Genomic DNA, 52,010 nt, shown 5'->3' with positions numbered 1-52,010 from the left:
TTTTTTTCATTACCAGCGAGTTTTTTTAAGGAAGGGCGGGGAGGAAAAAAGTGATTTCCTTCCTTCCTTCGTTCTCAGCTGGGCAGCTTCCGTCCTTCCCCACGCCCAAGCCCCGTGGCCCCAGCCTCTGCCTGCACGGCCAGAGCTCCTGCTCGGCCCCCGCCCAAAGGCAGGAGCCCCCCTCCGCACGCCCTGCACCCCGTCTCGGTGCTGGGGACTGGCCGTTGTGTTGTTTTCAAACTTGTCCCTAAGGCAGGAAGAGGATTTGTTTTCAGTCTCCGGCACCGCCTGTTGTGAGGGAACCGAGCTGATCCCCCCGAGAGCTGCTCCCTGGAGGGATTTTGGGGGCTGCCTGCACTGGGTACTGTCTGGCTGTCCTGCTCTCCCACTGTCCTGCTGCCCTGCCTGGCTTCCCAGCGCTGTTTGGAGAGTCGCCGAGTGCCTTGCTCTCGTCCCCTCTGTGTTGCTCTTGCACCCAGCGTCACCAGGCACTGGCTGCAGCTCCTGTTTGTGAGGCGCTGTTTGCAAGCGGACACATCCTCAGCCTGTATTTCTCTGTAAATCTTTCCATCTGCTTGAATCTAAGCGAAATAAAAAGCTCCTACCCTGGGGGCCCCGTAGCTGAAGCTGAGCTAGTGATGCCCGTCCTGGGCGCAGCCGGGTGGGAGGTGGGGAGCTGCTGAAGCCACAGGAAAGTATTAATAGTGTCAGGGAATAGTGAGGGGGGGGAAGAAGAGGAAGGTGGGTGTGTCGTGTGGGGAGAGGATGGTGAGATGATGTTGCAGGGAGGGCGGCTGAAGAGGAAGAAGTGGGGAAATTGGAGAAGCGACAAAACCAAGGAGTGGGTGGATGAGGTTTTGGGGGACCCACCTGCTTGGCTGGGAGGTGGCTGGGGTGAAGGGGGAGCAGGAGGGGTGCTGTGGAGGTGATGAGTCCAGGGAGGAGAGCTGTGGGGGCTTGTAGGGGTTACCGAGAGAAGCGGCTTGGGGGCCCTGCTTTGGGCTGGCGTACAGCACGGCCACGCTGAGCCCGCTTGACTTTGTCCGTTTGACCCTTGTACCTGACTCCTTGTTGTTGTTCCACAGCTTGGGGTGGCGAAGATGGCCGATGGCAACGAGGACCCCGCAGTGTTCTCCTCTGCTTCTCTGCCCTCGGACGCGCGGCTGCTGGCCACGGTGACCAACGCTTACCTGGGCACCCGCGTGTACCGGGACATCCTCCACGTCAACGGCGTGTACAACGGGGCAGCGGGAGACACGCACCGTGCCGACATCCCCAGCGCCGTCAACGTGAGGATGACGGTGCCTGGTGCAGACAGTCTGGCTGAGACCTTCACCTTGAACACCCGGACGGGTAAACAGCAAAGCGGGGGCAGGAATCTCCCTGTCCCGCTGCATCCTGCCTGGTCTTAATCTTGGGCACCCTTTGCTCTTTCCCTCCAACCGCCAGTAGCCTTCTAGAAGCTGAAAGTCTCTTTGCCTGTGTTGCCTCTTTACAAGGTCACGTCTTCCTTCTTTCATTCTCCATCCACCCGCGGGGTCTTGTTCTTCTGAAGTGGTGTTGGGCAAATGCAAAACTCCCTTTTCTTGTGGGAAGAAGAGCGGTTTTCAGACTGTAGCTCAGCCCGTGCTGGAGCCAGGCTCAGCAAACACAGCAACATCATTAAGCCTGATAAAATGTTTTATAGCACAAATCATTGCTCAGTGGCTTGGCTGGGTTTACTGCATCAGTCCAGTCAGAAGTTGTGCAGGGCACTCAGGAAGGTGGTTCCTTTGCTGGTCGGAACCAATAGATGGGGCAGAGATGGGAGCCTGGGGCCAAGATGGGACCTGGGGGCTGAGCCCCAGGACCAGAGGGCTCAAAGGGTTGATGGTTCTCACTGTGCTTGCAGGAACCTTCAGCCATGTGCTCCGATCAACTGACTACACAGTCACCCAACAGATCTACGCTCACCATTCCCTTGTCCACTTGATGGCCTTCAGCATCACCATCCAGCGATCAGCTCACACCACCCAACCCATCATGGTCCATCTGCACACTCCTTTTGTGCCAAAGAGCCAGGACTTGGACCTGAACCGAGGGCCAGACTTCCAGGGAGCACAGTGAGTGTGGACTGCAGCGTGGCTGTGCCCTTGATACGTCCTGCGTGGGCTGCCCTGCTCACTGTTAGGGAGGAGATTGCAAAAGTAGGGCTAGAGCTAGACTGAAGTGGTAAGTGGTGACGAGCCTTGTGCAAACCTGCCTTTTCCTGGCACATATATTAAAATAGAACCCACCAAATTAGGTACAGAAACATTTTTATCAGTTGTGACTCCAGAATTGCTATTTACATGGACACAGAAAACAGTAATGAGGACTGCAGGGAGTAGATGTGATGGCAAAGAAATGAGTCTGGGGGAGCCAATGAGTTGTGGAGGACATGACCACTAAAAACGAGGTTGGGGACTAGTCGTAGTGAATTTCAGCCTCCTGTGCTCTCGGGGTGGGAGGAGAGCTGAGCTGAGCGTGGGGACAAGGAAGCTTCTGTCCTGGGTAGGAACAGGAGCCTGGCAGGGGCTGGGGAGGTCCCCTCGGTGCGGGTGGGCGTGCGTGGAGTCCTGCTCCGCTTTCCCTCTCCGGGTGCTTGCTGTCTCCCACAGCTACATCCATGGGAAGACGCTGGTCCCAGAGGTGGAGGGTGGACCCTGCCCCACGGTTCACATGCTCTGGACGCCTGTGCCGCAAGCCTTGACGTTGCGCGGGGAGGAGCGGGAGCGATGCTGGGAGTTCCTGACCGCCGTGGCTGAGAGTGAGGAGGAGGCGAAGAGGAGCTACAGCCATGGGCTGGCCCTCGTGGCTGCTGGCTCCCTGCACTCCTCCCATGCTCACGCGTGGGCCGCGCTCTGGCAGGACAGCTGCGTAGACCTGGATGGGCCCCTGCCTTTGAGACAGGCCGTCTACGGGTGTCTGTACTACCTGCTGAGTGCCATCCCACCCCAGGGGAACCCAGGTTTCCTCTTCCACGGCATCAGCCCTGGCGGCTTGTCCAACGGCACTCGGGGCGAGGACTACTGGGGGCATGTCTTCTGGGACCAGGTGGGTGAGGAAGGTGTGCTGGCTGGTAACCTGGGGGCTTTGTGCAATGTGAAGAGGGCTCGGCAGGAGGCTGCTGAGGTCTCTCTTCCTCACCTCTGGGTTAGGGGGACCTTGGCACCAGCCTCTTGGTGGAGAGCATACTCCTCCTCCACCAGCGACAGCTGCCCAGACACAGCTTGGTTCCTCCGTTTCTCCTCTGGGTCATCCTCTACCTCAAAAGCACATTGCTGAAATTGGGGCTAGGTGCTGAGTGGGCTAGGGGAGACCCCACCGTGGGGCACGGTGCTCACTCAGAGGAGCTTTGGCAGCTGCCTTAGGGCATGGCCACCAACTTGTAGCTGTTTAAAGAGAAGCAGGTTGGGACCTACCCTTCTCCTCCCAGCTCCGGTGGCATCAGCGAGCCTTGTTGCACCCAAACAGCTGAAGAACCAGAAATGATTTCTGGGATGGGCACATTCAGCTTTCAAACTTGGGCTTGGTGTGTGATTGAGAAGCCAGTGGGGCCCAGTGGCTTCACCTCAGCCAGGGCCTTAGATCTGCTCTCGATGCTGAATGGGTGCAGGAGGTGTGCTGGATGATGCAGATCCTCCTGCACTACCCCGTCTGGCCTTTCAGCAGACAAGGGCTTTTTGGTCCTGTGGCCCTTGTGTGCTTTATTCCTGGCGATGCATGTGGGTTTGAGCCTCTCCTGAGCCCCTGGCTTGGGAGGGGCTCCTGCCTCCCTTCTCTTGTGTGATGGGAGGTCCTGCTGAGATCATCCTAGTGAGACAGCAGGGAGCAGCAGACATGGTCAGTCACATGTGGGCTTGCCTCTCCCAATGAGCCCACAGGACAGCACCTTTAAGTAGTAGCAAAACCATGGGCAGAGCATTTTGGGCAGGGGTGGACTCGAAGGGTGAAGCTGGTGGGAGCATTTGGGTGCCCCACCAGCCAGTCCCACCATTTGGCCTTGCTTGGATGTTCTCAGGACACCTGGATGTTCCCAAACATTCTGCTGTTTTATCCTGAAGCTGCCCGAGCCATCCTGGAGTACCGGATTCGCACACTGGAAGGAGCCTTAGGCAACGCACGGGAGCAAGGCTACAAGGTGGGATGGAGATGTGGGGCTGAGGGCAATGCCACCCAGCCACTGTCACCTGGGAGGACAGCCGGGCTTTGCGCTCCCTCTCCGTCTCTGGCTTTAGCCAGGAGTTGTGAGCAGGGCATTGTCCATGGGTGCTGGACGGGGAGAAGCACCTCAAGATGCTGTGCTCTGCTGCCTCATGGGTGTCTTCTCCTGGCAGGGCGCTAAGTTCCCGTGGGAGAGTGCAGCCACTGGCCGGGAAGTCTGTCCTGAGGAGATCTACGGAGCCCAAGAGATCCACGTCACTGGGGATGTTTTGATGGCCTTTGAGCAGTATTATTGCACCACACAGGTAAAGGGAGCGTGTGCCACCTGCATGGCCCAGTGGTCAGACCCACAGAGCATCTGATGACTGTCACTGTCCCTTCTCAGGAGAGAAACTCTGCTGAAGCACCCCAGGGTCCCTTCTTCAGCCTTCCCTTCTCTGTCCTTGCTCCTCATGGCCAGCTCAGCATCCTCTTGGCTCAATCCAGGCCAGTTTTCTGACCTTCTCTCTTGCCATGTCCATCTCCTTAGACCTTCTGTTGTCCTATTGTGGTTGGGTCTTGTTGAGTCTCTCTCATGTCCCTGCTTTTCGCTGGCTCCCTCCAGGACCAGAAGCTGTTCAGGGAGGATGGAGGCTGGAGGCTGGTGGATGCTGTGGCTCAGTACTGGTGCAGCAGGATGGTGTGGAGCGAGGAAGAGCAGTGCTACCACATCAAAGGTACTTCTGCCACTGTGAACCCATCTGTAGGGAAGGGGGGTGTGAGAAGAGGCTCAAAGCACTTCCAGACAGACCTGTGCAGGACCATGTGGTCTCTTCAGACTCCTGCCCCTGGATTATTTTAAGACAGTGTTTGTGTCCATGTGAAGGTGGAACGAGGCATTCAGCTCACATCAGGTGCCACAGGACCAAGTGTTTTTTCTCTCAGGTCTTTGCCATACATAAGACACCTCTAAGTGTCACCTTCCATGGGGGCATAAGCTGAGGAGTGAGCATGGGTGCCTCCAGGTCTGCATTGTGGCTGGTGGCATGTAAAGAAAACAGAGCACAAGGGCTTTTGAGAGGAAGGACTTTTCTACAGAGTCTGAGTTTAAGCACCCCAGGAGCCTTTAGGAGTCCACACCCTTGGAGGACATCTGGTGCTGTTGGTGCTGAACAAGTATGGCAGCCGAAATGTCTGGCAGGGCAAAGGGTCTTTCCTCAGGCAGCAATCCTGTGGAAGCTCGTGATGTTGACAAGTGCAAGTAACCACTGATGGATTGCTTCAAAAGGGGATGCTGGAGCAGAACAGGAGAAGAGAAGGAGGATATTTGTGGGAGGAGGGTCTGGAGGAGGGGGCAGGGGCAAAGGGGTTGTGACAAAACTGGGGTGGTCAGAGCTGAAAGGGCCCCCAGGGATGCTGCAGGCTGGCTCTTGATGTGAAGATCCTTGGAGGCAACCCCAGTGTTCCCAAAGGGGACTAGTTTACACTTCTCTTGGCCAGTGGCCATCTCTTCTCTTGAGGGCAATCTGCAACAAAAGCGGCAAAGGAGAGAGCTGAGCTTGTAGCTAGGGAAAGATTTAATGACTTGATCAACTTGATTGAGTGGCTTGAAAGAATTAATGACTTGAAGGTCACCTTGCCTGTGAAGCAAGCGAGATGCCCTCAGGTTGAGGCATCTGCTGCCCGTTGGCCCCAGCCATAATCCAGGTTGCTTGTCCTTCACAACAAGCATCCCTTACGTTCTCTGCCGTTGAGCATTGCACCTGTGGGATCTGGCCAGAAGCAGAGACACAACACCTCACTGCGTGGGCAGTATTCCCTGAGGAGGGGCGTGAAGCCGTGCCCAACCCAGGTGTGCTGCGGTGTGAAGTGTCCCCTTCCTCTTCCTCCAGGTGTCATGCCCCCTGATGAGTACCACTACCGGGTTGATAACTCTGCTTACACCAACGTCGTGGCCCAGCGGAGGTAACCACATGCCATGTTGAAGCACTGCCCTGTTTTCTCTCTCCTTTCTTCCTTCCCTGCCCTCCCTTCCCTCCCTGTCAGCAGTAGAGAGTCCCGTGGCGGTTCATCTGACCCGTCTCAGGTGTCTGTGGGAGGCTGAGGGGTTTCCCAGTGCAGGAAGGCCTCTCTCCCAGCACTGCCATGATACGCCCATACAACCAGCCAGCTGGGGACTTCTGAAGCTAGAGGAGCAGACTCCCAGCTCCAGTGGTGAAAGCTGTTACCTCAAGCTTGAACTGTGACCCGGAGCAGCTCTTTCAGAGTAGCTGTTTCTTTGCTCAATTATGACTCAATTCTTTCTGTTCCCTTTCTTCTCTCCCGCGCTCTGGGGAGGCTCCCAGGCTCCCGTGCCTGACAAAGCAGAGCACTGTTTCTTGCTTCTTTTCAGCTTAAAATTTGCAGCTGACGTTGCTCAGGACTTGTTCATTCCCGTGCCAGAGGAGTGGGTAGACTGTGCCAAGAAGGTTAAAGTGCCCTTTGATACGGAGAAGAAATATCACCCCGAGTATGATGGCTACAGCCCAGGTGAGCAGGGAGGCAGAAGCCGACCTTTGAGTTGGCCACTTCTCGCTCTTTGAAAGTCCTCAAGTAGAGGGCTTAGGAAATTCAGGGACATGGAGAGTAGGAAGAGGCACTTAGCTGCAGATGACATGTCTCCTGTGAACCCGTTGCTGACAGTTAGGTTCATCTTTCCAAGGTCAAGTGCTGGACATTGACCTTCCAGCCACCCCGGCCCTCCAGACACAATGGGGCTGGTTCTGGTGGAAATGCATATCTGGTGTAGTGCTCCCTTCACCAGCATTAGTGGCAGGGCATGCAGCATGGTGGGAGCTATTGCTTCACACCCAAAGTTTAGGTGACAGTGGTCTGGGCACCGTCATGCCAAGGCTGAGCCAGCATCATGGCTGAGCACCAAGGACAAACTACAGGTTTTGTAGCACGGTTCCATCACCTTCCCTGTGTTGATGTGGTGTTTGTTGTTCTGCATTTAGCATCCTGGTGAATTGGGTTTGGTCCCCACACAAATAAACAGATGGCCAGCCTGGGGGTTGTTCCTGGCTGGCATACATGGTTTGAGCAACTCCTTTCCCAGGTGAGCCTGTCAAACAAGCTGATGTCGTCTTGCTTGGGTTCCCGCTGATGCACCCCATGAGCTCTGAAGTCCGGAGAAATGACCTGGAGATGTATGAGCCCGTCACTGAGCTGTCTGGGCCGGCTATGACCTGGGTAAGGAGCAGGGCAAAGCTCAAGGTTGGACTCGTGAGCGAGGTGGGTGTTTCTGTCTGAGTTCACCACCACCAGCCCTGTCCATGGGCGTGATTTGTCAGACTGGCTTTAAATCCTGCAGGAGCCTGGACAGTGCAGAGCTGGAGATGCACACCATGGGTTGTTGTGGTGTCACTCCTGAGCTTTTGCTGGCTTCTCTCCCCTGGGGAGATGGCAGCTGGTAAAAGGCCGTTCTTCTCCCCCACAGAGCATGTTTGCAGTGGGCTGGCTGGAACTGAAGGAGGTGCAGAGAGCCCAGAGCCAACTCAGAAAGTGTTTCAGTAACATCACAGAGCCCTTCAAGGTTAGCTGCATGGTGTGGCATGGCCACTCCCTGTGACAGATGCTTCTTGTCTCTATCTTGCTCGTCCCCATGTACTTGACATCACACCCAGAGCCGTGTCTTGGGCTGGAGCTGATGCTGCCTGTACCATGGTCACTAGGTTGTTGTTGGGTGGAGACAGGTGGTTGCACACACAGCCTCCTATCTGCATGCTTCTCCAGAGCTGTAAGGAAGCATCTGCTTCCTCCTTGGCCATACGAAGCCGCGAGTTGGTACCACGCTCACCGCAGGCCTCCTTCTGCCTGCCAGGGATGGGAAAAAGGAGTGGAGGTGGTGGGGCTGAGGCACATTGGAGCCTACCCACTGCCTTGTGCCAGGACTGGCAGCATGGTCATTGCAACACCCCAGATATGTGACAGCAGTGATGATAAGCATGTTCAAACACACGGAGCCGTGTGAAGAGTCCCGGTGAGACTGTGAGTAATTTATTTCTCTTCCTGGAGCAGATCTGGGTGGAGAACTCAGATGGGTCAGGAGCTGTCAACTTCTTGACAGGGATGGGTGGATTCCTGCAAGCTGTCCTTTTTGGCTACACGGGGTTCAGGTGAGACCAACATGATGTCGTGTTTAATTCCTAAGCACAGCGTGCCACTGGAAACTTGCCTCTTCGGCTGGAGCACTGTGGCTTTACTCGTGAAGAGGAAAGGAAGTGGGGAGCTTGTGGCAACCTACTGCTCCCAGCAGGTAACAAACAAACAGGAACATTAACAGTCATGGGTGAATGGTGGATACTGGGGACAGTTAGTCACTGTTGGAGAACAGGGAGGAGTGACCAGAAATGGTAAGCTGTAGCTTTGTTTTTTTACCACCAAGCATGGGTGAAGCTTCAAGGCTGCAATCTACCAACTACATTGGCCTTTTCATTAATGAAGTGAAGAGGAGATCCAACCTTGCAGGCAAATACAAGACTGTTTCTCATCAGCTCTTATACACCATGGCCTTTCTAAGGGGACCTTTGTAAAAGGGGACTCTCTACCACCACGCTGAGCTGCCGTAGGGCTTTTACCACTTTAGAGACTGGAAACAGTCTCAGAAGTGCAAAGAGACTCTCTCCAGGTCACCTGATGAGCTAGTTGCACACTTGGGAAGCTGAAAGCCATTCCTTAGGCCTGCTCTCTAGCTTAGCTGTAGCATCATCCCATCTCCTTTGGTTGTGGAGCAGAAAGACCTTCCGCAGCAGTCGGCCATCTGCACACACAGAGCTCAGCTGGCAGCACCACAGCATTAAAACCTCCCTGGAAAGCCATTAAGCTGTTCCTGTAATTTCAGCACTGTGTCTCGTATCCAGAGCAGCCTGGTGGTTTCAGCCCCGAAGGAACAGTCTCTTGAGCTTATTCTTAGTTTAATTGAGAGTAGATCAAACTGACGGGCCTTTTGATTTCCAGCACAACCTTCTAGCACTAACTATATGTTTCTGCCCTCTGTGTGTGGCCAGGAGCTGCTGAGAAACCCAGCAGTTTCTTGGTGGACATGGGTGTGAGCTACCCTATTCCCAGCTGAAAACCTTAATCTCAGCTTTGGCGAAGCTCGGAGGTCTTCAGATGCTCTGTGTGTGAGGTTGGGCCCCTCTCGGCACAGGCTCAAGCCACAGGCTTTGGGGATTCAGCCAAATCTCCACAGACATTGAGATGACATTTATGCAGCCCTCAAGGCCGTGCTTTTGCCTTGCCTGTTGTAAGCCATGGGTCCCGGCTGGCACATAGGCCTGCTCCTGAAGCTCTCCAGTCTCTTGAGCCTCTCTCGAGCCCTCTCCAGTCCATTAAGCCCTCTCAACAGGCTGGAGATGATGGTCAAGAGCTCTCAAGTATCAAGATTTGAGATAACAATGACCATTCTTTTCTCCTTCAAAGCCAAAACACACAAGTGGGCCGTGTTTAACTTTGGGCAGGGGCTTGGATAAAGGATTCAAGTTGATTTTCAGTCTTTTGGTGAAGTAGCACATAGAGCTGGTGCTAAGTTTAAAACCCTGTTGGGGTTGGGAGTGGGACCTCCAAAGGTTTTCCGAAGGTCAACTTGCCGCTCCACCTTGGTCATAGCCCAAGGGGGAAGTGAAACACCAAGCTGTGTGGATGCATCTTTGTGGAGAAGGCAAGTTACAGAGGAGCGGGGCAGTGCTGGTGGTCAGGTGTGTTCTCATGGTTTGATCAAGCCACACTTGCTGGAGCACCTCCTCCAGGTGAGGTCCCACCATCTCCCACTTATGTCCTCTTGCCGTGCCAGGTGAGAGCAGGCACGTGCTGCTAGGGACTCTGGCTGAAGCTGAACTTGTATCCTAGGCATCCCAGCCGCAGCTGCCTCCTGAGCTCTTATGGGCTGGAGGTTAGTTCTCGCACATGACCCAGAGCCCATGCAACCAGATTTCACTGGTGATGCCTGTTTGGGGTCCACAGATCCCACTGCTTGTTCCCATGCCCCATCCCCTGCCCTGTCAGAACAGGCCATTCCTGAAGGTTTGCCAGCATTGCTGCTGAAGGCAACTTCTGAACTGGAGTGGGGAATTGAGCTGCCTTGGGAGAAAAAATAATTTGGTTTGTGCTCTCTCTTATTTTAAAAAAGAAAAAAAAGTGTTATAATGGAAACCACAGATCCCAATGGAGAAGGGGACAGAAACGCCTTGGGGTGCTGAGCTGGAAAACTGAGGCCTGAGCAACTCTTCCCTGGATGTTTCACTGTCGTATTCGGCAGTACTCAGAGATCCTTGTTTGCACCGAGGACAAACTCCTCCTGCCCACTGACATGCAGAGTTACAGGGAGGGTCACGAGGGAGTATGAGGCTGTGCTGTCTGGGGAGGTGGCTGGCCCCACAAAGCCATTTTCCTCTGCAGCTGCTCTTTGTTTCCCCTCGCTGACCTGCTCCTGCATCCCCAGGATCATGAGGTCCAGCCTCTGCTTCGACCCTGCCTTTCCCGATGACGTCAACAAGCTGAGCATCACTGGCGTCTTCTATGTTGGCAACAAGCTGAAGTTCACCATCACCAAAGAAGAGATGAGGATTGAGGTGACCGAGTGTCCCCGGAACCCTCCAGCATCTCCCCTGGAAGTTGTGCTGGAGGAGTCGGGGCAGCGGTTTCCCCTCTGTGAAGGTATGGTGTCGTTGCCCAGGGCCGCTTCCGAAAACAGTGACTATATGGGGAGGAAGCGTTCCCCACCTCATGCGGGTTGTTCTCTGGGTAGGGCAGAGCATCTCCTTCCCCACAGCCGCCGGCTGGATTCGGAGGTTACCCACCGAGACACCGTGACCCCTGGCTGATCTGGGCTTTACCCACCCAAAGCTCGTGGAAGAGGAGATGTCAGCGGTGGGGGACGGTAAAGGGGGGGTGGAAGGTTGGTGTCCTAGGCTGTGCTATAAACCCTGTGCCCCCTGGGACTCTGTGCGCTGTCTCTCTTTATGGCCCTGGGAAAGGGGCGGGGGGCTTGGTGCTCTCACCATGGCTGGGGTGGCGGCAGCTCCCGGAGTGATGCCAAGCGCCCGTGTCTCTGCTGGGGGGCACCAAGCCCCCTGCCTCCCCTTCACCTGCCTGGGGTGAAGAGGAGATGAAATCAAACCTGAAAGTGACTGTTTTAAGTGCCTTTTCCAAGCGCCCCTTGACTTGTTTACACTCTCGCCATCTGCACTCAGAAGGATGGACACGTCCATCTTCAGTCCAGCCCCTAAGTGCGCTGGCTCCCAGCTCCTCTGTCCTGTCCTGGCTCCATCCTCGCCTCCTCCCAGCTGTCTGTCCTGCTCAGAGGGCTCGAAGGGCTGTGAAGCCTCCACCGCATCCCTCCCCGCTGCCAGTGAGGACAAGAGGAGGATCCTTCAGCTGTGGCAGGGTTTTGGTATGTGGAGCAGCTGTGACTCCCCCATCCTGCTGACCCCCCGCCTTGAGAGAAGCTCTGAGGAGGCAGTGTGGATGGAAGCGGGGCCAGAGCTGAACGATATTTTTTGGCACTGATGTTATTTCATGACTAACGCAGCCGAAAGCATTTTGGCCCCTTTTTGGCCAGCACCCAGCTCCTTCATGTTTGCATTGTTCAGCCTGGAACATCCCTGATGTGTTTTTTAAGCCCTTATCTCTTTTCCAGCAGTTTTGGACCTGAAGCCCTTCTACCTTCAAGGCAGCATCAGTTATCTTTAATATAACACTAATATAAACACAGCATTTTTTCATCCCCCAGCTCACCATGAGCAAAGAGTGGATGGGTCCTATGTAAGGTGTTTCTGGTGTCCCAGAAAGCCCCAAAGGAGAGAAGGGATCGATCCCCAGCACCCCCCACCCTGCCCTGGCTCCATCCTCTCTGCCTGAGCCCCAGGAATGCTGCTGAACCCTGCGGAGTTATAGAAATCCCCACGGCTGGTCCTGGCTGCAGGCAGCATGTGGGAACGCTTAGGGAAGGAGGCGAAGCCGCTCCCTCACCATATAATTATGCTGGCACTCCCTCAGGCCTCATCAAAAGTCACCCAACCTCCAATTAGCAGTAGACCTTGGCAGTCAGGCAGGAGAAGTGGATCCCTGTCCCCTCCATCCATTCAACCCTGGAGTTGGATTTGAAGGAGGCTGGGGATTGAGCCCAGCTCTGAGCCAGGTCTCAGGGGTCCTCCCCCAGACCTCTTCCAAAAAAAGGAAATCCTTGGCTAACACAAGCCAGCTCTGCCTGGGGAGGAAATTCAAAGGGGGAGCACCGAGCAGTGGGGCTGCGCCCTGTGCTCATCACCTCCATCCTGCAATGAATTTGAAATCTCAGCTCCCACTGGATGGGGGGGTGCATCTCAGCTGCAGCATTGTCCCCACAGGGCCAGGAAACCTCCTGCTGCCAGAACCTCCAGCTCCCTGGGTCTGGCAGGCTTCTGGCAGCGAACGTCATGACCAGAGCACACAACACAGATTCCGGCTGTCCCTCCAGCCCCATTCCACACCCCCTTTCCGCCTCCTCCACCCCCAGGCACCACACACACAGGAGACTTGCAACATGTAAAACGATTTAATGTGTTCACTGGGGCTGGAGGGGTGCTGTGCTCCATGCAGGATGAAAGGGGGCAACCCCTTCCCCACCCCCCCAAAATGACAGGGTAAACAGAAGTACCAGAGCTGCCCTGGGAAGCGTGACCAGCAGCGGGGACTGAGGGTGCTGGGCCAGGCTGGGAGAGGGGAGGTGCAGCACTGGGGGGAAGCTTGAGGGTCTCCCCCCCCGCGCCCCCCCGCCATCGCCCCAGGCCACACGATGGGCGTGAAGGGTTGCAGATGTGGCCCCTGGTGGCAGCTGGGTTAAACTGGTCTTTGATGGGTGTGTTGGGGGCCAGCAGTGATGCAGAGGATTTCCTACGAGCCCTTCGCTCCCGGGTCACTTGTCCTCCTCATCGCTCCCACCGAACTGGTAAGTGAAGAAGCCAACAGATTCCTGGGCCAGCTTGGAGAGGTGGATCACGCCGGTGATGACCAGGGCGGCGAGCAGCAGCGGCAGCACCACGCACCCCGCCGTGGCCAGCCCGTTGTAGCACCTGGCCTTGGAGCTGAAGCGACGAGCAGCTTCCACGTCCCCGGCCACTTTCTGGTCCCGCGCCTGCAACAGCCAAGAGATGGGGCAGAGATGGGGCCACAGTGTCTGGGCACCCGCAGGTCCCTGCCCGTGCTTCTGCCCAGCCTCGTGGCTTTGTCCCCCTGGGCAGCCTGCCATTTAGTGTCCCCTCGGGTGGTGTCACAAGGGCAGCCGGCTGGCTGGCTATCCGTCCCAGGCTGTCTGTCTGTCCTGGGCTGCCCCCCCAGCTCTGCACGCCACAGTTCCCCTCTGGCCCTGCTTTCCTTGCCCTTGTTTTTTTCCCTTCCTGCTTCTTCCAGAGCCTCGCTGGCTCCAGCCCTCACTCCCCCACGTTTCCACAGGGGTGCAGTGCAGGCATGGGGGCTAGGGTTATCATGCACCACCCCACCACCCCCCCCACACCCCCACACCCCCCCCAGCCCCCGCAGCCCAGCACCTCTAGGATGAAGCAGGGGCTCTGTAGGCAGTGGCAGTAACTCGTGGTTACCTAGGGCATCTCAGGGCCTCGGTAACAGGTTGTGGAAAACGTCAAGGGCTTTTCCAGGCCACGGTGTCGCCTGCAACTGGGGTCCTAAGGGTGGTGGGCTTCCAGCCCCCCTGCGTGGTGCTCCATGTCTCCTCAGGAAGCCCATCCTTGGGCACCAGCGTGGGGAGGGCTCCTGGGTGACCCCAAATGTCCCATCTCTCATCCCCACTCGATGTACGTACCTTGACGGAGAAGGCGAGTGCCACGAAGCCAAGACAGCAGAAGTTCATGTAGATGGTGTTGAAGATGGACCAGATGAGGTGGTCGCGGGGCAGCAGGGGGGTGCCAGTGTCAGGACACGGCTCCCGCTTGTGGGATGGCGTGGGCAAGTAGTCCTCCCGCGGGAAGGAGGTGTCCATGGCCACGGAGAGGGGCACCTCACGGCTCTCTGGCTTCACCAGCCTGTCTGGGGAGCGGGGCAGAGCAGCCCCTTTATACAGCTGTTGCCTACAGCGCGACCTCATCTCCTCTATATATAAACCAGCAAATTACAGCCCTCCCCAGGCTGTGGTTATCGGGCTCGCTTGGCTGGGCACTAGGAGAAACAACAGCGGGATTGCGAGCCTGTGGGCTTTCTATATCTAGCCTCCCTCCTGCCATGAGGAGCACAGACGGCTCCAGTGTGACCAAGGGAGAGGCCAAACTCTTGGGAAAACCATCGGGATGGAGCAGCGGTAGCCTTTGAAGCCAAGTGACCGTGACCCCCAGGAGCCGGTACAACACAGACCCTTGGTGCCAGCACCTCTTGCTGCACCAGCTCATCTTGGTTGATGCAATGAGCCCAGTCCCCCTCGACGATCTCAGCTGGGAAGACCTCTCATCTGTGAGCATTTGGGCTGCCGGATGCGTTCGCTGGGAGCTTAGTGCTAAACTGCTGAAGGGCCGGTTGTAGCGAAGCGCTGTGTGGTGTGTGAAGGAGCTGGAGCTGGGCCGGGGAGGAGGAGACCGCAGCCACAGAATGGGAAGATGGGTTTTGTTGTGGGGGTGGGGGCAGAGCTGCAGAGCTGGTGGGCAGCACGTCTTGGTGGAGCGGGACGAGGAGGAGGAGAAGGAGAAGGATGAGGACAAGAAAGAGGAGGAGGAGTACAGTGAAGATCAAGACAAGGGGGATAAGGAGGAAGATGAGGATGAGGGGGAGGAGGATGAGGAGGTGGCTGTCCCAAAGATACGTGAGGATGCTCTTCTCCTTCCCTGCTGTAAATAAGGCGACAGATGAGGGGCTTTGGCAGGACAAGCTTTATTTGTGGCAGATGAAACCTATATATGTGTCGTAGCTTACGTACACACCAGGAAGCCCAGCAGCTCCCTGCCACAGTGCACAAGCCAAGAAAGGGGGGCTGAGCCCCGCGTCCCAGTCTGGTCCACCCAGCCCCTTCCACACAGTGGCTGTGCTGGGACACGCAAAGGTGCAGGCAGCGAGGGGATGGGGCATTGCTCTGTGCCCCCTGTGCCACCTACCCATAGCAGGGACACTGGCATGGAAGAGGAGGAGGAGGAATGCCCTTCAGCGTAGCAGCAAGCGGGCTGGTGGTCATGCGGGGCTCAAGTCTTGACAGAGGCGATCACAATGATGACCATGAGGATGGTGATCACTACAGTGAGGACCATCAGAACGGAGCAGACAATGTTCCACACCTTGGCACGGGCACCATGCCGCTGAGCACCCTCCAGGTCCCCCAGCACCTTGCAGTCACGGGCCTGTGGGGGCAAACGGGGGGCTCAGCAGGGATGGATGGGGCTGGGGACTCGTGGTGGTGCCGGGTCCTCAGGGATGCACAGCCCTGGGACAGGGCAGTGAGCCACCAGGCACTGACTGTCTCCCCCCACCTACAGTCCCAGCTCTTGGGGTTGGGGGGTACGGGGCTGGGGGGGACGAGGGCACCGGGATAGGGGAGACCAGATTGGGGGGGGGGGGTGTCCCAGGGCAGGATGGCATCAGGAGAAGCCAGGATGGGGGAGTCCGGGTCTGGGGGTCCTGGGTTGGGGAATCTGGATTGGGAGAGGAGTCTGGGGGGTAAGGGGGCGAGCCAGGGTAGGGATGACGTCAGAGGGCTGGGTCGGGGGGGACTGGATCGAGGGGTCCGAGGTTGGGGGGAAAGATCCGGGTGGGGCTGGGTCGGGGCCACGGATGAGCGGGATATCAGCGCGAACGGGGCGGGAACCCCCCCGGGTCACGGACAGCGGGGCGGGGAGCAGGCTGGGGGTCCCGAGCCGGCCCAAATCCGGGGAGGAGAGGGTGGCCTGGCAGAGCGGTTCGAGGGTCCGGGGCGGCGGGTGGGAGCCCCTGAGCCGCCCCCCTCACCTTGATGGAGTAGATGAGCGCGGGGAAGCAGAGGCAGCCCAGGTAGGCGATCCCGGAGCCCAGGAGCACGTTGAGCAGGGACCAGATCACGTAGTCCCGGGGCTGCCCGTCGGGGCCGGCGGCCGAGCTCTGCCCCCGCCCGGGGGTCTGCAGCGGGATGGACACCTCGGCCTGACGCGGCTTCATGGCCGGGTCGAGCCGGAAGCCGAGCCGGGAGCGCTGGGGAAATGAAACTGAGGACGAACGGGAGGGGAACGGGACCCGCACCGCCCCCAGCGCCCAGACCCCACGGCGAGGCGGGGCAGCCGCACCCCTACGCCCCCACTCCCCTCCCCCGGCCCCCCCCCCCGCCTCGGGGGTGGCGGGAACGGCCACCCAGGGAACGACCACCCGTGTTCCCCCAACCCAGGCCGGGTGAGAAGGGGGCTGGAATTGCTGGGGGCTCAAGGCCAAGGTTGCCTTTGGATGGGAGAAGAGCCGAGAGGGGCAGGGAGGGCGGTGGGCTTGGCTTTGGGGTGGCCAGAAAGTTGGGACCCCCCAGTTCCCCCCCAGCTCCTCCCCAGCTTCCCCTCAGGTCCCCTTCAGCTCCCCCGTTGTTCCTGGCAGCCCCCTCCCCGCTGTGACCACCTCAACCGTGGGCAGGGGGGAGCAGAGGGTTAGGGCTGGAGGTCTCAGCACTCCAGAAGCTGTGGGGCGTGTGCATGATGGCATGTCACAAACAGCATCCGCCTGCTGCCACCCCTCCAAGCCCCTTCCTGCTGTCCTGCCCTGTTCAGCCTGGCCTCCCCCCATCCCCCAAACTTGACTGTGCTCCAGCCCCTCCGAGGTGGAGATGCCTGGGGCAAATGCCACCTCCCGCACCCCGAAAGCATGACATGTCCAAGGAGACAGCTGGGAGGGAGCTTTATTTGCCCCATAGGTTGGTGCTGAGGAGGGCTGTCAGGGTTGGGGTGCATCAGGAGGGTGCCAAGGACACATTCTTTTCTGGCAGGAGCAGGGAGGAAGATCTCACAGGGGGCCACACGTCTCCCCCATGAGCGAGGGAAGGAGAAACAAGGCCCTAGTGCCGGTGCTGCCTGGTGGGATGGGGTAATCAGACACTGTCCTACGGCACCCTAAAGTACAAGACCAGCAGCACAATTAAAATGATGGTAAACACGATGCCGAGGCAGAACGCTGCTATGTTCAGGTGCATGGCCGTCCGCGCATAGTTTCTGGCAGCTGATGTGTCCTGGGTGAATTTGCTGTCTCTGGCCTGCGGATCAGGAGAGGGAGATGGGTAGTGAAACAGCATGAGCCAGGCGTGGCAGTGGGCGGAGGCAACATCCTGGGGTTCCTCACCATCGGGAGCCATCCTCGGCACAGCCCGGCACCGGGACACACTGGGCTCTGCCACAACCCCAAGAAACCCACCTCGACGTGGGAAAGCAGAGCTCACAGCAGCCTGAAAGCTCTTTCTTAGTGGCTTATTAAAAGCCATTATGCTCCACAACACCCTGCCCAGTCCTTGGAGGGGAGGAGGGGCCAGGGCAGCGGTGTAGGACCAGGGACATCCGGGTAGAAGAGGGGGGGTCCAGTCGGGAGCACCCACACAGCTCTTCCCATGGTGCTGTCAGATGCTGACATGCACCTCTGAGGTTATCAGGGCACCCATTAAATCCAATTTACTTTCAAGGTAGCAAAGGAAAACCAGGCAGGGAGCAGCTGTTTCTTATCTCAGGTAGGGGTGAAATTGCACCGTGGCTTCGGCAGCACCGTGGGAAGGAGCCGGGAGCCGGCAGCCCACCATATACCCCCACTGGGAGATGGTCCAGGGCTCGCTTGAGCTCGTGGGAGGAGAGCTGGACATACCATGCTGCCCAGGTTCCCCTGTCCCGAGGCTCTGCCATAGGATGGGCAGCTCTCCAATGGTGGCTTTGCTGGGACATTGGGTGTGAAGTGAGGTGGGGACAGGGCAGGCTGGGGCAGTCTGGGGCAAGCTGGGACAGGGAGAGGTGGGGAGGGACAGGGTCCGATTTGGTGGGGTAGGGCAAGATGGGACAGGGTGGGATTTGGTGGTACAAGAAGGGACAGGGTGGAGTTCAGTGGGGTAGGACAAGATGGGACAGGAAGAGCCAGGATTAGGGAGCCCTGGCATGGGGGCAGGCGGTAGGTGGGACACCACCCCCCCCCCCCCCCCCCCCCGAGTCAGGCAGGGAGGTGGTGGGATGGGGCTGATTTTCCCCTCACCTTAACGGAGAAGATGAGTGCGATGAAGCCCAGGCAGAAGGGGTTGCAGTACATGGCGTTGAAGAAGGACCACAGCACAAAGTCTGTGGTGTTGGGGACGGGCTCTGGCCGAATGAAGGAGGTGACGGTGGGGCCGAAGGCAGTGGCCGGGGAACCGGCCATGTTCCTGCCATAGGGCTGCATGTTGATGCTGACGGACTGCGGGTAAGTCTCCATGGCAGCCTGTCTCCAGCAGTGATCAGGGTGTGGGCTAGTTATAGGCGAGAGGAAGGGTTTTCCGGGGTGGGGCCACCCCACCTGACATCACGCAGGGCACTGGGGCAGGCGCACAGGGTCTCTCCGGACAGGCTGTGGCACAGAGTGGGGTCCACAAGGAGGGTTGGGGGCTTAGGGCCAGGCGTGGGGGAGAGGGACACAGCCCTGGCTGGGATCTGGGGCAGGCAGAGGGGGATGCCCATGAGGCGGGGGATGCCCATGAGGCGGGCGATGCCATGAGGTGGGCACCTTGCCTATTACCTTTGCTTTTTGCTCTCTCGGGCCGATAAGGATTTTCTAACCCTGAGCTGTGCTGCCAGGATTATCTGGTTCCATCAGGGAAGTGTAGCATGTGAGGTCAGGAGGGACACGTTGCTGGTGGTGGGGGCAGACCCTGGGCTCCCAAATCCTCTTCCCTACCAGTGTTTTTGAAGGCTTTCTCCTCCCTTTGCTTTTAGCATCTGTGCCGAGGTCCTGGAGCTGCGAGGAGGCCTGGGGGCTGTCAAAACTGGGCTGGGGGCAGGAAAAGGGGGAGGGCAGCTTCAAGAAATTGGCAGGATGACAAAAACCATCAGAAACAAAACCCCACCTAGACACAGACCTAGGAACTGTGTGGGTTTGGGTGGCACTGAGAGCCTTCCTGCCCAGTGCCCGGCTCCTGGAGGCAGGGCGAGGGGATGGGAAAGGGAAACCCAGCCCTGACATTTTTCTGAGAAACAGGAGTTTCCCCTCTCAGGAAGTGGGGAGGGTTAGTATGCGGGGCAAAGCTGTTTGTCTCCGACACTCACTGAACTGCGGGGGTTTTGGCCATCCTGGTACTTTGAGTGTGGATCTGATGTCACTTGCCCTCAACCCACAGGAAATGGAAGAATTTTTCATTTGTTCTTTTTGCCTCAGCTCCTTCCTCTGGCAGCACTGAGTCGCGGTGATGGTTGGGGGGTTGCTGCAGGAAGTGGGGAGCTGGATGGGGGATGGGCATGGGAATGGATGAATGGATGGATGGATGGATGGATGGATGGATGGATGGATGGAGAGGAAGAGGGCTTGGGCTCCATCGGGATTTTAGGGGTGCTGGTACTCCGGCCCCAACACCAGATGTGAGGTGTTGCCAGAAAGGCCACTTGCATTTTTGAGGGGTCAGGGGTCTCTCCATGGGGTACCACCTGCTTCCCCAGCTCGCACGGAGGCAAAAAGACCTACAGCATCGGGATGTTGGCCGAGGGCAACCAGCATGGAGAGTGTGCCACCAGTCAGTTCCTTGTCCATTGCCTCTGAGCCCCTGTGTACTGACCCCGTTTCCCACAGCTCCCCGGCACATGCAGGATTAGCTGTCTCACTGACTCAAGTGGCCGGTGAGACTCCCACCTCCCTGCCTGATTTCCAGCTGCTTCTTTTATTTGCCCTTGAACCTGAACAACCGTGACACTCTAAAGCAGAGAGACAAAGTTCAACCTGTGTTGTGTTACTGCTGCTGCTGGCTCGGTGCCTCGGCCGGTCCCCGCTCCCACCTGCACCCCTGGCCCCCGTGGAGACAGCTCGATCCCTAGAGATGCTCATGCACAGGGTTAGGGGGAAATGCTATGGGTGAAGGCTTTTGAGGGTGAGTGCTGGAGGGAAGCTGTGGGAAAGCCAAGCGTTTGGGGTGGCAGATGGCTTTTGCACACCCAGAGGGAAGGGTCTGCAGGGCGAGCAGGGGACCATCAGGTTTGGGGGGGGGTCACGCTTGTTCGGCTGGGTCGAGTGCGGTTTGCCGAGGGCCCCACTGCTCGATCAGGGCTCAATTCCATCAGCGTGGCCGGGAGTTCAAGGGCTTGGTGGCCACTTGCCAACAGCTTGAAGCAATTTCTGTAAGAGCACAAACAGGCTGTGTGCTCCTTTGTGCACTCTGCCCTGCCTCTCCCCTCTGCGGGGTGGCAGCCCCAGGATCGGGCAGATTTACCCCGGAAAAGGGCTTTTATCTCCCTGCTTTCAATGCCAGCTCATGCTGGCTGTCCCACCTGGCTCCCTCCTGGCACCCTCCGGGATACAGTGCCCAGGAGCATCCCCATGCTGGCAGTCCCCAGTTGCTCTCTGTGGAGGCATGGAATGTTTCGCAGATGAGCCAGGGGAGTGAGGGGCTGCCTCTCCCCCTCCAATTCTGTCCTGCTTCAGGCTGGGATATGGGACTGGGACCATCCCAGCAGGTTTTCAGCTGTGGAGCTTCCCCATGAAGACTTGCTGAGGGATTTTTTTTTTTCCATGTGTTGGACAACCGAGGAGCTGGGGGTGGGGGAGGAAAGAGCTCGGGGGTGGGGGGGGGGCGGGGGGGGAGGGGTGTCACAGTGAGCCCATATCCCAGCACCAACCCAAGTGGGCATCGAAACTCCCTGGGGAAGTGATGTGCCGTGAAGGCTTTGGGCAGAATAAGGCTGGATCTGGCTCCACCAAGGTTGGGGAGAGGAGGGAGGACTGTGCAGGAGCGGACACAATCCAGCACACCCTGCTGGCACGCCGCCAGCCCCTTGTATAATGGGATGCGGCTGCTGCCAGCGCTGTAATGAGCTGGCGCTGCCAAGAGCCCGAAAGGTCAGGGCGATGTTTTTGAGCAAGGGGCTGCTGAAAGGCTTCTCAACCCCTAGATGGGGATGCTTGATCTGGAGTCTGCTGGAGGGCACATCAGGGGCCTGGGAGCTGGGAGGGCAGCGAGCAGCTGGGAGCGGGGCTCACGCTTGTTTGCTCTTACGGGAAGAAGCGGAGGAATAAATGATTCACCAGGAGATTCGTGCCAAAGGATCTTGCAACAAATAACCGTTGTGTTTTGCAGGCAGGATTTCTGACGTCTTACTCATGAGCGCGGCTTCTTGGAAGGAGCCTGATGTTCTTGGGGGGCTGGGGGGAGAAAAAGGGAAAAAAGAAAAACAGGCTCTTTTTGTCCCATCTTTGTGGGGCCCCAGCCCCGAGGACCTGCATCTGCCAAGGGCGAGGAGCACAGAGGTTTTCAGCGAGCCGGGGAAGGGGGAAGCCAGGCCAGCCACATACTTGAAGCTCTGCCAGGTGGGCTACAGCCAGAAGGTTTGGGAGGATCTTGTCCGGGTCACTTCGGACACCGCTGAAGCCGGGTAACTCCATGCCATGTGTTGGCAGCTCCAGAGGCATGAGGATTCCTGCTGCTCCCCGGCAAGCCCTGCAGCGAGGTGCCAGGGATGGCCTGAGCAAGGTCTTGATGCTGCAAAAGCTTCGGAGAGGAGGAGAAAAGGGGGTCGCTGTCTCACCTCACCCTAAAAGCAGCCCTGCCTGGTGGCATTCCCATCACCCGGTGTTCCCAGCACTGCCAGTCAATCAGGACTGCATTGTGCATCTCTCTCCCCCCTGCAGCAAAGCGCTTTGGGATGGAGCCATACCACCCACAGCTTCCCTTTCCTGCTGGAAGCTTCCCCGCTGTCCCCTTCATGGATGTACACTCACATCCGAGCTCATCTTGCTGAAGCCCTTTGCCCAACACCCTGCTCCAACATCAGTCTTACTCCCAGCTCTGCTTGCTCCTACTCCCCTCCCACAGGTCGGGTGTGTGTGTGTGTGTGTGTGTGTGCTCCTGGTGACAGCCCAACAAAGCCATGGCACTGCCCACATCCTTGGGGTGCGCCTGCCTCGCAAGCACTTTGCATCCCGTGTAAAAGCGAGCACCCGGGTTCACTGAGCCTGGTGCATCCTTGAGCGTCATCTCTCGGATGCTCAGTGCCAAGGCACAATTCCCCTCTCCAGGCGCATCCCCAGGGCAGGTGCTATTTCTCAGCCAGCCAAGCTGGCATGGGGGGGCCTTGAGCCACACCCAGCTAAAATAAAACTGAGCCAAAACTGAAAAAGTAAAGGAAACTTTTATTTAAAGGGATTTTCTCTGAACAAGGCACTTCATAGAGGCACTTGGGGTACACAACAAGAGTGAAGCAGCAAGCAGAAAAGCGTGCTCTCTCCCCCTGCTGCAGCGAGTTTGTGGGTGCTCAGCTCCTGCCAGAGGAGAGGTGTTTCCAGGCACTTCCAGGGAGGCCTATGAGAGTGGCCATCAGAGAGGGCTCCACAGGGGCTCAAACAGCAAAGAAAGTGGTACAGGACCCCAGCGGGCTCTGGGGGCCGCAGGGAAGACATCCCCCCCCGCCCCAGTTCTGAGGGGTGACATGGGCTCCCCGCAGATGTAGGGGGGGATGCTCTTGCCCACACAGCCAGGAAAGGGCTAAGTGGAGCCAGAGTAGGGGTGATGCTCCTGCCCCATGTTGTAGTAGTTCACCACGGTGATGACGCCGCTAGCAAGCAGGGCGACGAGGAGGATGACGAGGAAGATGTTGAGCAGCAGGGCGGTGATGTTCAGGTACTTGGCGGTGGAGCCATAGCTGAGTGCCCCACTGTAGTCACCCAGGACTTTGCGGTCCCTGGACTGGGGGGAGGCAGAGGGGAGAGTTAGTGGGGCAGGGGTGGGGCCAGGGGGAGGGGGGCAATGGGAGGCTCCAGGCTGCAGCAGGGTGGCGCTGGAGGGGCTCTGGGGGCCTGAGCTGCCACGCTGGGCTGAGCTTCCCGCTTCTGTGGGGGCAGGGGTCCATAGAAAGGGGGGTCCTCTGGGATCCTTTGAGCACCCTTGGGCTTGGGGTTCTGTAGGGTCCATGGGGTGGGAGATCTGTGGTGGGCTTTGGGCACCCATGGTTGAGGCTCTGTGGGGTCCCTGGGTGCTCGCAGGGGCTGGGGCCTCTGTAGGCTCCATGGGGGCTCCATGGGGTCCCTGGGGGCTCCATGGGGGCTCTCTGGGATCCCTGGGTCCTCCTGGGGGTTGTGTCGGATCCCTGGGTCCTCCTGGGGCCTGGGGGTCTCTCTGGAGTCCAGGGGTCCTCCCAGGGGCTGGGGTGTCTTTGGGGTTCATGGGTCCTCCTGGGGGCTGGGGGCTCTGTGGGGTCCCTGGGGGCTGTCTGAGGTCCATGGGACACCCAGGTCAGGGTGCACGGAGCTCCCTGAGTTTGGGGTCTCTCTGGGGTCCCGGGGGCTCCCCCACTTCCCCGCTCCCCCCTTCCCGCTCAAACATGGCCGCCCCTCCCCCCACCCCCCCCTTTCCCGCCTCCCCGGCGCCCCCCGCACCTTCACGGAGAAGACGAGCGCCATGAAGCCCAGGCAGCAGACGTTGGCGTACAGCGCCGTGCACAGCGACCAGACCAGGTGGTCGCGGGGAGGGGGCGGCGGCGGCGGCTCCACCGACACAACGGTGCTCCGTGGCAGCCCCTCCATGTCCAAGCCCTCGGCCAGTGGCTCGTACGGCGGCAGCGCCGACCCCAGCGACCGCTCCATCTCGGCGGAAGGGGCCGCGGCGGGAGGGGCGGGCGGGACGGCCGCGGTGGTTTCGATTCCCAGAGCTCGGGATGGATGGGGCGGTCCAGGGCCGCCCCGTCCGGGCTCCCCTTCCTGGGGAGGGGAAACCCCCCTCCCATCCCCGGCGCGGAGATCCCCCGGCCTTTGTTACCCGCCTCCTGCTCTGACCCACCTTACCTTCCCCCGGTCCTTCTTTGCCTCCTCTCTGCCCCGTTCGCCCCTTGCCCACTTCTTTGCCCCTGCCCTTTTCTCTGGTCTCTTCTTAGCCCCCTTCCCACTCCCATCTTTCTTTCCCCCTTTTTTCCCCCCCTTCTTTCTTTCCCCCTTCCCCCACTTCTTTCCCCCCTTTACCCCCTCTTTCTTTGCCCCCTTCATTGCACCCCTCTTTCCTCATCCCCTTTACCCCATTCTTTGCCCCCCTTTTCTCCACCCCCTTCTTTCCTCATCCCTTTTTCTGTCCCCTTCTTTGTTCCCTCCCAGGGTGGCTGTCTGGGCTTGACTGAGTATTTGGGGGTGCTTGGTGACAAAAGCCTAAATAAGGTCCCCTCTCCACAGCACTGGGGCCCCCCCACCCTTCCTTTCCTGCCTGTAGCCCCGAACCCCACTGCCAGCAGTTCGATTTTTGGTGCGTGCAGGGGGTCATAGCTGATGGGACGAGACTCTGTGGCCCATAAAGTTTCTTGCTCTTTCAAGTAGAAGGATTTTTGGCAGACATCCTGGCTGGGATTATTGTCCCTTTGGCACGGTGCAGATCACCACTCCCTTCATTTTTTTTGGAGGGGGTGTCTTCCCAGAAACCTCATCATGGCAGGGCCAAGTGCATCACTGGCACTGGCAGGAAGCAGGATGTCGTGTGAAGGGCTCGGGCTTGTGCCTGCCTGTGAAATCTCCAAAATCCCACTGGCGAAGGGAAAGTGGCTTAGGTAAGCACCGGCCGGGGCTGCAGCTGGCTGCCAGCTCATCCTCTCCAGCTCCATTACCCTTTTCCAGGGCCCAAGCAGCCAAGAACAAACGCTGCTTATGTGGAGGCACCCAAGTCCGTCTCTGACTCTAAAAATATGTGGGGGAGGCCAGAAGGTGCCAGGTGTTGGGGGACGTCATTGGGGACCCATGGAAAGCCCCATGGCGGCTGCCTGTGGTCCTCAGGGCACCACCCCCTTTACAAAAATTCCCCTTTGTGTAAAGCCTGATGGTGTATTTATAACTTGGTAGCACAGTCTAATGCACCTTACACACCACAGTGTAAAGAGAATGGCAACTCTGGGATTGTTTGTGCTTAAATAAAACACACTGAAGGACAGACAGCCCAGCCATGGAGAGAAGGATTTTACTTCGAGCTGTCCATGAAAGATAAAGGATGCTCAGGTCAACCAGGCTAACGCCAGCATTCTAATCACCACCAGCATGGCTTTGGAACCCTCCCAACATCATCCGTTGTTGCAGATCGGTAACTTGGGCAGCTCTGACTCCAGGGATGGACGGATTGACAACCACGCAGCCAGAAAGAGGCAAAACTGGAGTCACCTGGCAAAGCATGATGTGGTTTGCCATCGGCAGCATGGGTGCTGGGCACCACAGCCGTTGACCCCGTGTCAGGGCACGTTTGGGTGCCGCGGTTGTGCTGGGACACAGCCCACACACGAGTTATTTGCCCTTGTAATTCTGCACTTTGCGCCCCAGACTCTCTCCTCGGTTTGCACAGGCCAGTCACAACTATTTTGGGGCTTCTCACCATGTTCCCAAACCTCCTGTCCCACCTCTGGGGCCTGGCAGGGTGGGAAAGGGGCTGAAGTTTGGTCCTCTGACTGAAGTCTGAGCAAACGGCTGTGCAGAGGTGCGAAAAACAGAAGCGGGGAGGGGGGGAGAGGAGGGGAGAGGAGGGGGGGACACGGACACACGCAGCTTCGTGTGCCTGGACATCTTCAGCATCTGTCTGGTTGGCAGAGCCTTGCACGGAGACCCCCTTCACCCCGGCCTCCTCCTCCCGGCTGGGCAGCCCTGAGCCCCCCGCCCCAGGGCTCAGCGCGGGGCCGCCACTAGCGGGGTGCTGCCGCCACTTTCCCCGCCTGTCTGTCCACACTGGGCTTAATGACGAGCTAATTAAGCTTCCACATCCGTTGAAGGAGCCGAGCGCAGGGAAACAAATCCTGAGCGCTGGTGCCCTCTAGTTTCCCCGGTGGTGAATGTCTTTTTTTTCCCCCTCCAGTAACAGCGGTTTTCTCGCGCGTTTTCATCGCAAGGAGGAGCTGCTGCCTCAGCGGGAAGGGAGTAATAAATAAAGGGAAAAAATCCCGCCGCCGCGGGAAAAAAACCAGCCGGGGCAGCGGTGAAGTGAGTTGTGGCCGGTCTCAGCCTGGCTGAGCACAGGGGCCCGGGGAGGGGGTGCAGGGCCGTGGCGAGCAGCTCCGCGGAGCTGGTGCAGCCCCGAAGCCTCTGGCGGCGTAATTAATAATTATCGCCAGGCTTCGCGCAGGACGAGCTGCAGCCTTCGGGCCTCCGGACGGCCCCGCTGGCACAGGCGGCCTCGAGGCCACGGGGGGCCCCGCACCCGACGAGAGGGTCCCTGGAGACCCCATCCCCTGTCCCCACGGGGGTCCCTGCACCCAGCAGGGGGGACCCTGGGACCCCATCCCCCGTCCCCACGGGGGTCCCTGCACCCGTCGGGGGGGACCCTGGGACCCCATCCCCCGTCCCCATGTGGCACCTGCACCCCGCGGGGAGGACCCTGGGACCCCATCCCCCGTCCCCATGTGGCACCTGCACCTCGCGGGGAGGACCCTGGGACCCCAGCACCCACGGGGGTGCCAGCACCCAGCGAGGGAGGCCCCCGAGCCCGATCCTCCGGGGATCCCCGCACTCAGCGGGGGGGCTCCGACTCCCGCTCCCGCCACGGACCGGGCCGAGCCCGCAGCCCCTTGCCGCGGTCGCGCGGAACGTACCACCCTCGCCGAGGAGGAGGGGTCGGGGACGGTGCCCCCTCCGCGTCCCCCGTCCCCCCGCGTCCCCCGTCCCGCCGATCCCTTTTCCTCCCGCCCCGCTCTCCCGCCATGAAGGGACGAAGACGGGAACGGGGCCAGGGGCACAGCGACCCCCCCCCACCCCGGCGCCCCACATGGCCCAGCCCGCGTCCCCTGGCGGGGATGCCGGCCCGTTGGCCTGGAGACGCGCGGCGCCTCGGCGGTCCCCTCCCCCGCGGGGCGCTCATTGGCCGCGGGCCGACTCCGGGCGCCTCGCCATTGGCGGGCGGCGACGTCGCTCGGGGCGAGGGGGCGTGGCGGCAGCGCCGCCGGGGCGGGGCGGCTCCGGCCCGCAGCACCCCCGGCCCGCCGCGGCCCCGCTCATTCATTCCCCCGCCCGCGGGTGCCGGCGCGACGGGGCGGCGGCGATGCAACGGGCGGCCGGGGGCTACCGCGCCGATCCGCGCCGCCGCCCCGCTGCCCTCGCGGCCGGCCCGTAGCGAGCGGGCTGGGCTTGGGCGGGCTGGGGGCCCCGATGGGCCGGGGCTAGGCCGGCGGCGGGGGCGATGCGGGCGGCAGGATGCCGAGGCTCCCGGTGAAGAAGCTCCGGAAGCAGCTGAAGCTGCTGCTGCTGCTGGTGCTGCTCACCTTCGCCGTCTGGTTCACCTACCTCCACATCAGCCTGGTGCGCCAGGGCCGCGCCCTGCGCCTCCCCTTCGCCTACGGCAGAGGTAACTGGGAGGGGGGGGAAGGTGGGCGACACCCCTCCTGTCCTCTTCTCTCCATTCCCCCCCTCCGCCCCCCCCCCCAAGTCGGGGGTAGCACCGGTCCCTTCTCTGGCCCCTACCACCCCTCGGTGCAAGGCATTGGTGGGGTTTGGGGTCGCCCCCCAGAAGGTGGTGGGTGCCCCCACCCCCCACTGGACATCCAGCGCATGCCCCCGGGTCCGGTTCGACCCCTCCCCCCCCCCCCCCCCCCCAACAGCGTCTTTCTGTCCTGCATCACCCTGGTGGATTTGGGGAGAGTGGGACCCACCACGGGCACCTCGGCCCAGCATTTACCTCTTCAGGGACCAGGCTGGCCGGAGCAGACCCAGGAGGGACTCCAAAACCAGTTGGGGGTTTTACGTTCCTCCCCCCTCGAGCAGCTCTGTCCTCATTTTTCCACCCGCCGCTTTGGCTGCGATGACAAAGAAGGCCATTTATAGCTTCTCCTCGCTGCCTGGAAGGGGCAAGCCCAGCCCTCCCGTCCTTTCCCAAGGCTTTCCCAGTCCCTCAAGAAAACATCCATCCCTCCTCCTCCTCACTCTCAGCTCCCCGAGGCCCCAGGGATGCCGCCAGGGATGCTCGGGAAGGGCAGGTGCCGGTGCTCGCCCTACGGTTGGGCTTTGCGGTTAATTGCTCCCGGCTTTCCCCTCGCAGGGCTCGGTGGGCTGCTTGGCCAGCATAAACCCACCCGAAATTCTGGCGGGTGAAACTTGAGCTGTAACGTTTCTGCTTGGGCTGAGCTTGCCTGGCGGTTTGGGGTTTTTTTTCCCCCTAAAAAATACCAGAAAAGAAGGCGAGCTGGTGCTTATTTAGGCAAGAAACTGGCTGAGCTGAGTGGGCCCGAGTGGTGCTGGAGGCTGCTGGAGCCTCTCAGCTGCCAAACCCAAAGTTTCTGACCATAGCAGCAGCGTGATCCTGCAAATTTTGGGGCCTTGCAGGGAAATGGGGATGATGGTAATAAGAGCAGCAGGAAATGAGGCCGGTGGTGCGTATCCTCGAAGGAGGGGTGGCGGGAAGGCTGAGCCGCTGGTTCGCTTTCCTCTGCTGCGGGGCTGTGGTGATGGAAGAGCTGCGAGTTACAGAAGTTGAATGTCAGCAGACGTCCCAGTGTCTCTGTGACTGTTGTGGTGTTAAGGTGGGCTAAGTCCTTCCTCTTTGGGACCCTAGCCTCAGGTTGGGGAGGGGGGGGGAAATGGTGTGGCATAGCAGACCTTGTGGCTGGCCGGCTGCCAAAACCGCAGGTTGGGGTTCCCTCTGGGTGCTGGGATACAGTGGCGTCAGGCTGGGATGAGGTTTTCCTCCATGGCTTCATCTGGGGAGGATGCACAGGGTGGTGCCAGTGCCGTTCTTGGGTGTTTTGGGGCACTGGATGTGATGGGTGCCTCTTTCACACCCCCTCCCTACATGGCCTACATCCCAGCATGCCCCGCCGGGCACTCCGAGGGGTGCCGCAGGGTTTGCTGTAGCAGGGAGGAGATGCACAGCCTTGCTCTGGCACACAGCAGGAAACCCTGCAGCTGCATGGCTGCGAGATGGAGGGGCAGCCGGAAGCTGACTTTGGGGGGGAGGTGGGGGAAGAGATGGGGAGGGCATGGGGGGGGAGGGTCACAGCTTGGGAAGCGCTGGGCGAAGGCTGCTCTCCAGCAGCGTTTTCTGCTGGTCCAACGATGGGGTTTGGGCTCGCCCCATGCCGTAGAGACCAAGGACATCTTCTCTGGTTGGGGTGCGGTGAGATGGGCGCTGCTCTGGCAAAGCCAAACCTCTCCTGGGCTGGATCATGCCCCCCTCTGCTTTTCAGGACAGGGTTCTGGGAAGATGCTGCTCCTTGTGCTGGGATTTTTCCATATCCTGAGTGAATGTGTGGCAAAGCCAAAGTTTAGGTCCTGTGGAGCCTTTCTGGAAACGAGGTGATGGGGAGGGGGTGGGTTGAGGCTGGGGAAGGAATCCAGGCACATGCAGGTGGCCCCCAGACTCGCTGCTACGACCCAGCAGTTGGAAAAACACTGAGTGGAGTACAAAAAAAGAAGAGTAAACAATTCAACTGGAGGACTGTTGCAGAAAAAAGCTTGGTGAGAGAGTTTAGAGGAAGCGGGGAGGGTTTGGGGTTGAGCTGCCCGAGAGCCGAAGGGGAGGTGCTTGTTCTAGGAGGGGGAGAGATGGGCTGGGGAGGGCGCGGGGTCTTCAGCACTGTAAGGGGCTGCGTGCCGAAAGGTGCCTGAGATTTGGAGATGACTTTGGGGGGTGGGGTTTTTTTGGCCCCTGTGAGACAGAACCTGGTGCTGGGGATGCTGCCCGGCTTGCGGCAGAGGCTGTGATGAAAGGGTTAATTGCTCAGTAGATGAAGCCTCACCCAGTGGAGGTACGTTGTGGTGGCTGAAGGTGCAGGGCATGAGGTGTCTGTAGAGCTTGGTGGGGAGGGGGGTGGTGGGTGGTGGGAGGGTGGTATGGTGTAAGGTGGGGAGAAGTAGGAGCAGGGTCTACATGTTTTGGGGAGCACAGTGAAGGCATAGGGGGTTGTTTGGGGATGTACCCATGTCCCCTTGGCCCACAGAGGGGTCACACATGGTACCAGAACATCCAGGGACTGGGCTGGGAGCCCTGCAGGTGCTATGTCCCCGATAAAATACCCCTGCACACACACACCTTTTCATATCTTCTACAAGTAGATAATTACCCTTCTCTGCCTAATTGAACACACAGATTCCTCATCTGAAATAATGAGGCCATTACTGTGTTCTCGCGGTTGGAAACCGCTCTGAGTCAATGGGGTGGAAGTGCTGGCATGCCAGGTGGAAAGGGGAGAGGGAAGGGAAAGAAAGGGAAGAAGTCAGGTGGGAAGTGATGGTAAAAATCTGTCAGGGCTCAAAGCAGGGTGTGGGGGTGGTCCTCCTGCCCCTGGCAGGCAGCTTGCCCTGCATCTGGCGGGCACTACTGGTGCCGAACAAGCGGCGGTGTGGGGAGCCAGATTTCGGGGAGGGTTTTGCAACTGGGAGAGCGCGGGATGTGTGCTGGAGGATGCCAGAGCCAATTTCTGGCTAAAGCTGGGCTGTCTTGCAGGAAAACCCAGCCCCAGGATGCGGTGCTGGCAGGTCTGGGGTGCACACGTCCTCGTGAAGTTTGTCTGGGCGAGGGGCTGCTGGTGCGTGGGCGCAGGGGACCCCCTTTGCTGTGGTCCCCCCAGAAATGCTTGGCACGGATGCTCTTCGTTAGGCTCAGCCCGTCGGTGCCTGCGGAGCCTTGTCCTTGCCTGTCCCTCCCTGGGGACGTGCCCTTGGGGTCTGGCGCAAGCTGGAGGGGAAAGTTTGGGACAAGGTGCAGTGGCATTTCCCCTAGACTATGGGGGATGAGGATGCACCTCTTTTGGGCAGAGCACTCATGATGTGTCCTTTGATTTTTAATTGGGAGGCTGAAGTGTTGCAAACCGCGATGGGTTTTGTTCCTGTTGTCAGGAGTGCCGGGAGCGGGTAGGGAAGATGAAGAGCAAGAGCCCTTTGAAGAGGGCAGCAGTGGGATTTGCAAGGGGGCTGGGTGCTGCTTTCCTTTTGGTATCACCCTACGCCTCTGTTCCTGCTCGGAAAAGCCATTTTCCCTAGACCCACACCCCCTCGGCACAGCGCTGCTGTGCGGGGCAGAGCTGATCCCATCCCTGCTGCTGACCTGGTTCTGGGCTCACTGGGACCGGCTCTGCAGCCAGGAAAGCCCTGCAGCCCTCGTCTTGGTCGTGGGGCTGTGGCCTGCTTTGCCCTGGGCTCCTTGCCCTGCTCCTCTCAGGCGCCCTGTGGCCCTGAATTGGCTCTTTGTCACCGTGCTGGACCTGCCAAGAGTGAGCTGGATGGATGGATGGATGGATGGATGGATGGATGGACAGATGGACGGATGGACAGGCAAGCCCTGTCCCTTGCTTGGGAAGGGGGGGGCTGTGAGCATCTTGGGGCTTTTTGGCAGGTGATGGGGGAGAAGTGTGGGGGAAAAATATTGGTACATGTCTGTTTTGGGTTGTTTGAAGGCAAAAACGTGTCTGTCCAAGGTATGATGTGCTGTGAACTACCCCACAGTGGCTGTTGTGCACCCCTTGGTGGGATGGGACAGGGTGTCTGGGCCTCATCCTGTCTCTGCTCCCGCCGTCTGTCCCTGTCAGGGCAGGGGTGCTGTGGATGTGCATACTGCTCCGGTCCATGCAACAGCATACATGTGTCCATTCAGGATGAGTCCATGGCTCCCACTGCACCTTGGTGATGGCAGGAGGAGAGCAAAGCTCTGTCCCTCCTCAGCCATGGAGGCTCTTCCAAGACCTGTAGGCTAAAGTCCTTTTAAAACCACAAAGAAAAGACATGAAACAACCCAATAAGAACTTCTCCATCCCCTCTAACATGGATCTTTGCTGTCCTGTTAACTTGCTGTGCTGTTTTCTTCCTCTCTGGGCTTCTTTGGAAATCTCAGCGTCAGAGCCGCTGATGCTTTGTGCCAGGCTGGGATCACCTCCTCTGTGCATGGGGAAAGGGATCCGTACAAAGGGGCCTCTGGAAAGGTGTCTGGCCAGCACCAGGGGTGGCTGGTCTGTGGCATTTTTCCTTGTGCCATGCCAGAGTTGAGTGGCTCTGGGAGCATCCCAGGGAGGGCATTGAAAGACCTGTAGCTCTCCTCACTGCCCGTATCCCTGGGTTCCAGGCTGGGGGTGATGCGGGGAGGCTGCAGCCCTCTGTGCCACCAGCTTTGGCATCAAAGAGGCGATTGAGGGAGCGCAGTGATGGGGGATGGGGTGTGAGGAGCAGGTGGGTCCTGGCATGCCGGCACCGATGCGATGCAGAGGAGCCCTGTCCCACAGCTGGCTGGTTCAATGCCATCTGAGCCCATGGTGCTGTTTTGGGGGGGGCTTTACCCTTCCCAGTGCTGCCATGCATCTCCCCTCCACTCTTTCCCTGTGCTGTGCCACAGCTGGACCTCTCCGGAGCAGCTCTTTGGGATGGGATGAGCAGCTGCCCCGAGGTGTTGGAGAACAGATCCTCACCCCCCTCCAACAGGAAGCGTGTGCGGTGCATCTCGCATTGGAGCCGGCACCAAAGGGAGCAATGCTGGAGGAGGTGGGGGACTGAGGGCAAAGGACATGCAGTGAGCTGGGAGAAGTTGGTGGGGGGGGGGGGTGTCTGGGTGCTGGCCGTGCAGGAGGGGTTCGGGACCCTGAGCTGAGTGTGGACATGTCTGCCAACCCTGTCAGTTTGAGAGGTCTCGTGGCAGCTCCGCCACCAGCAATTCCGTATCGATTTCCATCGCGCCGGCTGAGGGGATGCCATGGAGCAGGGAAACAGCACAAAGCAAATGGGGCTGGGGCAGGGAGAAGAGTCCCCTCGCTCCTCCAGTTCCTGGGCAAGGTGTCTGTGCCTTGAGGCGGTGACCTGGGGGCCAGAACAAAACCCCGTTCTCAGCCGGCGGCAGAGAAGGGCTGTCCAGGGCCTCATCCTGCACCCCTGCACAGGTCACAAGCCCCCAGTCTCCCTGGCCCCAGCAGTGTCATGTGCTGCTGCTCACTCATTGCACCCATGTGAGCACCGGGTGCCTGCAGTGGTGCCAGCAATGGGCCCAGCAGTGATGCTGGCGGCACAGCAACGTTTATCCCACTGTGTTTTTGTGGCAGCACGAAGGGGTTTGTGATGCTGGCTCCTTGCTGGCTGATGCTAATTGCTCTGCAGCTCGTTAGGAGGATGGGTGGAAGGTGCTGGTGCTGCTCTGCTCTGGGGCTGTGTCTGTGCCAGGGAGCGCGAGGCTGTTGGCGATGAAACTGGTGCGTTTAGTGAGAGCGCCGGTTCTGCCGCCATGTCTGGGTCTGAATGGGAAGGTGGGATGAAGTTAGCCCTTGGGGTGGGCAGCCAGGGACCGGTGCTCCTCCTGCATTGCAGCCCATCCCCTGTTCCTTGGCTTCGGGCTGTGCTGGGGGGCAGTGTCGGGGTGCTGAGGGTGGCAGCACATCCCAGACTCGTGTTTCTGTGAGTGGTAAAGCCCACCTGCAGCTCTGGGGGCTTGGTGTCAGTGGGGGTCCTCTGAGCTCCGACTGTGCTGGGATTTCTCCTTGCCTTGGTACATCCCCTCTGAGTGGGGGTCGGTGTGGCTTCCCCCAGCTCCTGGCTTTACCGGGAGGGCAGGCATCCGGGGTAAGACGCGGCTCCGAACACGCTCAGATGGCTTTGGCAACCTGCCGCAGCCCAGTCCCACCAGTGCATCAGGGATGGATGGATGGATGGATGGATGGATGGATGGATGGATGGATCATGGTGGGGCTTCTCAAGGCTGGAGGCAGCTCCCACTGGTTCTGGCATCTCCCCTCCAGCGCGGATTTTGCTGCAGGAATGGGGAGACAGCCGAGCAGATGGTCGCTCCTGGGGGATATTTCTTGCAGCACTGAGGGGAAAAAAAAATCCATCCATCTCTTTTTCCATCCCCCAGGTCACGGTGTGCTCCTCGGGGTGGCTGATGGGGAGCTGTGGGCTCCCGTCTGCAGCAGCACCGAGGCTTCCTTGCCGGCACGGGTGTCTCCTCCCGCCGCCCGACTGTCCTCGCCAGCCACTTTCCCCACCACAAGGGGGGGCTGGCCAAGATGTCAGCTCCATGTAGGAGACGTGGGTCTGGGAGACCAACCCAGAGCTCCTAGCTGTGCCCCACGGGGCACTTCCTAAACTTCTTAAGTGCTTTTCTTGGGGGGTGGTTAGTACAGCTTTTGGGGGGATAGAGACCAGATGTGATGCTTTGCTGGGATATCATAATTTCTCCAGTCCAGGCCAGCTCCTCTTCATACTTACTGGGGCTCTACAGGGTCTGGGGGCTTTACACGGAGCCAGGCTCAGGTGTGGAGGTGTGGGGCAGGCAGGGAACAAGCTGGTGGGGGGCTGAAGGGACTGGGGAGCCCCACAGAGGGCTGTATTACAGCAGGACCTGGCTCCTGGCTCTGCACATCTGCTCTGGAGCATCAGCTTGGTGTGAGAGGAGCTGGAAATAATACAGGGCCTGTTTCCTGGATCCACACCCCCCCCCCCAAACCGATATGCTGGGAGCTCGGGTGGGAGTGTGTTGTTTGTCCACTCGCTGGCTGAACCCCAGTGCTGACTGCCCCTTGGGGTCTGTTTTGGGGGAAAGGAGAGAGAAAAAGGGTCCCCAGGGTCTGCAACTGATCCTGGTACCACTGCTGGAGGCTTTTCCCAGAGGAAGAGTCTTGCCTGTGAGCTCTGGGGGCTTATCGTGGCTCACCAGCCTGGGGCAGAGCGGGGTCGGACTCTCACCCTGCACCAGCCTTGGATGGGAGGATGCTGGGGGGTCCTGGGTGGTGTGGCAGCTTGTCTCCTCCGGGGCCATGGCCACTGTCAAGCCAGCACTCCACGTTCCCGAAGGGTCCTTGTCTGCTGCGTGGGGGTTTCCTTGTCTGCTGCGTGGGCATGCTGGGGAGGGGTAGTGGAGCTGTGGCTGCAGCTGAGCAGAGCAGAGTGTGCCTGGGCGTCCCCCCACTGCAGTCCCATCCCAGCAGTTCCTCTGCAGTGGCTCCATCTGCTCCATGTGTGGTTGCCTGGTGCTGGGACCAGCATCCCACCCAAGCCTCCCTGCAGGAACCTTCCCATTGAGCAGCTTGTGGGAGCTGAGCATCCAGCAGGAGGGAGAGCGTGGGATTTTGGGAATCCCAGCCCTGAGCCTTTTGCAGGTGCTCCTGTGAGCTTCCTCCCACCACTGTACTGAGGCTGCTTGGCTCGTTGAGCAGGAGTTGTCTGGGTTTATCCTTGAGTGAGTGGTCAGAATACATGGGAGGTGAGTGCAGTGGTCCGGATGTGCAGGAGGTGGGAGCAGAGCATGTTGGAGCACATGGCTATGGAAGGGAGAAGTTAGGAGCAAGTGGGAGATAGGGGGGGGAGTGCGTCTCTAACCGTGTCGGAGGGTTTGGAGAGGGTCCAGGAGTCTGCAGGAGGAACCGTGGCTCTGAAACCCGCCCGAAGAAAGGGGCTGTGTTCGGGGCGAAGGAGCTGCGGCGCCGCCCGCGAGTGACAAGGGAGGGGGGAGGCAGTAGCCTGCGGGTGAAAGGCCCTCTGTGCTTCCCAGCGGAGGAGGGGGTGGCATAAGAGGGGCTGATACGGCTGAGAGAGCAGGGAGCCGTCTCGCCCAGGGAGCCATCGCCCTGGCCTGTGCCGTGTGATGGGCTTGGCGCTGGGTCCTTGTACCTGCCGTCTCGCCCTGAGGACTGCTGCCGGCCCCAGCACGTGGGCCAGAGGCTCCTGGTGCTTGAGGCCGGCGCATGCCATGGTGTGAGCACCTCCTGCCTCCTCGTCACACTGCTGGGAAGCCGTAAGCTTGGCTCACCAGGGGAAGAGCTCTTCAGGCATCCCTGCCAAGCATCCCCTCGTCGATACCATCCTTGGAGTGAGGGGGACCCTAGCTCTCCCTCTGGACCTTCCCCATCCTCTCGCCCACCTTTGCCTGTCTCTTTCTGGTCCTTGATGAAGAGAAAGAGGCAGATGAGCAGAACGAATTGGGGGGTGGGGTGCTGGCTGTGCGTCCCGGGGGCATGCTGGGGGAACAACCGGGCTGGGCATGGGTGGTCGTGGAAGATGCTGGGAGGATGCAGGAGAGGAAACTAAGCAGAGGGGTCTGACCTGAAATGCCCTTCCCTCCCAGTGCTGCCTCTCCCCGGTCTTCTCATACCCTCTGGCCTGCTCCTCTCCCACAGGGGTGAGATTCAGTCCAAAGGGGCTTGAGGTTTTTTTGGGAGTGAAGTGTTGCTCATCAGTACGAGGTGCTGGCTGTTCCCTCCCTGTACCGAGGGGAGCATCCATTCCCTGTCCTTGCACGGGCTGATGGGTTCTTGTCTAAGGCTGCCCATGGCTTTCCTACCCAGCATTTACATTGCAAGGGAAGAAACATCGGCACAGAAGCCTGGAAGCCTTTTTCTGGGGCTTTGCTGGATCCTTCTGCTGCTCCCAGGTTGTGGGTACCTGTAGCAGGGTGGTTAATCCATCCTGGGAACTGGACTTGCAGCATGGCACCCCTGGCTTGCATCATGAATGGATGCTGAGCAAGGAAATACCAGGGGAGTCAGGTTTGTCTCCTTCAAAGCTGGGGGAGAGACCCTGCAAGGGTCCCATAGAGCGGCTGCTGCGTCCCAGCCCTGGGCAGGTCCCATGGGAGCACTGAGCTTCTTGTGGCCATGATTAATCCAGATATCAGCATGGCAGGGAGGGGGGGAGTGCCAAGAGCAATGACATCTGCGGCCTCAGCACAGTGAGGATCAGCTTTACTCCCCCTGCCTGCGCCGGCGGGAGCATCCCTGGCAGTGATGGCAAGGGGGGGGTGGGGTGGGTCCTCTCGAGCAGGGGAGATGAAGGGAGAGCGCTGGGTCTGATCCCAGTCCTGCTGCCATGCTCCCCATCACCCACCGCAGGGCGTGCGCAGGAGGTGGGGATGAAGATGGGTGAGGGGAGGAGGGTGGCGAGGAGCTGCCAGGAGCGAGAGGGAGCTGCCAGGGGCTGAAGAATGGCTGAGAGCTGAAGAAGGGGCTTTAGAGCTTAATTTCCTGTCCCCGCGGTGGGGATGGGATTTGTGCTGCCATCTCCAAGGAGACGCCGGCTGCGAGGCCGCTGGAATACTAATGGCATGGGAGGCGTACGGCGGGGGGTCTGCGGCACCCCCGGCCCCTCCTTGGCCAGGCGGTGGGGTCTGAAGCCTGCAGCTCCCCACCATGGCAGCCACCGAGGCTGGTTTGCTTTGGGGGGGGGTAGGTTGGAGCCCCCAGGAGCTGCTGTTGGGGAAAAGAGAGTGTGGAGGGCCGGGGGGGCATCTTGCCTACCCTCGGGATGGGGCTGGTGACCTGGTGACCCCTTTGCTGCCAGGCATGTGGCTGGGGCCGCAGTGGTGCTTGTCATGTCTGGGGCCTCCCCCTTCACTGCCTGAAGAAGATGGGTGGGAGCTGCAGCGGGGAACCTCTATGTTGGGAGTAATTAATGGAGTGCATGGTAACGATGTCGTCTGTGATGGGGCTGTTGGGAAGGTCTCTGGTGCCTTGAGTGTGGTGTTAGGGATGGGAAGATGGCCTTGAGGAGAGTATGCCTGGGGGAGGAGGGGCTTGGAGCCAATGTGCTCTAGGCAGAGCTGGGGAGCAGAGGGGCAGGGGAGCGGGGATACATCCCTGAGGAGGGATGGGGGGTGAGATCCCATGACAGCTTATGTCAGGAGCTGGGCTGGTTGGGGTGTGCTAACCTGATGTGATGAGCTGTTGCAATCTGCTTAGTTCTAAGGTAACAAAGGGAATCACAGCCAGAACCCTCTACCCTCGTCCCCTGCATCCCTCCCTGCCAGGAACAGTGGGGATGGCAGCATCTGCTCTTCTCGGCGCTGGGGGTGTCCCCACAAAGGGAGCGGTACTGGGGTGGGAAAGACACAGGATGGGGTGGGGGGGCAGCCACGGTCTCACCCCTGTTTCTGCTCCCCTGGCAGATGGCGAGAGGCTGGGGGAGGTGACCGATGCGGGCAGGCGGCCGGTGGCAGCCCAGCCGTCGGCACAGCGGAGGAGAGCCGAGGACTCCAGCGAGAGCCGCGAGGAGGAGGCGATGGTAATTGGAAAGCCAGAGGGTGGGCAGGTGGGAAGGGGCATGGGGAGGCCACTGGCCTGAGCCCCCTGCACCCACATGACCATGAGCACCGGGTGCCTTGTCCAGCCGAGGAGGTTCTGAGGCAGAGAGGACGTGGCTCTGGGTTGGACTTGGCAACCTTCTCGGTGGAGAAGAGTCCCTGAGGGGCCTTTGTGGCTCCTGGTGCTCACCTTGTGTCCCATGGCCATGCTCCCCGAGGAAGGGCACAGTACCACCCCGCTGCCCCCGCTTCTTGCAGAGGTGCCAGCAGCAGGAAAGCCCGGTTTTGGTGGGGAAACCCTCTGCCTCCTGTGTCCTCTGCTCTGTCTTGGGCCAGAGAGCCCCAAAACAGACACACGCACCCCCAGGCAGGGTCTCCAAGCAGAACTTGGAGAGAGCATTGCTCCTTGCAAGCGGCCCAGGAGGCACTTGGTATTGTGGCTGTGAGGACACCCTGCTGTCCCCCTCCAACGTGTCACACAGCCCTCGTGTGACACCCAGCCGACCCCTGTTAAGCTGTTGTCACTGGGAGGTTTCAGAGCAGTGCAGGCCAGGGGAATGGCCAGATGGGGAAGCAGCGTGCTGGCAGCATTGCTGGCTTTGCCATAAAAAGCTCAACCCACCATCAGCAAATAACCCACCCCTGTTCCCGTGGCGGGGAGAGGGGCTGTCAATGGTTCCCTCTGTCAGACGGGGTGATCCAAAATCAAACAGCCCAGCCCAAGAGGACAGGGAAAATGGGAGCAGAGAAATGCCGCTTCAAAAAGAAAAGGATGTGGAGAATTTTCCCCTGTGTGCTCCACACAACGGGTCCTTTATCTCTGGGGCAGGAATGCTGGTGGCTTGTCCTCTCCATCCATCTCACCCTGGGGATGGAGAGCCTTCCTGGTCCATCCTGTGGAGGTTTGCAGAGGTTTCTCCAGGCACACTGGGCAGTAGTTGGGTGGTGAGAAATATAGAGGGGGAAGAGGCCAATTGTGCCTGGCTGGCTGGAGGGGGTGGGCGAGAAGGGGATGGCCCCCGCTCTCCTCTCTCCAAGTAAGGGACGGACAGACAGACACAGGAGGGAAGTGAGGTGCCCAGGGAAGGCTCAGGCTGGTGCTGGGTGTGGACAGGGAGGGGTAACAGCGGGAAGTGCATCTCGGCTTTGCCCGGGAGGGGTGAATCCTTTCAGCAAGCGTGGGGCAATTACACCACCTCCCTAATAATGTCTTCCAAGGACACCGCTCCCCCCGCCCCCGGGACGCTAATGAGTTGGCTGAGGCAGAGTTTGCTGATTATTTATGTGGCACCACGTGTCTGAACAGGCTGCGCTTTGTCCGGGCTGCGGTTCTCAGCTGGGATCAAAGCTGCGCTCTGCTTTTGGGGTGGGGTGGGGAGATGGTATGTTCCATCCTTGCCTGGCTGAGGCTGGGGGGGACAATGATGGGTGTGAATCCTCCTGGGACATCCGTGTCCCCCTCGGTCCCATCCCTGAAGAGGACTGGTGTGTCCTCGATGTGACGATGGGCTGTGACAGTGGCCGGGTCCCCATGTGCCAGGCCCAGCTTCCCATCACCCCAAGCCAGGGACAGGATAGCAAGTCAGCAGTTGCTTTGGAGAGGGTTGGTGGCCCTTCCATCCCACGCAGTAGCTGGTTCCTTGTTCCTCCTCTGCCCACGCTGCCTGGGATGTAGTGGCAGAGTCAGGAAGAGGAGGATGCTCTGTGCAGGCTCTGGAGGCATGCGGCTCTGCCTTGAGCCGCCCCTTTTTTGATGAGCTGGGGGCAGGTGAATGCTCACCTAACCCCTCCAAATGATGAGACATGGATTAACCTAATCTTCCCTATTAAAGGAAGAAGGGGGGATGGGGGAGCATCCTGCCTGCTCTGCCCGTGAGCGGACGTAGAGATTGCTTCTGCTTGTTTGAAGCCCAAAATACTCTGTTCCCAGTAACCCCACAGACTGGGCTGTTATTTGGGGTGAACAGAGAGCTCACTGTTTAGGAGAATTTGCTCTCCTTGGCAGAGGAAGGGAAACGAGTTCAGCTGGAACATTTTGAAACTCTCCTCCCTGGGACACCTTCCCAACAGTTTCCTGCTGCCTCCTGCCCCTGCGTTCCTCTGCTGTCAGCGTGACGTCAGCTATTGCCTTGGTTTGGCCACACTTGCATGCAAAATGAGAAATTGAGGTTTAGGGAGATGTCTTGCAAGCGTGGCTGGCCTGGCCCCGACCCCCTCATCTCTCTCCCCTGCTTCCTCGCAGAACGACGGGCAGGACTGGGACGGTTGGTTTTCCAGAGGCCGACGGTCCGAGCGAGTCGCTGCGCGTCCCAAACTCAACCTGACCAAGCTGGCTTTGCCCTGGAACGAGCAGGTGGGTGGGGGGCAATGGTGGGGGAAGAGATCTTAGGAGCAGCACCAGACAGCCACCTCACCCTGGGTGGGACCCCACAGCCCAGGTCTCCTCTCCACAGTGTACCAGGCTCCAGAACTGTCTCTGGCCGCCCTGGGCCCAGCTCGCCATTGCCCACCCGGCCCTCTGGCTCTGCCTGCTTAGCAAGGGTTTTCTCCTGGGGGGCTGGTGTCGTGAGCAGGGGGGCTGGTGTCGTGAGCTGGGGCTGGCGCGGTGCTGGGAGCTCAGCCCTTGCTCGGAGTCAGGCCAGAGGAACTAGGTTGGGTGGGTGACATGCCCGGGGCTGTCCTTGGGAGGTGGGGAGGGGGGGCATGTGGAGGACCCCCCCGCTCACCTTCCTCTCCTGTCCCGCAGTACAAAGGGAAGGCAAACTTGCATGTCTTCGAGGACTGGTGTGGAGGGGCCGTGAGGCACCTGAGGAAGAACCTCCATTTTCCGCTCTTCCCCCATGTGAGTTGCAGGCCAGATGGTGGTGGGTTTGGGATGGGGGGGGTGGTCTTCTTATCCTTCTCTGGCTGCTGCCACCTCTCTGCTGGCTGCGGGCTTGGTCTTCGTGATCTTTGCTTGCAGATGTTTTGGTTTGGTGTGGGGCAGGTAACTGCCAGCAGACCAGGGTTGGAGGAGAGATGGGTGGTGATGGGACCTCCATATCATCTCCATGCCAAGGGCATGGGAACCCAGGGTGAGGAGGAGGTGGGCTGGGTGATGCTGGTGCAAGGTATGAGCATGAACTGTTTGTGCTTTTGTGCCCCCATCCCCCCTTCCCTCCCCAGACCCGCACCACAGTGAAGAAACTGGCTGTGTCACCCAAGTGGAAGAACTATGGGATGAGGATTTTTGGCTACATCCACCCCTTCAAGGATGGTGAGTGATGGGGCTTGGCAGCTCCTCCCCCTGCAGCAATGTGGAGAAGCTGCCTCATTCCCCCTTCTTGGACCATTGGACCATGTGAGGACAGGAAAGGTCTTGGAGACAGTCCCTATGCCTCAGCTCCAGGCAGGAGGGTCCTTCTGGGGCAGAGCCCCTTCATCCTGGTTGCTTTGCACAATGGCGAAGCCCTAGACCCAGCCAGGACAGAGCCTGGAGGTGTGGACTGGGGTAGCCCCGTCACATCCATTCATCCATTCATCCATCCATTCATCCATCCATCCATCCATCCATCCATCCATCCATCCATCCATCCATCCTGTTGGCCCATCTCCCAGTGAGACACGGGGGCTGCCGTGGTGACCTTCTCCTTTGCTCCCCGCAGGGGATTTCCAGTTCTCCGTGGCATCGGATGACAATTCGGAGTTCTGGCTCAGCTCCGATGAGAGTCCCTCCAACTCCCGTCTGGCTGCCTTCGTGGGCAAGGTTCGTGCCATTGTCCTCCACCCGCTGCCTTTCCCCATACCCAGGGTGCTTGGGCTCCCACCAAGACTGTCTCTTCCCTCGGGGTGCCTCACTGCTCGTTCCCGAGCAATGCCTGTCCTGAGTACCTTTTGGGGACCCCTTGGTGTTTACTCTGAGACCTGGAAACCCTGTGGTCCGTCATTGCACCCATGCATTTGGGGGACCTTGGTGGTGGTGGCCAGTGACAGGTTCTTGTGGCAGGAGTGTCACTGGCTGGGGACAGGGACTTTGGGATACAGCTTCTGGGATCCTCCTGCCTGAAGAGCTTCTGAGGCACGGTGCAGCGCCTGGGGCAGGCAGAGCAGAGCCTGGTGGGTTTGGGCAGGGGCATCCCCGGTGCCCTCACCCTCCTTCTTCTTTCTCCCAGCTGGGCACCGAGTGGACAGCGCCTGGAGAGTTCACCAAATTCAGCTCGCAGGTCTCTAAGCCTCTACGGTAAGCGTGTCCTCGCTCCCGCCATCCGTCCCAAGTGGAAGTGGTTGTGGGGACAGAGCTGCTGGCTCTGGATGGTTCCTCCTCCCTAGCCACGGGAGGCACATGGTGTCTGGGCTGGACAGGAGCTCCATCAGCTCTGTTCCCAGGCTGAGGGTGTTAGGGGCTGCAGCCGCCCTGCGGATGATGCGGTGGGGATGGGGATCCCCCAGATCTCAGCAGAGGGGTGTGGGGGCAGATGTGCCACCTTTCTCCTTGCCCCAGGGAGGTTTAGCCCCATATGAGCAAGGCAGAGAGGGTTTCCCGAGATCCTCCTGGCAGGGGAGCTTGCATTGCCCCAGCAGTGGTAGTGGTCAGCTTGGGAATGGTTTCTAACCAGCTCCTTCCCCTCCCGTGCAGCCTCATGTCTTCCAGGCGATACTACTTTGAGCTGCTCCACAAACAAGACGACCGCGGTTCAGACCACGTGGAAGTTGGCGTGAGTAAACGCCCCCGCGCCCTGCGCCTTTCCGGGCTCATCCTCTCAGGAGCCAGCGCTGGGGCGCGTTCAAATGCCGTATCTGAGAAGCTTTCCCCTCTCCCCTGGCTGCAGCAGCTCAGTCCACAGAGGGGGATTGGTCAGTGTCGCTCCGATGGAGCCAGGGCTGGTCTCCCTGGGCCATTCCTGCGCGGGACACTGGGCATGGGCTGTTTTCCTCTGTGCTGATGGCCTTTTTGGAAGCTTGGTGACCCCACCGCCCCTTGTTTTTCGAGCAGTCCCTTGCTGCAGGCTCCTGCAGCGTTGGGATGTCCAGCTCTGCGTGGCTGGCCCCATCCCTTCCCCAGTCTTCATGGCCTCCTGTGGAAGGGCTGGCGGAGGGAGGAAGGTCCCCATAGGCTTCTTCTCACAGGAGCCCGTTGCCATGGGCAAGGAGAACCCAGAACACGCAGGGATGGGACACCCCTACGAGTGGCAGCCCACCTTGCTGGCTCGGGTCCCGCGGTCAGGGGCGGGGGGGCTGGCCATGGTAATGTGGCCAGGTCCCTTTTGTCTTCTCCCCTCAGAGACATGAATTTCCAATCTGAACTTGTCCGCCTTGGCCGTGCAGCCCTGGCAAGGCAGGGAGCATGTGTGGTGGGGAGCCTGGGCTGTTTTTGGGAGAGGAAGGTGTTGGCTTGTTAGCAAAGGTTTCCTTTCTCCTAAGCAGCAGTCATTAATCACTGGAGTCAGACTGGGTGCCAGCCAAGCAGCAGAGCGGCTGCCAGCACCCTTTCCTCGCCCTTGCCTTCCCCACCGTCCCGGCTCGCCCTCGCAGGGCTCCATTGCCGCCCCCCCCGCTAGGATCCGCAGTTCTGCTCAGAGAAAACCAACCCATGGGGAGGGTTTTCCGCTTTTCCTCCCCTGGCTGGAGTGGGGGAAGCCGCTCAGATGTGCAGAGGGCAACACAAAGCGGGACCCTGACGTGTCTCTCCCTGCGGGCGCTGGAGGGCTTGTCTGGACAAGGTCTCAGGGCATGGCATGCTTGCAGAGCGCCTGGAGCTGAACCAGCGCAGGCAGCTACAATGACGCTATGCAGACCCTGCTGCTGTGTGTCCACGCAGCATGGGGGCCGGAGAGAGGAGGGGTTGAAGGGCTCTGCGCGTGTCTGCTCCAGCTCAGGTCTGCAGTGGGTGCCATGGGCTCCCGGCTGCCTTCCCTGAGGCTGAGGGTGGACACAGGGAGCAGCTGCTGTGCACCCCACTCCCCTAGGAGGCAGGGCGCGTGGCTGTGCAGCCTCCCATAACATTACTGATGCTGCTGCTGTGGGGCTGGATCTGTCCCCAAAGAGGGGACGTGAGCTTGTGTCCCACCTCCAGGAGCCTTTAGCAGGGGGAGAACATGCCTGTGGTAAAGGCAGGGGGTGTGCCTGGGTCTGTGCTGGCGTGGGATCAGTGCTCTCCTTTGTTCCTTGCCTGCGGGACTGGGGCTGTGGTCTGTAGTGGCAAGTTTCTGGGAGCTGAGGGCAGGCAAGACCCACCCTTGGGTGCTGGGGTTGGGCGGCCTCATCTCAAACCCCTGCTGCCTTCCCCTCACTCCCATCTCCTTTGATTTGTTCCCAGTGGCGAGTTTTCCTCCCCAGCCTGAAGTTCGAAGTGATCGACTCCTCCTACATCTCTCTGTACACAGGTGAGGGACGGGGGCTGTACTGGTGCGGGGGCTGTACTGGTGTGGGGGCTGCAGCCAGGGAGAGGCAGCACCAGAGCCCAGAAGGGAAATCACATCCCAGGGCAAGATCTCAGTCTCTGAACCCTCCCACATGCTTCTGCTGGGCATAAGGAAGGAGCCAAGGGGTCGAGGTGATGCTGGGAGCGAGTGGGCTGCAGCCTTTCTGGAAGTGGGGTGCAGAGGTGTCCCACCATGGGAAGGCAGCTCCGCTGGCGCGACCGCTGGCTGCTCGGGCTGGCCCTGAGTTACAAGGAGCTGTCGCGTAAGCAGGGATGGATGGTGCAAGGTTTAATTAAATCTATAGATCTTCTGCTTCCTGCTCCCTTCCCTGGCAGCACGGAAGGGCTTGATGGATGAGTCCTGCCCCAGTGCTTGATAGCTGGAAGACGAGTCACCCAACATGCCCTGGAAGGTGTTGATAAGGCCGGGGGGGAAGGGCAGCAGGCGGGGATCGATAGGGAGAGGAGGGATGGAGAGATGAAGGTGTTGAGGCAGCTGCTGAGGTAGGCAATGTGCAGATAAATTTCCCCACCCCTGACTGCTGTCCTGTCACCACTGGCTCCTTGTGCTTCTCTTTCCTGCTTCCCAGCTCCTCCAGACCCAAGCGGCATCCTGGGGTGAAGCCAAATCACTCCTGGGGAGCCCATCACTGTGCTGTGGGGGATGCTGGCAGCACACAGAACATCCTCCTTCCTCCCTTTCTCCGGGTTTTCCAGGGGTTGCAGCCCAATCCTAGCCAGCTGCACAGAGGGGGTGGGGGCTTCCTCTCCCTGCAGCAAACAAGAATTTGGGACTTCTGTTTGTTTCAGGACCCCCTTGCTTTCCCGCAGCACTCTTGGGTGCTCAGGACAGGCAGCTCTGAGTGTGGCCAGGGTGACCGGAGCAAGGGGACCTCCTCGGGGAGGTGTGGGGTTGTCAATAGCCAAGGACAATGTGCCACCCTCACCCCTGAGCAGGAGGTGAAAACAGCTGGCGGTGCATCCACCCACAGCTCTGTGGGGAAGGATGTGTGCCCAGCGTGCTTCCCGCCTCCTTGGGAGCTAAAGCTCCACAGCGTTCCCACCCTTTGTCTTTGGGCGATGCCTGAAGTTGGAGCTGGGCTGCTTGGCTGGGCTTGGTTGTACCCTTGTCCTCTCGGTGCTCATTACTTGATGGCAGTAATCATTAGGCTGATTAGTCATCAGGTCTGAGCGGGAGAGGAGCTAGGTTCGCCCTGGTGCAAACACATCCAGAGTCCTCCGAGCCTTCTTGGTGTGGGGATGGAGGAGTTGGGAAGTGCCCAGGGACTCCTGGGACAATGCTCCGTCTGCCTGTGGGGCTCAGAGCCCACTCTCGCCTTCCTCAGACGAATCGTCCCTGAAGATGAACCACGTGGAGCACATCCCGCAGACCTTGGCCAGCCACAGTGGGAGCTACCTCTGGGAGGCACAGCAAGATGAGCATGGGGCCGACATGCTGAAGGCAGACCCCAGGGACACCTTCTTCCTCAGTGAGTGGCAGGGACCAGACCCTCGCCTGTCTCAGGGTGGGTACGTGGGGGAGGAAACGGGCAGGCCTGCAGGCACCTGGAGCATCCCTCTGTCCCATCTTGCAGGCAGAATGCTGCGGGGGGCTTTAGGGGGGAGTGAGTCAGGGTGGTTGGAGTTACACACTGTAACTGAGGATGGGCTGGGTGGTGGTGGAACCCGGCTTGGGGCTGAGTGGTGGCTGCCTCTCCTTAGCCCCTGCGATCGAGGCCTCCCGAGTGGAGAACGTGCTGGTGCCCTGTGCCTACAGCCCCACCTACGTGGTGAAGGACTTCCCCATTGCCCGCTACCAGGGCCTGCAATTCGTAAGTGTCTCCCCGTGACAGGGACGGGGTTCAGCTTTGCCCCCCACCCCAGGGCAGGGATGTTTCCACCTGGTGAGAATCCAGGAGGAGAAACATCCCTCGCTAGAAGATTGGGCTGAGCTTCCCCGTCTTCACCCAAAGAGGGTTCAAAGCCAAGTCTTGGAGATGCTGGGGGTCCCCTTGCTGCTGGGGTCCTCTTGCTGCAAGGGCTCCATGCTGCTGGCCTGGGGTCCCCAGCTCCTAGCTGCACCATCCTCCGCTCCCTTGGCGTGAGCTGGGGTGATGGCAGCACGGTCATCCCCCCAGGTCTACCTCTCATTCGTGTACCCCAATGACTTCACGCGCCTCACTCACATGGAGACGGAGAACAAGTGCTTCTACAGGGAATCCCCCCTCTACCTGGAGAAGTGAGTGTTGGGGGGCCAGTGTGTGGGGTGGTATGGGGCAGGGAGAGAGGGGCTGATGCAAAGAGCTGGAGAAAGGGATGCTCCAAGAGCTGGAGAAGCTGCGCTGAGATGATGCAGCCATGTGTCACCAAGCTCTGTCCCCCTCTGCCGGGCTGCCTCTTTCCCCATCTCTCAGGCATGTAGCAGCTTGAGACCTGGCAGTGCTCCTGGAATTCGGGAATCCCAGCTCGCTTCAGAGCCGGGCTGTGCTCGGGCGCCTGCGCTGCAGCTGGGGATGTTCCTCCCTGCCCGGGCGTACGTGTGCATGAGCACGTCCCTTTGTGCATACGCCCCTCCTTATGGCTGGGACCTCCCCTGTCCCCTCTGTGTCCCAGGTTTGGTTTTTATAAGTACATGAAGATGGATGAAGAGGAGGAGGATCCACGCCAGCGAGCGTTTCTCTTCCTCAGCCCAGACAGTGAGTCACCAACCCCGCCAGCAGCTTTTTGGGCATCTCTCGGCAGCCTGGCACAGGGCTGAGCATCTGGCATCCTTGCTCAGAGATGCGACTCGTTGGGATGCCTCTAGGGACGTAGGGGGCTCGAGGAGGGCAGGGCCTTTCTCTGGACAGCCCCACGTGCTCTGTGGTCGCACATCCTACTGTGGGACAGGGGAGGTGGGACGCTACCCTTGGGATTCGCCCCTCCCACATCTCCTGGGTTGGCCCAGACAAAATAAACATGGTGCCACGATGTGGCCGAGGTTGGGGGGGTCATGGGGCAGAGCCTGGAGCTGCCAGCCCTGGTGAGCACTGGTTAGTGCCCCCCAGCTTGATTTCCCTCACCTGCTCTCAGGAATCTCTGGCTTTGTCACCTCATCTCTGGCCAGCATTGTGGAGGTTCATCAGTTGGGACCATCAGGGTCTTTATCTCTGGCTTTGCTCCTTAGATTTCCTAGAGGATGATGAGGAGGAAGGAGCAGACAGCCCCGAGCCCACAGACCCACCTCCCGAAGCCAAGGAGAAGACCTTTGGGCTGTTGCCTGGAGCCAAAGGGAGAGAGACCCCACCAGTCACAGGGGATTACGGAGATGACCTGGACTATTACAGCTTCCGCCGCAGGCAGGGTCAGGCCCAGGACGAGGTGAGCACGCCTGGGCAGCCAGCAAGATGGAGCGCATCCCGCCAGGCCAGCACCAGCCCCACCGCTGTCCCCGAGGACCTCCATGGCCAGGAGGATGTGGGCCCCGCGCCGGAGCAGGTCCATGGGCGGATGCTCAGTTGGTTACCCCAGGATCCCGGTGAGGGCGAGGAAGATGAACTGGGGCTCCTGGTGTCTGCGAAGCATGCCAAGACTCTGAGCCTTCAACCCCACCACTCCGTTCCCATCTTTGGTGGCAAAGCCAAAATGCCGGGTCCCAGCAAAGCTACGGCGCCCGGGGAGGACAAAAAGCCCTGGAAAGCCCAGGAGAAGGTCTACGTGACCAGGCTGCAGCCAAGGAAGCGGAAAGCCCCAGCCCAGGAGCCGGCCTTCCCCAGCATCTTCCTGTACCCAAAGCCTCTGAAGAAAGTCCATCTTCGCTCCAGGAGCCCTCAGAAGCACCCAGTTGCTTCCAGCAAGCTCCATGCCATCTCTGGCCGACGGACCCCCTGGCTCCTCAGCAACATCTCCAAGGAGAGGGACCCTGCCAGGCGGAAGAGTGCCCGTGCGGGTGGCAGGAGGTGGGAACGGCCACCCAAGCCAGGGAGTGAGCACCGGGCGCTGCCCAGCCTCCTTGCCCTGGGTCCCGAAGGGCTCTTCAGCAGGGAGACCCATGAGGACACGACACCTGCCCCTGGCAAGACAGCGGCCACTGCCGATTACAACTCCTCGGAGGCGACCCGCTCAGAGGGGGTGCGGGTGACGTCCTTCCTGAAGATGTCAGAAACCACAGCATCCCAACAGGAGGAGGGAAAAGGCCAGGAGGAAGAGGATGAGGAAGAAGAGGTGTCAGACTACAGCTACGAGACTGGGGAGCTGCAGCAGAGCTGGCTGGAGGACTCCATCAACTGGCAGAGGACGTTCAGCGTCAGCTCGGTGGACTTCGAGCTTCTGCGCTCCGACTGGAACGACCTGCGCTGCAACGTGTCTGGCAACCTGCAGCTGAGCGAGAGCGAGGTGGTCGACGTGGTGGCCCAGTACATGGAGAAGCTCAACGAGAAGAACGGAGGGTAGGGAGGGAGCGTGGTGCAGCTGGGAGCATGGAGAGGGGGCCTGCCTTCAGCCGGCTCAGCTCCATGGGGATGGGCCAGCCGGGCGGTGGGTTCAGGCCAAGCTCTTGAGCTCATGGGGACAGTGCTTTGAAGCGCTTCTCCTTTCCCCCTCATAGCATCTACACCCTCCTGAGGATTGTTAATGTGGAGAAGCGTCGGGACACGGCCCGGGGAAACCGCTACCTGCTGGAGCTGGAGCTGGTGGAGCGCGGCCAGCGGACGGTGCGGCTCTCCGAGTACGTCTACGTCCTCTTGCACCAGGGCAAGCGGGATGACAGTGCCGAGGCCAACCCCGAAGGGCCGGCCTTGGGGGCCACAGAGCCCCAGCCAAGCACCTGGAGCATCCTCTATGGAAAACCCGTCCTGTGCCGGCCCCTGCAGCTCAGCTGGAAGCAGGATGTCATGGTGCACTTCGTGGTACCCGGTAGGTGACAGTGGGCTGTGCCTCGCCAGGGTTGCTGCTGCTCCCTCAGCATCCTCTGGCAGGAGGAAGGCACCCGCTTTGCACCCTGGTTGCTTCCTCTGCGCTGGCCCAAGGGGGATGAGGCTTCTGCTGCTCATGATATGCTGCAGCTGTTGCTTCTCATCGACAGAGGGGTGGGTGGGTGGGGGAAGGGGTGGGTGGGACACCCATGGTGAGTCTGAGGGCCCTGTGTGGCTGTGTCTGGCAGTGAAGAACCAAGCCCGCTGGGTCCAGCAGTTCATCTCCGACATGGCCCGCCTGTATGGGGTGACGAAGGACGCCAACTTCAACGTCATTCTGGTGGACTTTGACAGCGATGACATGGATGTGGAGAAGGCCCTGCGGGATGCCCGACTGCCCCGGTAACCCACCCCGCATGAGCTGCAGGTCCCAGCCTGCTCCCCAAGACTGCTGGGAGGGGGGGATCTGCAGGGCTCCCTGCAGTGGGATGGGCTATCCTGGCAGTACCCCATCCCCATCCCAGCATGGGTCCCCACCCCGCTGCTGCTCACCATCTCCTCCTTTGGGGTGCTTCAACTTGTTCCCCGTTCAGAGGAGACAGGGATGCAAAGACCTTCTGTGTGGGGACCCTCAGTGGGACTTGCAGGCACACGATGCCTTTCTGAGGTCTCCCGTCCTTGCTTTCCTGCTCTTGGTTGTGTCCCTGTCAGTCACCAGCGCTGACCACCTGCCCTCTCTCCTCAGCTACCAGTACCTGCGGCGCACGGGGAACTTTGAGCGCTCAGCCGGGCTGCAGGCTGGCGTGGACATGGTCGAGGTGAGCCGGGGTGGAGGAACCAGCTCTTGCCTTAGCTTCTCTCCCAGAGCTGTTTTGCCCCGATCCTCCCGCTTGTGTCTGTCCCTTCCCATAGGATGGGCACAGCATCGTGTTCCTCTGCGACCTGCACATCCATTTCCCCCCCAATATCCTGGACAGCATCCGGAAGCACTGCGTGGAGGGGAAGCTGGCCTACGCACCCATCGTTATGAGGCTGAGCTGCGGCAGCTCCCCGCGGGAACCTAATGGTATGTGGGGACCCCCTCCACTCTGACCCATTTCCCACCAGAGAAACATCCCCCAGGTCTGTGGTGCTGAGTGTGCGTTACAGCAATGCTGAGTGTGAGTTACGGCCGCGCTCGGCTGCACTGGGCACCTGGGTCTGTTTGACAGGTGGCAGTGGTGGGGATGGGTGTGTGGTGGGATGGGGGGTGGGACATGAGGTTCCTACGGTTCCCACGGTGTGGGGAGGGCGCAGAGGTAACAGCCTGGGGATCTGGGGTTCCCCCGCACCCCCCACCTCATCCTGCTCCCCCCTCCAGGCTACTGGGAGGTGAATGGCTTCGGTCTCTTCGGCATTTACAAGTCGGACTTTGACCGCGTAGGAGGGATGAACACAGAGGAGTTCAGAGACCGCTGGGGTGGGGAGGACTGGGAGCTCCTGGACAGGTGAGCTTGGGGGCTCCCGGCAGCCCCCGACCCCCCCCTTCCCCTGAGGGCAGGGCTGGCTGCATGGATTTGGGCACATCCCCTGGGAAACCCCCCTCTCCCCTCCATCGATGTGGTGGCAGGCAGAGGGTGCCTTTAGGCATCTGTCCCTTCGGCACCCTGAGCGTCTGTCCCTGGTCCCACTGCAGGGTCCTTCAGAGCGGGCTGGAGGTGGAGCGCTTGCGGCTCAGGAACTTCTACCATTACTACCACTCCAAGCGCGGCATGTGGAACGCCCGCAGCAAGAAGCCACCCAAGGACTAGCGCCCTGAGCCCAGCCCGCAGCCGCCAACCCCCCTGCCCCGTGCGTGCCGGAGGCAGGCCATGCCAGCACCCGCTCGTCCCCGACCTCCGCTGACGCGCCTCAGTGCTGGCACGGAGGGCACCCAGAAATGAACCGTGGTCATTTTGGGGGGGGAGGGGGGGGAGGGGGAGGGAGTGGGGAGGGCGAAGGCAGGTGGTGATTTTTTTTCTTAAGGGTCTAATTTCTTAGTCAGAAATTATTAACTCGTTAGTGCCGGGCCAGGGGTGTCCTGCTGTTGGGAAGGGTGAAGCCTCCAGGCTGATCCCCGGGGCCGGGACGGTGATGCCAGGGACAGAAATGTGGTGCCCAGGCTCGATGCGGCGCTCACTCTCCAGCCCCCCCCCTTGCTGGGTCACCCACCTCCCCCAAACCACCCAGCACCTTGTCCCTGTACCAGGCTGGAGAGCTGAGGGGGTTTTTTTGGGGGGGCTACCAGTACCCATAGGAGTGAGCTGGGGGTTTTGGGGTCTGCCCCAACCCTCCCGCTCCCCTCCCCAGGACCCCTGGAGCCACCGCAGAGGGCAGAAGGGGCATGGCTCTGGCTGGCCCCATGGGGACATGCCTCTGCGGCTGCATGGGATTTGGGGGGTCAGGGGGGCAAAGCCCTTTGGCACCAAGGGCTGTGCCAGCGCTGGGG

The 52,010-nt window shown here is 59.9% G+C and overlaps 6 protein-coding genes across 6 annotated transcripts; 2 read left to right on the top strand and 4 right to left on the bottom strand.

The window, feature by feature from the left end:
* Positions 1-344: 344 nt before the first annotated feature.
* On the top strand, positions 345-11,133 carry PGGHG (protein-glucosylgalactosylhydroxylysine glucosidase). The gene is made up of 14 exons (XM_084262952.1): positions 345-361; positions 1,086-1,353; positions 1,892-2,102; positions 2,640-3,075; positions 4,043-4,162; positions 4,359-4,490; positions 4,790-4,901; positions 6,057-6,129; positions 6,557-6,693; positions 7,262-7,395; positions 7,643-7,738; positions 8,224-8,321; positions 10,646-10,865; positions 10,957-11,133. Exons 2-14 carry the CDS (start codon positions 1,101-1,103, stop codon positions 11,014-11,016), a joined length of 2,082 nt encoding a protein of 693 aa, XP_084119078.1. The 5' UTR covers positions 345-361; positions 1,086-1,100; the 3' UTR covers positions 11,017-11,133.
* A 1,854-nt stretch (positions 11,134-12,987) lies between these two features.
* On the bottom strand, positions 12,988-14,179 carry LOC311191472 (interferon-induced transmembrane protein 5-like; the record flags this gene model as incomplete). Its single annotated transcript, XM_084263661.1, has 2 exons — positions 12,988-13,318; positions 14,003-14,179. The coding sequence occupies 2 exons, from the start codon at positions 14,177-14,179 to the stop codon at positions 13,100-13,102; spliced, it is 396 nt and encodes a 131-aa protein (XP_084119787.1). The 3' UTR covers positions 12,988-13,099.
* Positions 14,180-15,047: 868 nt separating this feature from the next.
* On the bottom strand, positions 15,048-16,391 carry LOC311191811 (interferon-induced transmembrane protein 5-like). The gene is made up of 2 exons (XM_084264107.1): positions 16,123-16,391; positions 15,048-15,518 (listed from the first exon to the last, which is right to left on the bottom strand). Exons 1-2 carry the CDS (start codon positions 16,306-16,308, stop codon positions 15,363-15,365), a joined length of 342 nt encoding a protein of 113 aa, XP_084120233.1. The 5' UTR covers positions 16,309-16,391; the 3' UTR covers positions 15,048-15,362.
* An 836-nt stretch (positions 16,392-17,227) lies between these two features.
* LOC311191134 (interferon-induced transmembrane protein 3-like) lies at positions 17,228-18,567 on the bottom strand (the record flags this gene model as incomplete). Its single annotated transcript, XM_084263232.1, has 2 exons — positions 17,228-17,377; positions 18,352-18,567. 2 exons carry the CDS (start codon positions 18,565-18,567, stop codon positions 17,228-17,230), a joined length of 366 nt encoding a protein of 121 aa, XP_084119358.1.
* A 3,874-nt stretch (positions 18,568-22,441) lies between these two features.
* LOC311191681 (dispanin subfamily A member 2b-like) lies at positions 22,442-23,919 on the bottom strand. Its single transcript, XM_084263923.1, has 2 exons — positions 23,704-23,919; positions 22,442-23,014 (listed from the first exon to the last, which is right to left on the bottom strand). The coding sequence occupies exons 1-2, from the start codon at positions 23,908-23,910 to the stop codon at positions 22,814-22,816; spliced, it is 408 nt and encodes a 135-aa protein (XP_084120049.1). The 5' UTR covers positions 23,911-23,919; the 3' UTR covers positions 22,442-22,813.
* Positions 23,920-27,468: 3,549 nt separating this feature from the next.
* Positions 27,469-51,333, top strand: B4GALNT4 (beta-1,4-N-acetyl-galactosaminyltransferase 4; the record flags this gene model as incomplete). Its single annotated transcript, XM_084263977.1, has 20 exons — positions 27,469-27,619; positions 38,117-38,232; positions 40,494-40,604; positions 40,998-41,093; positions 41,417-41,507; positions 41,896-41,996; positions 42,403-42,470; positions 42,867-42,945; positions 44,547-44,613; positions 45,998-46,141; positions 46,374-46,483; positions 46,790-46,890; positions 47,265-47,347; positions 47,818-49,078; positions 49,237-49,544; positions 49,792-49,945; positions 50,289-50,361; positions 50,456-50,609; positions 50,904-51,030; positions 51,219-51,333. 20 exons carry the CDS (start codon positions 27,469-27,471, stop codon positions 51,331-51,333), a joined length of 3,510 nt encoding a protein of 1,169 aa, XP_084120103.1.
* Positions 51,334-52,010: the final 677 nt, after the last annotated feature.

This window comes from Gallinula chloropus (genome assembly GCF_964237585.1).
Source record: "Gallinula chloropus genome assembly, chromosome: 4".
Lineage (NCBI taxonomy): Eukaryota > Metazoa > Chordata > Aves > Gruiformes > Rallidae > Gallinula > Gallinula chloropus.
Note: the sequence above shows the minus strand (reverse complement) of the source record. Positions and strands in the feature narration are given on the sequence as shown.

Bases quoted from the DNA above. Each gene is read 5' to 3' on its own strand.
- PGGHG (XM_084262952.1), top strand. From the start codon at position 1,101: ATGGCCGATGGCAACGAGGACCCCGCAGTGTTCTCCTCTGCTTCTCTG. The intron at 6,130-6,556 runs GTAACCACATGC...GCTTCTTTTCAG, and splicing joins AACGTCGTGGCCCAGCGGAG to CTTAAAATTTGCAGCTGACG. The intron at 8,322-10,645 runs GTGAGACCAACA...CTGCATCCCCAG, and splicing joins TTTGGCTACACGGGGTTCAG to GATCATGAGGTCCAGCCTCT.
- LOC311191811 (XM_084264107.1), bottom strand. From the start codon at position 16,308: ATGAAGCCGCGTCAGGCCGAGGTGTCCATCCCGCTGCAGACCCCCGGG. The intron at 15,519-16,122 runs GTGAGGGGGGCG...TTGCCCCCACAG, and splicing joins CGCTCATCTACTCCATCAAG to GCCCGTGACTGCAAGGTGCT.
- LOC311191681 (XM_084263923.1), bottom strand. From the start codon at position 23,910: ATGGAGCGGTCGCTGGGGTCGGCGCTGCCGCCGTACGAGCCACTGGCC. The intron at 23,015-23,703 runs GTGCGGGGGGCG...GCCTCCCCCCAG, and splicing joins CGCTCGTCTTCTCCGTGAAG to TCCAGGGACCGCAAAGTCCT.